Genomic DNA, 55479 nt, shown 5'->3' with positions numbered 1-55479 from the left:
CTCACCCTAATTGAACCCCACACAAGGGAACCACACTTGAAATCAATTGGCAGAGCTGTGCCCCCAAAGTGGATCGACCCTTGCTCACAGAGGAAATTATTTGGTTTAGACATTTTTAAAAAACTCATCTTGCTTGGAGATGGGTAATAAAAGAGTCTAAAATTGATTGAAGGGGTTTCTGCTTTATAAATTCACCAATTTAAAGAGGGGAAAACATCTTGTTTTCTTTCTTTTTTTTTTTTTTTTTTGAGGAGATTAGCCCTGAGCTAACATCTGTGCCCATCTTCCTCTATTTTATATGTGGGACGCCTGCCACATCATGGCTTGATAAGCTGTGCGTAGGTCCACGCCAGTCAGAAACAGTGAACCCCGGGCCGCCAAAGAGGAGCACGCAAACTTAACCACTATGCCACTGGCCAGCCCCTCCAAACTGTTTTGATCATGCACTCTTAGCAACAAAACAAAGTCTGAGCATACAGCCCAATATATGCATGTTTATTTATTCATGTAAAGTCTATACATATCCTCTATGTTGTTCTTTTATGTACATATAAAATATTCACAAAAGTGGCCATTTTTAAAAGAATGGGATTAAAACCTAATTAGACATCCTGATATATTTGTTCCACAAGCAAACGGGTCATCTTGTATACTCCCTGGAGTATGGCCATTCCACCTTATAGACTACTGCTAGAGTCTAATGAGTGCAGCCTTTGGAGCTAGAGAGATCCAGGCTCAACAGCTCTGGCTTCAGTTCCTTGCACTGCCATTTACTAGTTGAGCTTCATTCATTCATTCATTCATTCATTCAATTAAAATGTCAGGAATACAATGGAAAACAAGACACACCCTCAAGAAGCTCATGGTAAGGAGACCTTGGGCCACCCAGTAGTCTCAGGTTCCTCATGGGTAAATGGGGATATCTTACAGGATGGTAGTGAGGATTAAATAAAATAATAAATGAAAAGCATATAATAAATATTTAAAAGTGGTGCCTACTAATTCATTGTAGGGCTATTTGTGATCTCAAAGGCTGGAAAGAACCAAATTGTCTATCAATAAGGGACTGGTTGAATAAAAAATGGTACATCTGCAGAAGGGAGTAATATACAGCTGTAAAGAGGAGAGAAGAATATACATATATATTGCTATGGCATAATATCCAGGATATATTGTTAAACAAAGCAAGCAAGATGCAGGAATGGGGGAGGGCTGAATAGGTGAGGCATGGGGGATTTTTTTAGGGCAATGAAATTATTCTCTATGATACTATAATGTGTGACACTATGCATTTTCCAAAACTCATAGAACTTTACATTAGAAAGAGTGAAACTTAATGTATATAAACTTTTAAAAATCACTTAGGAGGTCAGGGGATCCCAGATAGAATGCAGACTGAGATGAAAAGAATCTAACTGTATGAAACAACCCTTCTGAAGGGGGTGAGGGGAAAAGGTGCTGACCTAAGTAACTTTGGAAACAAGTGGAACTGTAAGACTAAAGGCAAAAGACCTGCACGTAAGTAGTGCACTCCAGTTGATAAAGTTGTTTCCCACAGGTGTGTGGGTTAACAATTTTGAAACGACTACACATGTATACTGGAAATGATGGTTAAGTAAATGGAAGGCAGATAGTGGGAGCCAGGTTTTTCATTTTTGGAATGGAAAGTTACAAATAAGCAAGGGGGGTGGTGACTAGAATGATCCAGGTGCCAGGTGGTAATGCATTAGAGTTGTAAGACATCTGTATGCACGTGTTTAGCTTACAGATTGAGATAAGAATGTATATGTACGTATACATGTGTTACTATATACATACATACAATATACGCATACATACATAGATATTCATAAATATGTGGACATAGAGGGGTTAGTATTCACACATATATTTACTTGCTCTGTCATCTGAGAGAGCCTAGAAGCAACAACATCCCAGTGGCAATCAGCACACCTAGTACGCAGATGTTGGTTTCTAATACCATTTTCTAATAGAAGGAACCAGGGCTCCTTGTAGAAAAGGCTGATTCTAGGCCTAGAGCATCTTGTGCCAGAAGGTAAGGAAGTGCTCAATAAAACACAAGGATGGGAGTATGTAAAAGGACATTGTAGCCAAAGTAGGAATAATTTGAGTAACAAAGTGGTTTTGGATTATAACCCAAAGTATAAAATAAGTACCCATGAGTCCATACTGATATAAATGATTCAATAAATAAATGGGGGAGAAGAGACAAATATCCTGTGCAGAAGAATTTCAAATAACTTATGTAGATTTCCTACCCTTAAGCAAGTGGAGCATAACTCCCCGTTCCTTAAGTGTGAGCCGTGCCTAGTGACTTCCTTCCAAAGAGTACAGTATGGAAAAGGAGAGAAAGAGTAACTGTACACTCCCTCAGCCAGGTGATCAAGATTAACATCAACAGTGATAATTCATGTTGCTAGCATGTACCCTTAATATGACAGGATGAGAATGGCATTTTACCTCTGTGGTCTTCCTCCCCCAAAATCTATAGCCCTAGTCTAATCATGAGAAAAACATCAGACATATCCCAATTGAGGGACATTCTACAAAATACCTGCCTAGTACTCCTCAAAACTTTCAAGGTCATCAAAAAACAAGGAAAGTCTGAGAAACTGTCACAGCCAGGAATATCCTAAGGAGACATGCCAACTACATGTCAGGATGGCCTCCAGGTGCCCTTGCTATTCCTGGGACAGGATAGAATGCTAAGGTGGGGTGCAGGCACCAACAGACAGGCATTCAAAGCTTAGGGAAGTGTCTGCTTGAGTGTGCAGATGTGGCTCCCCCCAATTTTCCTGACCCTCTGTGACATCACAGGCTGAAATTCTTGATCTAACAGTGCCACCCGGATAAAATGCTCCAGGTTGGAGTTGCAACCATGGTTAAGAAATTAGGTTGTGGGGCCGACCCCGTGGCCAAGTGGTTAAGTTCGCGTGCTCCGCTTTGGCGGCCCAGGGTTTTGCTGGTTCGGATCCTGGGCGCAGACATGGCACCGCTTGTCAGGCCACGTTGAGGTGGCGTCCCACATGCCACAACTAGAAGGACCCACAACTGAAAAAATATACAACTACGTGCTGGGGGCATTTGGGGATTAAAAAAAGCAGAAAAAAAAAAAGATTGGCAATAGTTGTTAGCTCAGGTGCCAATCTTTAAAACAAGAAAGAAAGAAATTAGGTTGTAAACAGCCTCGATTGGCATCCTACTCCACCATTTGTTACTTTGGAAGGATTACTAACCCTCTCTACACCTCTTTTCTCATCATCCCTAATGTAGGAATTATAATCATAACCACTATCATCATATTGTTTGTGAGGAGCAAATAAGATAAAGTATGTAGGCTGCTTGGCACTTAGCTCTTAATGAACATTAGCCATTTACTATTGCACTTCATATGATTCATTTAGTATATATATTTTCTCCTGACAGAATTTAAGAAAATTGTTAACCAGATATTGGAAAACCAAAAAGACAAAGGGGGCATTGAGTTATCACAGAGGTACTCACTACACGGAGCAGCTACCACACTGTACTGGCAAATCCAAAGGAAAGAGTTTGAGGTTTTTGTGGGGGTTTTGTTTTTTGTTTTTTTTGGTGAGGAAGTTTGGCCTTGAGCTAATATCTGTTGCCAATATTCCTCTTTTTGCTTGAGCAAGATTGTGGCTGAGCTCACCTCTGTGCTAATCTTCCTCTGCTTTATGTGGGAGGCCACCAGAACGTGGCTTGATGAGCGGTGCTAGGTCCACGCTTGGGATCAGGGTCTGTGAACCCCTGGCCAACCAAACAGAGTGTGTAAACTTAATCACTATGCCCATGGGTGGGCCCCATGTTTTGTTTTCAATTAACAGCTTTATTGAGGATAATTTACATATCATAAAATTCATCCACCGGAAGTGTATGTATGCTTCAATGACTTTTTAGTAAATGTATACAATTGTGCAGTCATCACCACATTCAGTTTTAGAATGTTTCTATCACCTCCCTAAATTCTCTCAAACCTATTTGCATTCAAACCCAGCTCCCACACCTAGCCCTAGGTAATTGTGCTTTCTGTCTCGATAGATTTGCCTAGTATATTATTTTTTTATTGAGTTCATAATAGTTTACATCGATGTGAGATTTCAGTTGTACATTATTTCTTGCCTGTCACCACATAAGTGCTCCCCTTCACCCCGTGTGCCCACCCCCCACCCCCCTTCTCCTGGTAACCACTGAACTGTTTTCTTTGTCCATGTGTAAGTTTATATTCCACATATGAGTGAAATCATCTGCTGTTTGTCTTTCTCAGTCTTTGCCTAGTATATTTAAAAAAAATTGTTAATAAAAGGAGGTCATGCAAAACAGATGCTATTTAGGAGGCCTAACAGATTTAAAAATTATCACAAGTTTAGGGGCCGGCCGTGGCCAGTGGTTAAGTTTGCGTGCTCCACTTTGGTGGCCCAGGGTTTCGCCGGTTGGGATCCTGACCCCGGACAGGGCACCGCTGGTTAAGCCATGCTGAGGCAGTGGCATCCCACATGCCACAACTAAAAGGACCCACAACTAAAATATGCAACTATGTACTGGGGGGATTTGGGAAGAAAAAGCAAAAAAAAAAAAAAAGATTGGCAACAGTTCTTAGCTCAGGTGCCAGTCTTTAAAAAAAAAAGTATCACAAGTTTAAAGTTGTTCAAAAGTTGGTCATAGTTTTAAATACCATGGAAATCATCATAAAGCAAAGTTTTTTCAAAAAGAGAAAGGTGAGAAGAGGTTCCAGGTTGGAGCGGCTAGGACTGGCCTGGTGTTTTTAGAGAAGGCGAGAAGGGTGTGACCGAAGAGTTAGAGAGGCTCGGGCGACCACGCCCCACCTGTGGCCAGATCCCCCTACACCTGCGACCCCGCCGCGGCCAGCCTCTCGCGCAGGCGCAGTGACTCGGCGTTCCGGCCTGGAGCGAGCCGGGCGCAGAGCCCCAGCGAGCGTTCGCATCGATCGCGAGCGCTTAGCGATTGCTTCTGTCTGTTGTTTAGGTATGGCGCCCGCGAGGAAGCGGAGAGGCGGCGGGAACCTGGGTCGTGGTCTCGCTCTGTGTTGACCGCGACCCTTGGCGAGTGGGCTATGGGGGAGCCCGGCTCCTTGGTTAGGGGAGACCGCGCGGGTGGCCGGATCTGGTGTTTGCGGCGGGTGGGGATGAACGCTGAGTGGCTGCTGTTGGAGGACGGAGACGAGGTGAGGGGGAGGGGTCCCCCCCGAGGCGAGGGAAGGGGGTTGGGGCCGGAGGGGCCAGCGCGTCGGCGGGAGGGGTGAATGGAGAGCGGAGAGGGAGCGGGAAAGAGGGGACAGAGGAGAGCGTGGGTCTTGCGGGGAGAGAAGGGAGGAAAGGTCCTGGTGCGAGCGGTTGGGGGGGTCTGAGGTGGGAGGCGTCTGGGGGGAAGCAAGGGCCGTGCGGGAGAAAAGATGGCCCCCTTGAGAGAGGCCTGGGCCTGCGGGGCGAGCGCGCCCGGGGCCGGGTTGCAGGAAGGAGCCTGGTAGAGGGGCAGAGCGAGAGGTGGGCGTCGAGGATGTGAGGAGCAGCCGGGGTTTCGAGGGGCAGGAGGCGGCTGGGTGGGAGGGGAGCGGGACAGCCCTGCTTGGGCCGCCCCGAGCCTGCGGTGTCCTCTGCGGACGGCGGAGCTGCCCCAACTTCCAGCGGGAGTCACGGCCGGCCCAGGGGCCGAGGGGCGGGGGAGCCGGAAGGACTGCCGAGAGCGTCAACTTTCTCGAGTTTATTTTGAAAACGATTGTGAGTTTTGGGTCACGTCCCAAACACTCGAACTTTAATGTAAAAACATCTCATCTTTTGCAACTCTCGAGGAAGATTGGTGCTTTGGGGTGGGCCACATTTGTTCTGTGAGTCTCGGTACTGGCTCCCGCCGAGTGGCACCCCCTGTGATGGATCCGGGGTAGGAATTCAGAAATATGAGTTCTCCTCTCCGGAGGCTGCTTATATTGTTTTCTAATGCGGTCGTAAGTGCAAAATACGTAAAAAAAAATTTTTTTAAGAGGAAAGCTGAAGCATGTTTCCAGTTGGGGGCCGCTAGGACTGGGGTGGTGGTTCTAGAGAGGGTGATGGAAGAGGAGGCACAGAATTAAGAGTGCAGTCAGCTTGAGAATGAGAGCTGGGTTAGGGACAGGCTTGTGGTGACTGAGAACCATTTGGGTTTTGGCAATAATTTGTATGAAAGATAAAAAAGTTTTTTGATCATTATGTGTTTAGTTAGGTTTGTTCTATAAACTATACAGTCTCAGTTCAGTCTCCCAGGTATGTATGGAGTACTGAGATTGTTTGGCGTACTGTAAGAGAGCCAAATAATAATGGCTTCTGCCCTCGAAGAGTTTGTCGCTTGAATGGGGAAAGAGGATTTTATACAGTGAAGCAATCTGAGAACATCCACGTAGGCCGAATGATCAAGTGCCAAGATGTGGATTACTTAGTGCTGTCCTAGAGCAGTGGTTCCTCAAGTCAGAGGAGAGTTTCAGGTCCAGCATTAAATGTTGCTAGGTGAGGGGGTTATCAAGGGTTGCTTCTGTGCTGTGATTTGAAGAACACTAGGAAAACACTTCTGCCCCCAAATCTCTCTTTTATCCAGGTATCATTGCTCAAAAGTCCACAGTGGGTGTTCATTCTTTTAGTGAAATAGCATTATGTCTAAACAAAAAGGTACATAGCTTAATTAAAAAATACTTTATTGCTAAAAAATGCTAACCATCATCTGAGCTGTCAGGGAGTTGTCATCTTTTTGCTGGCGGAGGGTCTTGCTTCGATATTGATGAGGGATCAGGGTGGTGGTTGCTGAAGGTTGGAATGGCTGTGGCGATTTCTTTTTCACTTTTAACAACTTTTTATTTTGAAATGATTTCAGACTTACAGAATGATTGCATGAAAAATACAAAGACCTACCAATGCTCTTTCTTTAGATTCCCCAGATGTGAGATTTTACCGTATTTGCTTTATCCTCTTTCTCTCTATATATTAAATTATATATGTAAATTTATTTTTTCCTTAACTATTTGAGAGTAAAACGCAGATATGATGCTCTTTTATGCCTGAATACTTGATTGGGTGTTTCCTAAAAGAAGGACATTCTCATATATAACAGTAGCACAATTATTAGGTCTGAAAAATAGCATTGATATAATCATACTGTCTAACCTAGAGACCTTATTCAGATATCAATTGTATCAGTACTGTCCTTTATAAGAAAGAGGAAGAAAATTAGTTTTCTGGTTCAGGGTCATTTAGCTGACAAGTCTCTTTAACTTTTAAAATTATTTTATTGAGGTCATAATGCTTTATAACATTGTATAATTTCAGGTGTATGTTATTGTGTATCAGTTTCTGTATACACTATGTTGTGCTCACTACCAAGAGTCTAACTTTTATCCATCACCATACATTTGAGAAGTTTCTTAAAATAAGACAACAGTGGGGGCTGGCCCCGTGGCCAAGTGGTTAAGTTTGTCCGCTCTGCTGCAGGCGGCCCAGTGTTTCGTTGGTTCGAATCCTGGGTGCGGACGTGGCACTGCTCATCAAACCACGCTGAGGCAGCATCCCACATGCCACAACTAGAGGGACCCACAATGAAGAATATACAACTATGTACTGGGGGGCTTTGGAGGGAAAAGGAAGAAAATAAAATCTTTAAAAAAAGAAAATAAGACAACAGTGAAGTTTCCCACATTCATTGACTCTTTCACGAATGATTTCTCTGTAGCATGTGATGATGCTGTTTCACTCACAGAATTTCTTTTATTTATTTATTTTTATTTTTTTAAAGATTAGCACCTAGATGGCAGTTTCTTCCAATATAAGGCTGTTTCGTCTACACTGAAAATCTGTTGCTTACTGTAGCCACCCACTTCATTATCTTAGCTATATTGTCCGGATAACTTGCTGTAGCTTCTCCATCAGCACTTGCTGCATTACCTTGCACTTTTATGTTATGGACACGGTTTCTTTCCTTAAACCTCACGAACCAACCTCTGCCAACTTCAGACTCTTCTTCTGCAGCTTCCTCACCTCTCTTCAGCCTTGAGAGAATTGAAGAGACTTAGCGCCTTACTCTGGATTAGGCTTTAGTTTAAGGGAATGTTGTGGCTGGTTTGATTTTCTATCCAGACTACTAAAACTTTCTGTGTATCAGCAGTAAGGCTGTTTGCCTTCTTACATTTGTGTGTTCACTACAGTAGCACTTTCTATTTCCTTGAACAACTTTTCCTTTGCATTCACAGCTTGGCACAAGAGGCCAAGCTTTCGGCCTGTCCTGGCTTTTGATATGTCTTCCTCACTACACTTAATCATTTCTGGCTCTTGATTTATAATGAGAGACATGGGATTCTTCCATTCACTGGAGCACTTAGAGGCCATTGTGGGGTTATTAATTGGTCTCATTTCAATATTGTTGTGTCTCGGGGAATAGGGAGGCCTAAGGAGAAGGAGAGAGACAGGGAACGGCTGTTTGGTGGAGCAGTCAGAAGACACACATTTGTTTATTTATTTATTTTTTAAGATTTTATTTTTCCTTTTTCTCCCCAAAGCCCCCTGGTACATAGTTGTGTATTTTTAGTTGTAGGTCCTTCTAGTTGTGGCACGTGGGATGCCACCTCAGCATGGCTTGATAAGCGAGCGGTACCATGTCCGTGCCCAGGATCTGAATTGGCAAAACCCTGGGCCACCGAAGCGGAGCACATGAACTTAACCACTCAGCCACGGGGCTGGCCCAGAACACACACATTTATTGATCAAGTTTGCCATCTTATATGGGTGCAGTTCGTGGTGCCCTCCAAACAATTACATTAGTAACATCAAAAATCACTGATTGTAGATCATCATAACAAATATAATAATAATGAGAAAGTTTGAAATATTGTGAGTTACCAAAATGTGAGACAGTGACATGAAGAGAGCAAATGCTGTTGGAAAAATGGCGCCAGTAGGCTTGCTCAACGCAGAGTTGCCACAGACCTTCAGTTTGTAAAAAACATGGTTATCTGTGAAGCACAATAAGACAAGGTATGCATGTACTTTATTTTGTATAGGTTGACATACAACCCTGTCAGCTACGTAGAGATCAAATGTTAACTCTTTCAGATTCAGTTGTTGTGGATTAATTTACTACTTTTGAATAGGTTAGTAATGCAAGGAATCTTGGTGGGGGTGGGGGACAGAAAGAATTAAAGCACCTTCAGCAAGGGCAAGAGGACTATAAAGTGTTCCTTGACGTCTTTTAAACTAGTGGATAATTTTGTGTGGTGGCGTGTCTCAGGGGAGAGACCGTATAAGCTAGAGTGAATGGTGAAGACATAGTAGAAAGACTGGCTTGCCTTGGAGCCCTGTGTGGAAGAGAGGCCTGCCAGGCCTGGCTGCCTGTGAAGGTGGGTCTTAGGAGTAGTTGGATTGTATGATGAGAGGCCTGAATCAAAGCCGGGAGATGAAGTCTTAGTTACTGTACTGGTCCTCAAACTGTGGTTCACAAGCTGGTAAGCACACAATTTTAGGAGGTGTGCTGATACCATTTAATTATAACAGCAGAGAAAGGTCAGTTTCTTGCCTTCCCAGTTGCCCTCACAGTCTCAAATAAAATTTCACAGATAAAGTAATAAAAGAAGGTTCATCTCATTTCACTGAAGGGAGTACTGTAGTAAATTGTCTGCTTGAATGTATGTCTTTAAACTACTTAAACCAAACCAAAGAGTTTGCTGGAAAAACAAGTTAAAGATTTATTTCAGATGAGCTAGTTTCCTGGCCCTGTAAGTATCTAGGTTTGGGAAAAGCCATAGTATCTTCATTTTTCCCTTTTTCTTCTCTTGTGTTTGGTTTTCATGAAACTTTCTGCCCTAAGAGGGTTGGACAAGGGAAAGGATGATTCTAGAACATTTGCCGGTCATCTGGGAAACAGTAGGAGTAGTGGCCAGGAGGAAGGGGATAGCACTATTGAAGGTGTGTAAGGACAAGATGATCTTGTAGACCCATAATATCAGTAAGCTCAAAGGCTTACACAACTGTTGTGAATAGAAACAGCCCAACATACGAGTTGGCAGTTTATTGGCACTCAGTTCCCATGGGAAATTTAGTTTTATGTTAAGAATGATGCTGGGATATCCCGATAAGCTCATTGTAGACTCTTTAACCATGGTGTACGAAGGTAAATTCTAGGACCAAACAGTGAAGGAAAGGATGAAAAAGAGTCCTTCCTTCCTTTCCTGGGTTTAGAGTCTGTAGGAGGCAATTTCAGAAAATGGCACTCATCTCCTTTTTCTGTAGTTCTTTCCCTAGGCTACTCAACAATGGCAATCTAGCTGTCTCCCCTCAAGTATTACAATGGAATATGAAATACTTCCTTTATTAGAAATAAAGCTACCTAAATGGAAATTCTTACTGAATATGGATGACATTTAAATCCTTAAATATTCCATTTTTAAAGGATATATGTATTAATTCAGAGGAACTTCTATAATTAATGGAATTTCTGGCAAACTGTCAAAGAACCGAAAAACTTCAGACTCAGGGTTTTGGTGGATGTGGTCACCACAACATTTTAAAGGGGAACAGTCAGATTGTAAGAGGTCCTTGCTTTTCCATAGTTTTCAGTGGTAATAACCGAGTTTCCAACTTCTGACCTAAATAAATACCCATCCTAGAATCTGGGAGGACTCATAAGCAAAATTTCTTTTTTCTTCTATTTATTCACAAATATTTACTGAGCACCGGGTACTGCTGGGTACAGAAATACAGTGTTACACAAGACAGATAAGGGCCCTGCTGATGAAATTCTAGTAAGTGTTCTCATAAGGGGGAGACAGAAATAAATAGGTAAAGCCAACAGGATAATTTTGGATTGTGGTAAATCCATGCTAATAACATGAAGGAATACAATGGCAGCGGGCTCAGGAGGGAGCAGGCAGCAGCTTTGTACCAGGTAATCAGAGTACGCCTCTGAGGAGCTGAAACTTGAAGGATGAGAAGGAGCCCATGCAAATGTCTGAGAGAACAGCGTTCTAAGCAGAGGGAAAAGGTGAAATGACTGTGACAGTGAATATTTCTGGTAGTGGTGAGTGCTTCTGACCATGGTATGAGATAAGACTAAGAGGTGAAGGGGGTTAGGACGTTCAGGGCCTTATAGGCTGTGGGAGGAAGTTTGGATCATTGGAGAATTTTAAAGAAAGAAGGGAAATGATCTGATTTAAAGTTTTTACATCACCACTCCAGCTGCTATGTGAAGAATAAAATTTAGGGGGGCTAGCGCATGAGCGAAAACAGTGTAACTGGAAGAAGCCAGGTTGCTTGGACTAAGGCAGTGGTCATGGAGATAGAAATGAACAGATTTAGGACATGCTGAATTACAGCCAGTAGAATTTACTGATTTGAATGTGAGATGAGGGACAGAAGAATCGAAGAGGGCTCCTGGGTTTTGGGCTAAGCAGGTGGTTGGATGGTAGTGTCGGTTACTGAGATGAGAGTTTGTGGGAGGCATCGATCAGGCGAAGGAGAGTCGTGGTGGTCTTTCAGGGACTGAGGAGGACAGGCATGATTCTGAAAGATTTTCAAAAGGAGCAAAGAAGGCAGCTTTTACAAAACCACATATCATTTGGCCTGATGTTCCCAGGTAAGGGTTGTGGTATGGGTCATCAAAGAGGTGGCTCATGCACCAAGAGAATAAGCAGGGACTTCTAAGATCTGGACCTCAGAAGAATTTCATTTCTGGCCTTGACAGGGTTATTATGAATTAGACTGGTCCATCAGGAAAGGATGATAGATATGAATTGAGGCTTCTTTGCAACCTTTTGCAGTGGCTCTCATACAGTCCTTGTGGATCTGATGGAAAATATGGACTCAATGCACAGACTTGGGTTGAATCACAACTGGTTGAAGGTGTACCCAGATTGTGTGGTAGAATGTTTACTAGGCTTTCCTGAGAGCTTTGCCTTTGGCTATGTCCTGTTTCAGTCTTTTATCTGTGTCTTGAATGAAGGTACAGAGGGCATCACATCAATTTGGTGGGTGATTCAAAGGCTAGAAGGGATATTGACTATGTCTGATGGCAGATTAAGAATTCAGAGAGGTTTGACAAGCTTGTGTGATAGGTTGAACTAACAAGATGAAATTTAATAGGAATCAATGTAAGTTCCTGCACTCAAATCCGGATTTACCAACTAGTCAAGTATAGGACAGAAGAGACATGACTTCGCATAGCAATTCTTTGGGGAGGGTTAGACCAAGAAATTTAATCATTCCTAAGCCTGAGTATACATTGGCAGTGTGACAGATCTGCTCTGAAAGCTAATGCAATTTATATGCTCCAGTGATAATATCTAGAACTGGGAAAGTGATACTTGGATTTCGCTGTGTAACAGAAATTAAGTTTATTTTTGTTAATATGGCATCCAGGAATAAAAATAAGCCAGGAGTCTCTTCACAGACCCATTAAAGTGTCAAAGAGTCAAACCTATGCCATGAGAGTTAGGTTGAGGTAACTGGCAGCATAGGGCCAAGAGAACAGAATAGCCAGTAGACACTTCATAGCTGTCATGTGGGAGGGGGCTTGGAGATTTTCTCATGGTGCCCAGGGCGGAGCCAGGGCCAGTGGATGGAATTTATAGGGAGAAAGGTGTCAAGTCGGAGCCATTAAAAAATTGGAGGGACTGTCTTGTATAGAGGCTGTAGTTCTTAGCAGTGTTTAAGACTAGTTGGTGGGGTGTGTAGAAAGAATTCCTCCATCTCATGACTTTTCAGAGTCCTACCAACCCTGATATTCTGTGATTAACTCCATTCAGCTGTCTCTTGTCACAGCTTCTTGCCTTTTTTACGTGATGGCTCCCATGGCAGCTGGAGGAGATAGCAGATGAACTGTTTGGGTTTCACAGGAATCCAGTTTCGTAAGTCAAGACGTGTATACTGCTAGTTGACAAGATTGTAAAGGACCTCCCTTTTCAGCACAATAGCTGATTGTGTCTCTTATATTGTTGTCTTCCTAGGTGACTGTAGGGCGAGGATTTGGTGTCACATACCAGCTGGTATCAAAAATCTGCCCTCTGATGATTTCCCGAAACCACTGTGTTTTGAAGCAGAATGCCGAGGGCCAGTGGACAATTATGGACAACAAGGTACAGGAATCCGTAGAAGCCTAATGACTTTTATTGAATTTTTGTTTATTTTTAAATTAGTTTTTTTTTGCATAGGCAATACATGGTACAAAATTAAAAGATTCAAAAGATATCTTCTCCCCTAGCCACCCAGTTGTCTTCTACAGAGACAACCACTTCTGTCTGTTGCCAGAGATTTGATTATGCCAAAATAATTTCTAATGACTTGAAGTTAGTTACTTTGAGGGAACGCCTGAATTGGAGCAGTAGGTTCTGCGCCAGAAACTGGACTAAGTTACTGGGGGAATTGGCCCTTTGTAAGTTGAAAGTCCAGAAACCTTGGGAACCTGAAGAAGATTCTGGAGTACATCTGTGGTTCAGGGCATGGGGAGGAGGGAGGAGCTCAGCTGACTGTACTTAGCGCCTTCCCTTCCCCACTCCTTTCAATCAGAGCAAACCACCTCCCCCCTTTTGTACCTATTTTACTATTGGTGTTCTTAGGAAGATCTTCTTTGAATAAAGGGTTTTTCTGCTTTAAAAAATTTGAAAACACTGGTCTAGTGTGAATACTAAGGGAGGTAAAATGGTGTATAAGGCCCAGCAATTAGGAAGTACGTAAAGTAGGGATGTGTAAGCACCCAGGAATACAGTGAACATATAGGCTATGAGGTGAGAGAAATTCTAATGTAGACAGTTAAGGATTAGAAAGTATAAAATGTCTTCAGACACCGTTTTACACTGCTCTGGTTGGAAGGATTTTAAAGAGGTCTGTTAGAAGGAAGAATATTAAAATGGTTCTGAGACCAATTCCAGCGTGTATGTGAGTGGTTTTCCCCCACACCACCAAGCAATGCTAGTGTCCTGCAGTTCAGCTCAATACTAACACTATCTACTGGAGATAGCAGCAGGTTCTGCAGGCTCAATCCCACAAGACCGCCCTCCACTTCAGATGCCGATTGCCAGTTGCAAGGCCAGATTAACACCTGTGCTTTTGAGCAACTGGCTGTAGATTAGAGGTTCCAAAGACACCTTCCTTGGACTTCATATGCCAGCCACAAGTCCGGGTTGTTACCTGTTCTTCTCACAAACTGGCTATAAATCAGAGGTTCCCATGACCTCTTCCCCCTTGGCTTCAGTTAATTAGCTAGAGCAACTCACAAAACTCTGGGAAACATTTACTTATGTTTAGCAGTTTATTATAAAAAGATATGATAAAGGGATACAGATGAACATCCAAATGAAGGAGATGCGTAGGGCAAGGTATGTGGGAAGGGACATGAAACTTTCATGCCCTGTCTGTGTGCACCACTCTCCCAGCACCTCCATGTATTCATCAACCCAGAAACTCTCTGAGCCTGTCCTTACCGGTTTTTGTGGAGGCTTCATTGCATAGCTGTGATTCAATAAGTCATTGGTCATTGATCATTGATAATCAGTTCAACCTCCAGCTCCTCTCCCCTCCCAGGAGGTTGACGAGTGGGACTGAAAGTTCCAGTTCTCTAATCACAGGGTGGGTCCCTTGGAAACCTGCCCCATCTATAGGTGATCTAGGGGCATTCCAAAAGTCACCTCATTAATGTAACAAAAGACTTTTCCTCTCTCACCACTTAGGAAAATCCAAGGGTTTTAGAAGCTCTGTCCTAGAAGTGGGGATGAAGACCAATTATATATTTATCATTCATAATGTTGCAGGTATCCTACAGGCCTACCCAGCGGCCTCATTCTGCATGCATATAACTGCTAGATTTAAGCTGTTGGAGAAAGTTCCTTCCTGCACGAGGATTAACTTGGGGTGGCACTGTGTTAAAGGAGAGGCTGTAAATGCTAAGTAAATTGATTCAGCACTCCTGGCAAGGCCTTATGAGTAGAAATGAAATTGGCACTGAGAAGGAGGCCTTAGAGATGATCTAGTTTAACCTTCTGGGGTCAGATGAATCTGAGGTCCAGAGAGAGAAACTGACTTGCCCAAGGCCAGTTTACATAACTGACTGGTTGAGTGGGTGAATGAGCCAGGGCTCAAACATAAATGGGTCTGTCTACTATGCCCTGTTGTCAAATACCAGTAAAGGACACAAGCAATTTGCCATACTGGCTGCATGATTTTTAAAAAAATTAGTTATATGTATTTAAGACATTGCTTCAAGGTTTTAAAGCCCCTGCAATAACTTATATCAGAACACCTTAGGGAAAGATGTTTTCCTCATCAGAGCTGGCTATCTGAGAAATGGGGTTACGATATTATAGAGGGGAGTTCTCTGCTTCTTCTTTCCTTGATTATGTGCAGTATGGATGTGCTTCATTTATGGGGCAGCAGATTTTGAGAGGTTGGGAACCCACCAGCTGACTGATTTTAGTATTCCTTGAACATCAGCCTCAAGGACACAGAGGGAGGCAGCCTGTGCCAGCAACAGATCATGGCTGTGCTCTCAGGCCACTCTCCACTGTTTGCTTTGTACCCTTTGTTCTAGGGCTGTTGTTGCCATGACACTCCTCTTTGAGGTCTCAGACCGATAATATAGAGGAAAATTAGGCTCCTGATTCTTCGAAGTCTTTTCTGTACACTCTATGTAAGCCACTTAGCTTTGATTCAGTTTGTGAGGCAACTCTGATTTTTGAGAGAAGCTGTGACTGGGGTGTTTTGATGTAGCAAGTATTTTTACAGTTAAACCACCCCCCCCGCCCCCGTTTTTTTCATTAACAGATGCTCTTTTTCTTTCTGGTTTCTTTCTGGCATGATGCCTTGGCAGCTGCTTTCTACTGATGAAGGATTTGAATTTCAGGTGCAGGATATTATTGTTATGGTCATATTTGAAGCCATTTGCCAAGTCTCTTTCAAGAGGTAGATATTTCTAATAATTTGAAACTCAGAAGTACATTCTCTCTTCATGAAGTGGTCTCCCTTATATGCTGGAATAGCCAGAACGTGAAAGCTTAAGTCCAGATACAAAAATTGCAACAAATGCAGTTTTGGCTTAAAATTGGCTTAAAAAAATAACCTTGGAGGACTGCTAACTCTGCACACAAAATATGAGGATGGTTGTAGCTGTGTAGATTTCAGTTCACTAAGAAGCTCTTCAGATGACTCATCCTATGTGTTGGTATCCAGCTCTTTCAGAAAATTGGTTATTTCAAAGTCACAATCTGAAATGCCTGTCTCCAGTTTGCTTGTCTCCAGTCCTAAAGGCTCAGGTGTATCGTCTGAACCTTTCTCATTCTTCTCCTCTTACTGTGTTGCTGTTCACCTGATACCTGCTGATTCCTCCCTTTATCCTTCCATAGGCTCTGGCATTTAAAGTCTCTGGCATGTTATACTCTGTGTAAACAGACCTTGCTGCTTGGGACAGTTTAGCTTCTGGTTTTTCAGCAGCTGAAGCAGTGGTTCTCAACTCTGTTTCCAGTTTTTGCCCTGATGCAGGGTATCTTAAGAAAATACTGATGGTGTCACATTAAAATTAAGAACTTTCGTTTGTCAAGAGACATCATGATATTAAAAGAGTGAAAGGCAAGCTCAGGGTAGAAGATATTTGCTACACACAACTGTTGAAGGACTTATACTTGGATATATACAGAACACCAAATCAATAAGAAAGATAACCCAGTTTTAAAAATAGGTGAGAGCCAGATACTTCACGAAAGACTGTATCCAAATGTTCAATATACGTGAAAAGTTGTTCAGTTTCACTGATGATCAGAGAAATGCAAATTAAAACCACAGTGGAATACCACTACACACCCACCAGAGTGGCTAAAATTAAATAATGATGATGCCAGGTGTTAGCAAGGATATGGAGCGAGTTAGTCTTTTGGTAGAAGTAAATTGTAAATTTGGTACAGCTATTTTGGAAAATTATTTGGCAATATTTATTAAAGTTGCACGTATATATACCTCATGACAATATTTTTACTCCCGGGGAGACAACCCAAATGTCCATCAATAGTGGAATGGGTAAATAAACTGGAATATTCTTATGGTGAAACACTATACTGTAATGAATTTGAGTGAACTATTACAATCATATTTTGCTTAATGCAAGGGATATGTTCTGAGAAATGCCTTGTTAGGCAATTTCATTGTTGTGCGAACAAGAGTGGTCTTACACAAACCTAGATGGTACAGCCTATTATACACCCAGGCTATATGGTACTAATCTGATGGGACCACCGTCCGTCATTGACCGAAACATTGTTATGCAGCACACGACTGTATATCCAACAACATGGATAAATCTCAGAAACATAATATTGAGTGAAAGAAGACAGACACAAAAGAATACACATTATATGTGCCATTTATATAGTGTTCAAAACCAGGCAAAACTAATGCGTGATGTTGAGCCAGGCTAGTAGTCACTGTATGGAGCAGGAAGGGGCTTAGTGGCTAAAAGGAGGCACAAGGGGACGTCCGGGTTGCTGATAATGTGGGTTTTTGTTGTTTTTTTTTTTTAACCTTGTGGTAGTTGCATTGAGATGTTCACTTTGTGATTATTCATCTGATTGTGCATTTTGATTTGTGCACTTTTATTTTTGTAATGTTTTAGTAAAGAATTTAAAAAAATATTAGCTTGTACACATCTATTAGAATTTCTAAAATAAAACAATACAAAGTGCAGTGAGCATGTAGGGTAACTGGAACTCTTAAACATGGCAAGTGAGAATACAAAATGGTATTGCCACTTTGAAGAATAGTTTGGGAGTTTCTTACTGTTAAGCAGTTAAACCCAATGATCCTATTTCTAGGTATTTACCATAAATTAATGAAAACACATGTTGTCACAGAAACTTGTCTGTGAATGGTTTATACTATAAATATAGTATATTTATTCATAGTCACCCAAAACTGGAAAAAACAACTAGAGAATGGATAAACAAACTGGTACACCCTTACCCTGGAATACTACTTGGCAATAAAAACATCAGACTGCTGTTAATGCAGCACCGTGGATGAATCTCAGAGTCGTCATCCTAAGTTAAAGAAGCCAGACTCAAAAAGGTATATACTGTATGATTCCATTTATACAACATTCTGGAAAAGGCAAACCTATGTAGGGCAGAGAACAGATGAATAGTCGCCTGGGAATGGGGGAAGGGTTGACTGTAAAGGGGCACTGTGTGTTGACACAGTTACTTACTGTATGTCTTTGTATATAAACCTGACTTTAAAAATCCTGATGCCTAGTCCCTATCTCAAACCAATTAACTCAGTCTGAGGGTGAGACTTAGCCACAGCTGTTTTAAACATTTACGTAAATCACCTGGAAAACTCCAAGAAAACATTGCCTCTTGGCTTTGAGTTTCCACTGTCCTCAACAACTGATTAAAAACGCTGGACAGATTGAGCATCAGGGGAAGTAATTAGTGTTTAAGAGGGTGTGGGTTATCCCACCTTTTCCCCAGTGATGGCTGAGAGACATCGGGCAGGCTTCTCTTTGGTTATCACTTTGCTGTTGACATGGTTCAAACTGGTGATTATGAAAACCAACATCAGGAAAGGCTTGAACAGAGTTTGATTTATTTAAACCACTGTATTTGAGATCATATCCTGGGCAGTGCCCAATTGTTCTTATATAGCCATGGTGTTTTCATCCTATTCTACAATCACCTTGTGAACAGACCTGACTCAGGGCTGTGGTCCAAATTATACCACTAGGTGTCACCAAGGGTGATGAATGGGTAAACATAGAGGGATCCAAGGATAAAATGTGATGGGAAAATTTTTTTTTTAAATTTTTATTGAGTTGATAGGTTACAATCTTGTGAAATTTCACTTGTACGTTATTGTTTGTCAGTCATGTTGTAGGTGCACCCCTTCACCCTTTATGCCCACCCCCCACCCCATTTTCCCCTGGTAGCCACTAATCTGTTCTCTTTGTCCACATGTTTAAATTCCTCATATGAGTGGAGTCATACAGAGATTGTTCTTCTCTAACTGGCTTATTTCACTTAACATAATTCCCTCAAGGTCCATCCATGTTATTGCAAATGGAATGATTTTGTTCTGTTTTACAGCTGAGTAGTGTTCCATTGTATATATGCACCACATCTTTATCCATCCATCTGTTGATGGGCACTTAGGTTGCTTCCATGTCTTGGCTATTGTAAATAATGCTGCAGTAAACATTGGGGTGCATAGGACTTTTGGAATCGCTGACTTCAGGCTCTTTGGATAGATACCCAGTAGTGGGATAGCTGGGTCATATGGTAGTTCTATTTTTAATTTTTTGAGGAATCTCCGTACTGTTTTCCATAGTGGCTGCACCAGTTTGCATTCCCACCAGCAGTGTATGAGGGTTCCTTTTTCTCCACAACCTCTCCAGCATTTGTTACTATTAGTTTTAGATATTTTTGTCATTCTAATGGGTGTAAGGTGCTATCTTAGTGTAGTTTTGATTTGCATTTCCCTGATGATCAGCGATGATGAGCATCTTTTCATATGCCTATTGGCCATCTGTATATCTTCTTTGGAGAAATGTCTGTTCGTGTCTCCAGCCCATTTTTTGATCGGGTTGTTTGATATTTTGTTGTTGAGTTGTGTGAGTTCTTTATATATTATGGATATTAAGCCTTTGTCAGATATATGACTTGCAAATATTTTTTCCCAGTTAGTGGGTTGTTTTTTTGTTTCAATCCTGTTTTCATTTGCCTTGAAGAAGCTCTTTAGTCTGATGAAGTCCCTGTGATGGGAAGATTTTGAGAGCTTATTTTCCAGACCTGAAAGGGCTCTTGGGGCCGGCCTGGTGGCGCAGCGGTTAAGTGCGCACATTCCACTTTGGCAGCCGGGGTTCCCTGCTTCGGATCCTGGGTGTGGACATGGCACCACTTAGCAAGCCATGCTGTGGTAGGCATCCCACATATAAAGTAGAGGAAGATGGGCATGGGTGTTAGCTCAGGGCCAGTCTTCCTCAGCAAAAAGAGGAGGATTGGCAGCAGTTAGCTCAGGGCTGATCTTCCTCAAAAAAATAAATAAATAAAATTTAAAAAATAAATAAAAAATAAAAGCGCTCTGAAGGAGGCAGGTTAATGCAGACCACCTAGTGGAGGGCTGCAATATGTCTTGAAAGTTTCCTCCATCTTTTTAGGGATTCCTTTTTCTCTCTAGCCTTGGGCTACTTCCGTAACCTGTATTTATTTAACCTTATGTTTGCCTTTGAGATTTTTCTTAAATGTCTATACCTTGGCATTAGGTGGCCTCCTGTGTCATAGTACTTTTGACACCTTTACCTACATATAATCCAAAATTGACTATTCTGCTAAAAAATTGTTCTCAAATAGATTCTTCTTGCCTCCATCCCCCTTTTTTGTTATTTCCCCACTTTTTCTTTCAGAAGTTAGCAGAACTGATCACTCCCCTTAGTTTCCCAGGCTGAATATGAATAGAAAGTTTGGGAGAAGGTTGGCCAGATAAGCCAGTTTGGCCCAAGGCAGTGGGTTAAAGCCTGTCTCTCTGTGTGTATCTGTGCTTGTCTTTTTCTCTCTCCCTGCCCATGCCAAATAGTATAAAACCAGACACAGGCCTAATACCAAACCACAGCTGAGATCCTACTCCCCTTCATCCTCTGTGCCCTGTGGTCAAGCCTCCTGTCCCTCACGTTTGGGTTGACCAGGTATTTTTTTCTGGCTGAAAGGTAGCTGTAGTTGCGAACATAAACATAAGTCTTAGTCCCAGTTCATATGTGAGTCTCATCTCTGGCCTGTCTCCCAAAGTTAAGTCCTTGATATGGATTAAAATGCCCACTTGTGTCTTTCAACTCTAAATCTCGATTTGTTTCGAGTCTATTTTAGAAGCCTTCATCCCCAATTAGCATCTCTTAGCTAATGCAGCTATACGTGATATCCCTTTGCATTTATAGGCTGTGCCGTGTAATCCCACATATCCTTATATGTGCCTTTATGCTTTCCTTTCCACGGTCAGTTGCTAAAAGTTGTTTTCATATCTTCTACTTTTGCACTCGGTATATTTACCTTGCAAGATGCTGAGCATAGAATTGAAGTGATTGTTGATAGATCAACTGAGCCAGAACATAATAATAGTAGTGAACACTTATATAATGCTTACCCTGTGCCAGGTGCTTTTCTCAGTGCTTTACGTATGTTATCTCATTAAACCCATACAGACACCATGAGAGAGAGACTGTTATTATCCTCTATTTTGTAGATATGGTAACTGGGGCATAGAGAGGTTAAGAAACTTACCCAAAGTCACACAGCTATTAAGTGTTGGAGCCAGATTACAAACATAGGCAGTCTGACTCCAGGGTCCATACTCTTCACCCCTATGCTAAGATTTAATTAAAATGGTAAAAGTAAATATTTATCAAGCATTTATTATATGTGAGTCCCTGTGCTAAGTGTTTACATGTATTATTCATTCCTCATGGGAACTATGAGGTAGGTACTGTACTATCCCTATTTTATAGACAAAACTGAGGCATAAAGAGGTGACGTAAATTGTCAAAGGCCATGCAGTTACTAAGCCCAACATGGAGCATTTGTGCTGTGCACCCAAATCTGTCTGAGTCCAGAACTCCTGCTCTTAACCACTGTGCTGTATTGCCCATGGACCTCTGGTGCTATTAATGGGGTCAGATCCTACCTGCTGTTTGACCCCAGTGCGGGATATTGCTCCTCTCTTTTTTGGTTTGTGTACTGGGAAGTGCTTTGCTCATTCATCAGTGTGTTCAGGGGCCACATCCAGAGACAGTGCTTGTGTGACTTTCCTGGCTAAGCCTACCTTTTGAACCTCTTCATTAGGTGCTGCTTCCTTCACTACCAGCAGTTTTTCAATCTTGGGCCATTGCCTCAGTTTAGGTCAATAGGAGCAATTCAATTTCAGTTTCTTTTAGTGCTACTGTATTTATTTGAGTAATTCATCCACCAGTGAAAAGGTGATTCTACCCGTTATACAGACAGTTCTCTGTGGAGGCATGAATGTGAAATATAGGTAAAAAGCCAAAGCACTGTTTGAAGACTGCTGTTTCTGAACCTTTCTTTTCTATTTGTTCTCAAGAGTTTTCCTTCTGAAAAGGCAGAAGGTTTTGCAGCAGCAGGAGAGAAATTCCATTAAGAGGAGGAAAATCATGAAGCTTATTTTGTCTTTCTTTCCCTTTCCCCAGAGTCTGAATGGTGTTTGGCTGAACAGAGAACGTCTAGAACCTTCAGAAGTCTGTTCTATCCATAAGGGAGACCACATCCAGCTTGGAGTGCCTCTGGAAAATAAGGAGAATGCAGAGTTTGAATATGAAGTTATTGAAGAAGATTGGGAAAGGATATATCCTTGTCTTGCCCCAAAGAATGACCACATCATAGGAAAAAATAAGGGCCTGAGAACTAAAAGGAAATTTAGTTTGGATGAATTAGAGGGTCTTGGAGCTGAAGGGCCCTCAAATTTGAAATGCAAAATAAGTAAAGTGTCTTGTGAACCTGGTCAACCAGTGAAGTCATCTGGGAAAAGTGAAGTAGCCAGTCACCCCCCTGAATATTTGGATCCTAAGTTGACTTCTCTTGAGCCGAGTGAGAAGACCACAGGGGCTCATGTTTCCCCTGGCCCCGTAGAAGTCGTAGAGCTTCAGCAAAAGAAGCAGAAAAAAACCTCAAACCCTTCAGCGTCTCAGAGCAGCTTAGACCTGTTTAGGGTGACCATGTCCAGGATTCTGAAGCTGAAAACACAAATGCAGGAAAAACAGGTAGCTGTTCTGAATGTGAAAAAGCAGACCCAAGAAGGGAACTCAAAGATGATTGTGAAAATGGAGCAGGAACTCCAGGATTTACAGTCCCAGCTATGTGCGGAGCAGGCCCAGCAGCAGGCCCGAGTGGAGCAGCTAGAGAAGACTTTCCAGGAGGAGGAACAGCATCTCCAGGTACCACACAGGAGGGAAAGACAAGACTGCCCCTCAGAGGGGTGGGCAGGCCCTTTGTGAGCCTCTGGCCAGAGCGCTCTGTTTCCGGATCAGTGACCCAATACTGAGCACCAGGGACAGGAGATGGAATGGGAACAGAAAACTGTGAGATGAGAGAACGGGGTCAAGTCAAGGATTAAGGCTTCAGCATGATGATCAGCTCAAGAGCTAGAATAGAGTTGGGGTGCGAAGATGGGGTATAAGGTGGCAGAGCCAGCTGGGATGTAGCTGATCTCGGGATGTAAAGCTGAGGCATCTCAGAACCGAGGTAAATTCAGAGAGGTTGGATGAAGGTCAGGGTGCCACAAAACACAGCATACTCTAATTAAACCAAGAATTGTCCTTGTGAGTTATCTTTCTTTGCTTTGTGGTCCAAGGCAAATCAATTAGATCCAAGGCAGGTCGGGGTCAGCTGGTTGCTCGGCCCTTGTACCTGGCAACTTGTTAGCTGTGATGGTTAATTAACTCTGTAGCTAACCTAGGAAGTGGAAGGCTGGAAAGGCAGACTGTTTTTGTTTCTGTCCTGAGCAGCCAGCATAGGAGAGAACAGGTACACCATAACTCAACTGTTGAGTTGAGTGATAAGCCACTTCCTACACTGCCTTTCGCCGGAAGGTAAAATAATGACTGTCTTAACTGTGTCAAGGTAAGACCAAATGTGTCCCGTCCCTGAGTCGTTTGCTTAGCTGACAAGCTCTTGCAGAAAGCTTCCAGGCTAGAGCTGATCTGGTCCCTGCTCAAAATGTCAGTTCCCATCTGGCAAGAACTGCACATTTTACTCCAACCTACTTGCTCAGGTAATCTGAATGTCAAGAATTCCCCATTGTGAACTTAGTACTAAGAAGGGCCAATCAGGATCAAAGTGAATAAACTTTTTTATCTTTTGTTTATTTTGCTCAGGGCAAGGAACAACCAGCAGTGTTGACTTATTTCTGAACAATTTGTAAATTTCCATTCTAATCTCTGGAATCCCCTCAAACTGGTAGTATTGGCAAAGGCCATGGATTAAATACGTCTTTCTAAGGGTATACACTGTTTGCCTATGTGTACTTTTTTGCTTTCCTTATCCAACCTGGACTAGTTCTTGAAATTAATAGAGGGAGGTTTATCTCTATATATTTAGCATCTGACCCCTTCACCAGAGCAGAACTCTCTTTAAAGGCTGTGTTCAGGAAAAAGAGTTAGTATTAATTAATATTTGTGGCTGCTCTGGGCTTGCTTCAAGATATAGCTGTAAAATCTCTTTCCATACCAAAACGGCGAAGAAAGGCAAAAGCACTGGTTTAAAGAATTTCTCTGAGTTTGAGAGGGTCATGTGTAAATTACTGTTAGTGAAGTGTATCTAGTCCTTTGTTTATTAGCTGCATTTCCCTCTGCCACCAAACCCTAGGGATTTATCCTACCCCTACTACTTGTTCACAAGCTTATTTAACCCTTGCTGCTTGGTACTATACTTGGGCTTGGGCAGTTATAAAGATGCTTAATAAATGGTTTTTGCCATTAAGGAATATATCTTGTTGAGGAGACAAGAGTATTATACATATAAAGTAATCAGAACAGTTTTAACTCAGTATATTTAAATTAGAGAACAATTTCAAGTTGGCATATTAAATAACTAGGTAAATGTTAAAGTGAGGAGGGAATGGCCCAGAGGTACTTGTGGAAGGTGGTGGATGTGGGGTAATGATGATGCGGAAGGCATTCACATCAGAGGGGGCTGATGGAAGAAATATAGCATAAGCTCAGGCAAGGTGAGAGGAGAACCAATTTGTGGGCCAGAAGTGGTGAAGAGACTCACAGTGAGAGACAGCGTGGCCAGAGTTGAGGGAAGAAACATGGTGGAGTTCATGAGTGCCAGTCTGGGGGATTATGTATGAGTTTACATATTTGACAGCTCAGAAGCTCTCAGTTTACATCCTTTTGGGAGTACAGCATTGACCAGTAGAGACTTGGAGTATTAGCCCAGAGTTTCTCCAGAACAACCTGAATGGTGGCTTGAAGGTGACAGCCCTGAGATGTGCGGTATTTGAGCAGTTAACTCTGCTTAAATCCTTTACTGCCAACAGCTTGAAGTAAAACGGAGATTTTCCACCTGCTCCCTGCCCCCTGTTGTTCCCAGATGCTCACACTAGCTGGTTTGCTCTGCTTGTTGCTGGATTTTGTTCCTTTTTTGCCCTCCCAGCGAGAAACTTTCCGTTTTGTTTCTGGCTTTTCAGGGTTTGGAGAAAGAGCAAGGAGAAGAGGACCTGAAGCAGCAGCTGGCCCAGGCTCTGCAGGAGGTAACTTATCTCTTGCCGTTGTACTGAGATTATAGTGGGCTGTGGAGTGAGGGGGCAGGCAGACTTTGCATGGCTGCTGGCTGCCTCTGCTGCTTAGCACACACCTCTGTACATTTCTAGTCTGTAGACAGAGCAGGTGGCAGCTGCTCAAACCATCAGGTTGGAGATTTGGAGCCTCACAGACAGCCAGACCTCAGCATGAAAACTTACATCTTCATCTGAGCAGGAGTTGCTCTAGTGAAGATGGAAGAGAGCCTGTAGCAATTAGGAGGCTCTCTGGGGAAGTGGCCGCACTTCCAGAAAGGTGAGGGCAGCTGAGGGGAATTGCAGGCTATGACTTGGCCACCAGGGCCTGCAGGGACCTCTATTACCTCACCATTCCTGAGCTGAAGCCATCCAGAAACCATTCAAGAATGTTCCAGTTAAGCATTTTAGATCAGTTCGAGAATGTGCAGTTTAACAGTCAGCAGAACATATCTATTTACTGGAAAGGCAAGGCTCACAGGAATAAAATTTCCCTAAAAGATTGCCTGTAGTTTATTTCATTTAACTTGACTACCTCTTTCATCTGATTATTTCTTATAAGCTCTTTTGCATCTTTAAAACCTACTTTGTCTTCTCTCCTTTTTATGTTATGATTAGTAGTTTGATGCAAGTTTGGTTAGGAGGTTAGTGGGATGGTTCATATCTCCTTGAAAAAAGTGAGCAATTGCATTAGAATTTGTTCAGGAGAATTTCTCATTATGTTCTTTTATTGTATATCTACCTCCCAACCTTCTTATAGTGTTAACAATCACATATTACTATAAGCTTGGGACGAAGCCTGCCTTGATTTCCTTGGGGGTGCACAAGCAGCCTTGGAAAGAATTAGGTGAAAATGAATTCAATCTTTTTGGAATTTTATTTTCTAAGCTTGTTTATTTTCTAGGGTGGGAGGGTAGGCATGTTTACCATTTAGAGCATTATTAAATTAATATTCAGATACTGTTTTAAAGTTGACTGGAAAAGAGTAAGGTTCTGCTACTTGGAAATCTCCAAGGGATCATTGAATACCCTGCACCCACTGCTGCTCACCCTTGTCTGAGACAGAGAGGAAAACACTATCATTTAGCGTGAGGTGCTTGGCCAGTCTCCATTCATTAGCCTAAAATGATATACTTTAACCTGCCTGGGGTATGTACCACTCTCTCAGCTGAAACGTGGTTGTATTTTGGTCCACCCTTTTGGTCCCTCTGAAGCTGTTCTTTTTCATTTGCCAGGCCATTATAACGACTTGCATTTATGTAGAACTTAAAAAACTTTTCTAGTGCTTTCATATCTGTTATTTTATTATTAACACTGATATAGGAGGGGGACCTGTTTTCCCATTTTATAGATGAGCAAGTTAACGGCACACGCATCTAATCAGCAGTCCAGATGAATACCCAGGCCTTCTGACATAACTGCTTTTTTCTAGGAGACCACACATTTTAAAATTTGTTTCTTGAGAATATCTTTTCAGAAATACTTACCTCTACTTGACCTTCTTTAAAAAGGGATTTGAGATGAGATTTAAAGTATAAGCTCTACTTAAGCATAAGGGAGATCAAAAATTATGTTTAATGGACGTGCACCCTCTTGACATTTGGTGTAGTCACAATTGTGACATTTGCAGTTAGTCACAATGAATGAGCTGTCAGTTCTTGGGTGTGGTAGCTTCCAGAAGACATAGGCAGGGTTCAGGCAATATTGCCTTATCAGGGTATAGTGTGTAATTTGTAGAATAAATAGGTTAAAGTTCTTTGTTATTTTAATGAAAATGATTATCTAGTTTTCCTGAATCTCATTTCTCCTTGATCATTATTTATTTATTTATTTTAAGGGAAGATTAGTCCTGAGCTAACTGCTGCCAAACCTCCTCTTTTTGCTGAGGAAGACTGGCCCTGAGCTAACATCTGTGCCCATCTTCCTCTACTTTATATGTGGGACTCCTACCACAGCGTGACTTGCCAAGTGGTGCCATGTCCACACCCGGTATCCGAACTGGTGAACCCCGGGCCGCTGAAGTGGAACCTGCACACTTAACCGCTGCGCCACCGGGCCGGCCCCTTCTTTATTTAGTTCTTGAAAGCCACTCCCAGTGCTGGGTAGCCTGAGTTACTTACTAGTTCTTTTTCTTTTTTTTTAAAGACTGGCACCTGAGCTAACATCTGTTGCCAATCTTTTTTTTTTTCTCTCCAAAGACCCCCCAGTACATAGTTGTATATTCTAGTTGCAGGTCCCTCTAGTTGTGTTATGTGGGACACCACCTCAGCATGTCTTGATGAGCGGTGCCATGTCTGCGCCCAGGACCTGAACCAGCGAAACCCTGGGCCACAGAAGCAGAGCACACGAACTTAACCACTCGGCCATAGGGCTGGCCCCTACTTACTAGATCTTGATCATTGGTTCCCTGTATCCCTTGGGTGACTTTTTTAAAAAATGCACATTCCTGGGCCCCAATCTAAAGGTACAGAATCAGACCTGCTGGAAGGCAGTGTAAGTTCTTAAGTTGATTTGGATGGCCATGGAGATTGGGTTATTTCCAGAGGGATTAATGGATGTCATGGCCTCCCTCCCTATCTGCCCCCTTCCCTGAAAAGAAAAAGGTAATTGAGATGTCCTGGGGAGCAAAAGCATTATTTTGAAATTGCCAGTCCACTGATCCCTTGAACCAAAGCCACTGACAGAAGGAGGGAACAGGCGTGTGTGTGGCTAAAAGGAAAGATGCCGTGTAGCTCATCTTGAGTATGTATCTGCTGTGTTTCTGCAGCATCAGGCTCTAATGGAAGAGCTAAATCGCAGCAAGAAGGACTTTGAAGCCATTCTTCAAGCCAAGAACAAAGAATTGGAGCAGACCAAGGTACTGGAAAGAAGATGAAGGTTTAGAATTTGGTTAGTACATGCAGCTCAGCGTTTTCAACAGTGCAGGGGTTGCTATGGTGAATAAAGAGACAGATTACGACTGTTCCCTGCTTCAGGGGAAATAATCTCTAAAATTATTCAGGCCTATAGAAGGTCTGCCTGTTAGACAACATGTATTCCTTCCCTCATTCAGAAGCAAAATGCTGGGACTAAAACACTCACATCCTGCAGTCTAGTCCGTTGTCTGTGGTAGATGCCCCTTCAGAGTGTCTCGCTGACTCAGGCTAAGGAGTGGTGTAGTCAAAATAAAGAATAGTTCATCCTGATGGATTTTTGTAATTATTTCCTACATCAAGTCAATGGAACTCATAAATTAGGGGTTATAAACTCAAATGCCCACTGGGATCAGACTGGTAATAGAAATAGGTGAGGTGGCCTAGGTGTAAGAACACAGTGGGAGCTATGGGGACAGAGGCGCACTGGAAAGGGGCACTAGCCCCGTCACCCTCCCCTCACCCCAAGAGGCGGCTGTTCTCTGTTGCAGCCATTTGTTGCCATTGAGAAATGCAAGCACAGTGTTGTCAGATCTTCTGAGTTTTCCACAGAAGACAGAACTCTGAATGTTTATGTGAAATATCCCAATTTTCAAATACTGGCAACAAATTCAATTTTTTGTTTTGTTTTTTAATACCATGAGGACCAACCTAAACGAGTCTACAGGGTGTATCCAGTCCCCAGGCCACCAGTTTGCAACCTCTGAGCTGAAATTAATGCCTGAGTCTCCCCGCCTCTCTCAGCATGCCCCTCCTCGCATACCGACCTGGATCACAGTACAGAAAAGAGGAGGCTCTCTTTTCAGTTAGTTTGCTATCCTTGTCCTCTGTTTAAATCACAGTGCCTTTTCCCCAATTCATAAGTTTTTAGGGAACTTGACTCTAGTTAGAAATGGGTCCAGATCCTCTTCACTACCCCAAGCAATCTGACAGTCTTTGCTTTGATTAGAAGAGAAAATAAAAGATGAAGAGTGAATCAGCCACTCAAATATACCCTAAATGACTTTTCCTCTCCCCTTCAGGGGCTCCTAATACTTTCTGTTTTGGGGTTGAGGTGCTGACTTAAATAAGCGTCTGCTTTAAGAGAGCGCACCTAGGATCTTCCCTAAAAAGTGTATCTACCAGTGAACTGGCCTCTTGGGGAAAGCAAAGGGAAGCTGCGCTGCAGACCTCTGCAGGAGTGGGAAGTGGCGAACAGCACAGAGCTGGAGGCCTGAAGGTACTTCAGAGAGGCTGTGTCCTCAGCCTCCTGCCTGCGGGGAATGTAGCTGTCATCCTTACTTTATAGAGGTGGCAGCTGCAAAGAACACGAGGGGCCTAAAACTGACTCAGCCTTCCTGCCTTTATGAGCTGTTCTTCATGTCTTCTTTCTTGTCCCGTGAGTTCTGGGTTGCTTGGGGTGATTTTATATTACCTCTAAACTGCAGTTCGCTGTAAGATACTTAATGCCTTGTTCTGGTCTTGGGTGGTTGGCAGGGTTAGTATGCCACCTTCAGTTTTTCTCATTTGGTTAATTTTGGGAAGGAGACAGAAACTACAAATACTGAGAAAGTGGAGACAAGAAAGGAAGGAAGACAGTGACTTGTATTACAAAGCAGTTCTGAGAAGCAGTAACCCCTGGGGAAAGTGTTTTATTCTTGTCTTGCTGCTCCAGGATGAATTTTTAAGTTAGACTCCTCTTGGATCTCATTCCAGATGATTAACTCCATCTCTGTCCTATGTTGCTTTCTTGTCATCATTCTCCTGAATGACAGGTGGGGTTGTGTGTCTTTGCAGGAAGAGAAGGAGAAGGTACAAGCACAGAAGGAGGAAGTTCTCAGCCACATGAATGACGTGCTAGAGAATGAGCTCCAGTGTATTATTTGCTCAGAATACTTCATTGAGGTAATTATGAGCAGTGGCTCATGCCCTCTCACTCTCCCAACCCTGAATGGGGCCTCAGCTACATGGGCTGCTTCTGCTATAGGGAAACATTTTGAAGAGATTTTTCTTCCAGGGACTTAATGTAGCTATTTGACTTCAGTGACCTCTAGAGATGGCCACTTCTCATTTGTTTTTGTAGTCTCCTTTACCTGTGCTATACTTTTTCTTATTTCACTTGTTTTTGAGTATTTATTTGGTGTAATCAATATTTTTAGTTGCAGTAAAGCCTTTATCTCTTTGTTGTTGGGGAGAAAACAGGGCTACATGGCATTAGATGTTTGAAGTATCAGAATAAAGCTGCTCAGTGAAGCTACTCTCTTTACCCTGAATGGTCACAGTGCTGAGAGCAGGTGTATAGTGCAGCCTTTAAACAGGGTGGTTAATGTCATTGATGTGTGTGGTCACTTTGGGAGTTCCATGGCCAAGTAGAACATGTTTCAGGGAGTCTCAGGCTCCTTATGAAAATGAAACATCTCTCTCTGGGGTTACCATTTGTTATCCTGTCACATTTTTGCACAGACTCTCTTTTAATTTTTCACCAATTCTACCATTTGTGACCAGTTCATCTTAAACCACAAGTGTTAAATGACAGTGCTGGTCAGACTCCTTTACAAAGGAAAATGCATACACACACTGCTTGCTTTTTTCTGGTGGTCTTTAGGGAGATTGAGTCTATTAGCTTCCTGAAAAATCTTTTCTGGGTAGACCTGTTTCTTTTGCTCTGGATCCACTTTGACTTCAGGTCATAATTTCCCCCATAGTTTCTAGTCATTTGATTCTCTACTTTGGAGAAACTCAGTGTTGTTTTGACAGGGCTTATGGACTCTATTAGAGGAAGACAAGGAAAGGGGCATTGGAATGGGTGATGAGTTAGCCAGCCCAGGCATCTGCACAGACATATAAGAGACAAACAATTTGACCTGTGTTTTGTTTACAAACACCGCCTGACCTTTTTCTACGGTTCACCTCTTAAAGTCAGTGTTGGGAAGAGGTTTCATTTTAATCAGACAGGTTTTTACTCCTGTTTTTGAGAATTTATCTCATACAGTAAACGGAATGTCTCCTAGTTGGCTTTCTGGGCTCAACTTGGCATTTGAAATATACATAATTTCTGTGTTATTTTCCACTGCTATCCTAAAAACAGAAATGAAGACTTTTGAGCCTCAGCATAAGTTGTGTCATAGGAGATGTACATAAAGAAGAGTAACGAAGAGAATGGATTATGTTCTTGGGAGTTAAAAGGGCCCTGGCAGAAGTCTAACTGTTGGAATTACTCAGAGGAGCCCCGCAAATAGAGGCTTCCTTCTGCTTTCTCTCTTCTCCTAGGCTTATTTACTTAGGGGTTCAGGCACTGTCAGTGAACCCACTACATTTAAAAAATATTTTTTAGTTCCTTTTTCCCCAGCCTTTTTAGTTGTCTTTTTACATTTATTTTACTTTTTTAGTTGCTTTTGAATAGAGATGATACCTTCTACCATTCTATATACTGAGTATTCAGAAGGTGCTCCCCTTCATATATTAAAATCGAGGTTCTAACTCACCATTAGGAGGACATACGTTTGTTTTTCATAAGAGAATTAGTGATGTATTTGTATCGAACATTCACATGCTTACCAGTCCTGCTTTGTCCAGTGAATTCATTTGCAAGGTAGCTAACCCACATTGGCAGTGTGGTCTGAGTGGAACAAAATGGACAAATCAGCCTACCTGGGGCCTGAGTCCGTGAACTTTCAGAAAGAAAATGAATTGTCTAACTTGAAGCTTAAAATTTCCCATCCCTGAGAATGATTCTAATACCCTTTGTAAGCCCTCTAAATGGGATTCTGGTTAAATTTCCATTTGGCTTTGGAAATTAACTCCTGTCCTAGCTTTGAGATCACAATTGCCCTGAGAAAGTGAGTGTGACAGTTCTGATGTGTGTGTTCCCATTCCTCTTTAGGCTGTCACCTTGAACTGTGCCCATAGCTTCTGCTCCTACTGTATCAATGAATGGATGAAGCGGAAGATAGAATGCCCCATTTGTCGGAAGGACATCAAGTCCAAAACTCACTCCCTGGTCCTGGACAATTGCATTGATAAGATGGTAGATAATCTGAGTTCAGAAGTGAAAGAACGACGAATTGTCCTCATTAGGGAGCGAAAAGGTGAGTGGGTATGAACAAGAAAGTGTATCCCATCAACAAAGGACTTATTTTCAAGCTTGGGGCAGATTTTTTTTGATTGGGGAAGAGAGTCAGATAAATGAGTCTTGAGCTAAAGAAGAGGTGGAAGAAATGAGAAACAGTAAAGAGTTAAAGATAATGTGTGAGAAAGAGTTGAGGTAGAATTAACTTAGGTATTCAAGCAGAAGGGAAAGGGGAGACTAAAGTGTATGTGCCTTGGTTGTAGGGATAAAAAAAAGACCTAATTAGAAAACATGGTCAAACAGTTTGCTGTACTGATCACTAGAAGATGCTGTTGTTCAAGACAGTTTGGTTGCTGTCCAGGTGTTGCAAAAATCTTGGGTTGAGTATACATTCAGTTATAAATAGGATGTATACAAGTCAAAGATTCACAGTTTGGAGAATGCCTGAAGAAAACATACAGCTTCTATGAACTATATAAGAGTCACAGCTTAAATACCAAATCGGGCATATTGTTAAACCAAAGAGATAAATTTAACTTTACTGTGTTATTGTTGGGTATCCTAATATATTTACTAACAAGGCTCCCACCTGGACAGAGTTGGGATAAAGAGATTGGGGAAGGGATTGTTGAGTTTCCCTAACAGATCATGCATGCATAGTGAATATCTGCTCATAGTGAATATCTTGCTTTCACCAAGTGATCTCATCACACTTGGGACCTGCTGTGTTGAGGGTTGCAGAGCCACTCTGCAGTGTCCTTGTGGCAGAGGAATATGTCCTAGGGCAAAGCACAAGGAAGCTAGCAAATAGGAAGGATTGGTTATTGGGCAGGGATGAGAGTGCATATAAGCAGGGTGGATCTGATTATCATGTTCAGTCCCTTTAATAATTCAGTACAGTACTACCTTCTGGGAAAGCTTCAGGGCCAAAGTGCTGTGATGTCAGTTGGCTGCACATAAAGGCCTTTCAGAGAAGAACCAGAAGCTCTCTCCCTTACAGGTGCTACCCACCACCTGGCCATTGGTAACCTATGTTCATGTGTGTCTTTGGATATACCTTTCTCTAAGTCCAGAGAAGCTGACGATTTAAAAGCCACACTCTTAAGAACAGGTCTTCTGTCCACTGCTTCCTTTCTCATAGCTCTTCAACAGGTATCAGCCACTCTGAGTAGGGTCAGGAATCTGATGCTAATTTGCAAGCAGCTGTGGTATCAGACTGGCCCTCTGTTGGTCAGCCAGAGTGGAGGCAGCAAGCCTGTCACAGAGCCAGGTGGTGTGGGTGCTGAGCAGGAATTGTGCTTGAACCTAATATGCCCATACAAGACATTCTGACCTGTGGGAGGGTGGGGTGGCCATTGGGTGGTTCTTTAGAACCAAAGTGTTTGCCACTTTTCCAACAGCTATGTGCTGTTGGATTTTGTGCCCAGTTTTAAGCCCCCACAGATTTTTTTACCTCCCAGGAGACACTTGATTCTGACAGAATCCCATTGTTCTTCCTTTCTACCTCCCATTGCTCTGTAAGCATTTATAGGAACTCTACATTACACACCGGGATATAAAGAGATAAATAGGGGCCTGCGCAGTGGTGCAGGGGTTAAGTGTGCACGTTCCACTTCAGCGGCCTGGGATTTGCCGGTTCGGATCCCAGGTGCGGACATGGCACTGCTTGGTAAGCCGTGCTATGGTAGGCGTCCCACATATAAAGTAGAGGAAGATGGGCACAGATGTTAGCTCAGGGCCAGTCTTCCTCAGCAAAAAGAGGAGGATTGGCAGCAGATGTTAGCTCTGGGCTAATTTTCCTCAAAAAAAAAAAAAAAAGAAAGAAAAAAATAAGGCATCATCTCAGCTCTCACAGCACTCATAGTCTATGGAAGAGATAGAAGGCAAGTAAGCAGTGTGACAAGTTCCACAACAGGGTGCTAGCAAACTGCAGAGGAGAGGACACTCAGTTTGGCCTGGGCAAGTGGAGGTATGGGAGAAAGCTTCACGGAAGAAGCGCCGCTTGAACTGAGTCTTAGAGGTTCCCCGGGGGTAGCTTTCCAAGCAGAGGAATCAGCACAAACAAAGCACAGAGGCATAAGAGGCAGTGGCCTGTTCCTAGCAGCACCCTGTCATGTCCCACACAAGACATAATGTCTCTGTGGTGCCAGAGCAGCATGACAGCCAAGGCTTAGGAGATGTCTGCTGGGGTGTTGTGAATGCCTTGTTTTCTTCTCTCTTCCCTTTCTCAGAGGAGCGGTGACCTGGGAGCCCAGATTTGACCAACATCAACCTTTGAGCTGAAGTGTGCTGGGTCTGTGTGGGGCTGGGGATACCCATCTACTTTCTTCATCCAGCCCACTGACAAGATTTCTTCTCACAAGTCCAAGCACAGTAGATACTTGGTGCAGCATTGGAAAAGGAACTTGATGCAGCATTGGAAAGGGGAAGAGGAGCCCCATGTCCTTAGTTCACCTCTGACTCCTCTCATGCAGAATTAATTATGCAGAGTAAATAATATCAAACCCTCCTTTTCTCTCCAAAGGCTAACGAGAGTGCCTCTTTGCCTTTGTGGTAACACCGGGAGCCCACACAGTAAACCTAATCAGTCTCTCTGTTGCATTTGTTGGCTGAGAGCAGTTCTGGCACCAGTCTCAGTTTCTGCAGTTATCACAGCGGGTGCAGCTTTGAGGTTTTCTCTAGAGACAGGCGGAAGGTCTGAGGCCCCATTTAGGGAAGCGTGTGCCAGAGCCATCAGCAGCTTCACTGGGCTGCAATGTGGGATTTAGAGAAAATTCTCAGTTCAAATACCAATCTTCCTTGCCAATTGAAAGCTGGTTTAATCCCCAGTGCATTGGAATTTTACAAAGGACCAAACTTAGGATCTGGAGACTAGGATTGGCAAGCCTGTAATTGTCAAAGTTCTGATGCTATAGCAGGGCTGTTTTCCTCCTGGGCAGGGTTGCTCTTATCACAGGTTCAGGGAGGGAGACCTGCCTGTCCGTGGCAGCGTGGGGCTGTGATTCCACCAAGAGCAGCCCCACTCCAGGCCTTCCAGGCTGGTTGCTGTCTTCAAGTTCCACATCCCCATGGGAGGAGCAATGCCTCATGACTGATGAGCCATCGATCCCTTGTAAACTCTGTGAGGCCAGTTTATACGAAGGAGAGGGGGAGGAGGACAATGTTAGGATGCCAGATCCTGTGTTGGAGAGAGGATGCGCTGGAGCTGGGGCAGATAACGAACATCCAGTAAGTGCTTGTTGCGTGAGTGATTGTGGCTGTCTGGGGTATTGATGTGAGATTTTTCTGATGGGGAGACATTTTTTTGACATCCCTGTAGAGGATCTCCTGTGGAGCTGGTGAGATGCTGGAGCAGAGTCTTCTGTCAGCTGCTCTCCCTCCCCTGTTTGTTCCTATTAAATGTTGGTTGGTTGACAAAAGTGTTAACATTCTCACTTTTAGCTTTCCCTAGCAGTTTCTTTGGGTTGTGCTCAGAAAAGAAGCAAATTATCTAGAAATAAAATCTTGGTCCTTTAGAACAGTGATTTTCAGTCCAGGGGCTTTTTCAGACTACATTCTCCAGCTCCCTTGACACTATAGTATTGAACTGAGGCTACAAATAGGAGTGTGCCAAGGTCTTCAGGTGGGCTGAGGTGGGGAGAAAGGTTTATGAACCACAGCTTTCCTGAATCTGTGAGACAGAGGCCCTTCCAGTGGTTGGGAGTCTCTAGGAAGATCTGTCCAGGGCAGACCACATGGCCTGTGGTTCTTGCCCCTTCCTGTAGGCTAGGAGCAGAGTGTTCCAGACATGGGACAGGAGAAACCAGCAGTCTCTGAAGAGAGTCTCTGCCTGCCCACCTGGAAGGCTTTCCCTGATACTGCTATCATCTCTTGCTGAAGGACAGAGCCTTGTGGAGGCGTATTTGGGGCATGGCAGGAGTGACAGTGTCTGGCAGGTCTACCTCACCCAGAGAGATGACTTGTTAGCAAGTACTTCTAATCCACCCAGTCCTGCCCGTAGGGAATCTAGAGGGTCATGTGCATGAAGTCAGCAAGCCTACCTTGTATAGGACACTGTTGGTCTAAGGAAAAATGGCTCTCAGAAGATTGGCATGGGGTGGGGGTGTCCACATACCTGCACTCAAATAGTATATAGTGCTGGACCCTAAAAATGTATCCCTTGCAAAATTGTCATGGGATAGAAAATTACCAGACTTGTCACTAAAAGCTTTTTCTTATCTTTATATTACCACCCCTTATTTTTCCCTCTCCTTTTTCCCTCCCCTTTTCTTATTTTGTCTCCTTTTGTCCTTCCTTGCCTTGTCCTTTGATGGGTGTCTCCCCTGTCACCCTTATTGGCATCTCAGAATGCACAGTTGGAAATGACAAAGGCACCATAGGAATTGTTTACTCAGTGGTGGAAGGGGCTGTGATCTTAGTAACTAAGTCAGCTGTGGGATTAATTGGAAGATATGGAGTAGAAACTTAGGAAATCCTAGAACCTCACATATCTCGATGACTTTGTAATCCTTGGGATTTCTGAATGGTCCTTCCATCTGGAGGTCAAAAGCCGATTCCTGACTTCAGTGCTCTGTGGTGGAGTGTCTTCTCCCCTTCACCAAAAGCCACCACCTCACTGCAGGCACCCGGAAAAGGTTTCACAGCTTAGCAGAGGGCCTTCCTACATGTGATGAATGATCCCTCAGTGCGCTGCAAATGAGTATACGGTCAGGTTTGAGGGAACCATGCAGGCCAGAGTGAAGAGAGCCAGGGCTGGCCTTGACTACCTGCCCACTAAGTCAGGAACTCTGGCCAGCCCCCACCATGTTGTAGTGAAGGGGAGGACCAGCGCTTGCTGGCCAAGGCTTGCCCACCAGGCTGAGGAGAAGGGCCCGGAGCAGGAACACGAGCATACACTAGAGCTTCAAAAGAAGCAAGTATGAGCAGTTCTGGCCATCGCTGGGGTTCCAGCAGGAGGTACTTCAGATCATTCATTGCTGTTATCCACAGCAGAGATTTCTCCTGGCCTTTTTTTTTTTTAATGATAAAGCAAGAGATATTTGGCTCTCTAAAAACATTGATCCTCCCTCTCCACTAATGTGTAACTTTATGATTTGCTTTTCAGACATCCCTCCAGGAACTTCTTATTGTGGAAGACCACCTGTGTAAACGTAGAGTCAAGTTATTAATCAAAGCAGCTTTTCCTTGAGAGTTTCTTGGTTCCTGCACTTAACTCTAGATGAACACAGGGTATTTTTAGAGCCTAAATAAGTTGGTATTCTAGATTTCCATGAACTAATCATGGGAAGTGGCTGGCGTCGCTGATTATTCCTCTTCCTCCCCCACCCCAAACCCCCTAGTACCATAGACTTAGGTACATCACCATTGAGGCTTCTTTGCATCAGCTGGATACATATCCTGCCCAACGGCCTGTTGCTGTCATTCTTAAGAAATCTTAAGACTAGACATGCTTCTGCTCCTGTCTAGGGCTTCTGTTTGAACTGCTTTCTGCTTTCCTACCCTGGAGAGTTTGGACCTCTTTTACCCTTGTCCCATGAAAACTGAACCAGAACTAACCTCAGAGAAACATCTCTTCCTTGCTTCCTTTCTCTGGGCCTTTCTGTCTTCTCAGTACCTATTAAGCGCCAGGGGCTGGGGATAAAAGTCAGCAGGGCATGTGCAGCCCCTGCCTTCATGGCACTTTCAGTCTAGATGTAGGGCCTAGGCTGCTTATAGAAAAGTGCTATAATAAGAGAAATGAAGGGTGATAGGTAAAGGTCAAGGGCAGGCAAGAAAGTGAAGGGAAGTGAAGGGCTATGGGTGTATATTATAAGTGGAGGGTCCAGAAGCAAGAAAGCAAGGGGATTTTGAGGGCTGAAAGAAGTCCAATGTGGCTGAATTGTAGCATGCTGGAGAAAATGTTGAGCTGTGAGGCTGGAAAAGTAGGCAGGACTGGATCGTGAAGCATCTTCTAGACTATGTTAAAGATTTAGCCTAGGGACATTGGGAAAACTATCAGAAGATTTTAAGTGGAGATGTGACTGCTTGTGTTTATGTTTTTCTGGATAGGTTAATGTGGCTGCAGTGACAAGAATAAGTGGTGATGGGAACAAGAATAGATACCAGTACCCCCAGCCAAAGATGATGGTGGCTGGGCTAGAAAAGTAGCAGTGGGGATGGAGAGAGTGGATGAACTTGTGTGGTAGTTAAGGGAGTAGAATCTACAGGTTCTTGAGACTGGTTTGCTGGGAGGAATGGGAGGGAGCTCAGAGTCGAGGATCACTCCCAGGTTTCTGCCAGGCGCAGATGGGTGGATGATGGGGCATTCACTGAAATGAGAAGCAGTTTGGCAGGAAGATAAGTTTTAGACTGAAAAGTAAGTTGAAGGCACCTATGGGCATCAGTGGAGCTGTTCAGTGGGTGTTTGAGTATGTGGATCTGGTGCCTAGAAGATAGGCCTGAGTTAGGATACTAGATTTGGGATTATGAACCATGGAAGTGGATAAGCCACTTTGCACACTCTCTGTGAGTGGTAAGAGCCAAAGGTCAAGTACCTATCCCTGAGAAACACCAACATTTAAGGGATGGGTAGTGGGAGAGGAGTATGCAGGACAGAACAGTGAGGAATGGCCAAAGGGAGATGGAAAAAGAGGGAAGTGTGGGACAGGCAACAAAGCCATCAGAATTGTGTGCCTTGAGCCTTCCCGAGGATGCCTGTGTCTGAGCTAGCCGCCTCATCACATTCTAGACGTCTCCCTGTTATCTCTTTCAAACACTTACCAGATTGAAGTTGTATTTGTTAGTGTGCTCTTGCCCCTAGATTTATAAACTCGGGGACAGGGATTTTATCTTACTCCATGTGGCATTCTCAGGGCCTAGAAGAGTGTTTGGTAGGTCTTGAGTAAATACGTGGTTATGAATGGTTATGAAGTGAGGAGTCAGCAGTGTGAAATGCAGCTGAGAAGTTAAACAAGATAAGGACGAAAAATTGCACTTTGGAGGTAGCAGATGTGTGGGAAATTAATGACTTTATCTAGTACAAGTTTGGGGGACTGGTGGGATCCAGTCCAGTTTGCAGAGAATTGGAGAATGAATGTGAGGTGAGGGAGTAGAGAAGAGTAAGAATAGACAAGTTCTGCAAGAAATTTCGCTATGACTAAGATGAGGGGGAGCAACACAAGAGAAGGCTGTAGTTGGAGGAGGAAGTGGGGTAAAAGGAAGTTTTCGTTCTGTTTTTTAAAGGCATGAGAGATGTGAGCATGTTCACTTGCTGATTGGAAGGAGCCTGTAGAGAGGGAGGTGCTGGAAAGCCGAGGCAGTGGATAGGGCAAGATTCTTTGGAAGGCAGGAGAGAAGGCATGCAGAGCACAGACGGAGGGGTTAGTCTTTAAAAGTAGGAGGGTACATGCGTACAGCCTCTTGTATAGAGAAAGAGCACAATGTGGGAGGGTAGGCAAGGAAATTTGCTTGGAGGGAGTCAAGAGAATTTCTTTTTTGTGGCTTCGGTATTTTTCTGGGAGCTATTAGGTGAGGCCATTAGCTGAGAGGAAGGGAGCTTCGCTTGGTTCTCTCAGCTCTCCAAGGCTGAAGGCATGCCCAGCCCCAAATCCCACCACCTCAAAGACTGCCCACAAGTGGGAGAAAAGTAACCTTTGTAATCTTTTCAATCCTCCTACCAAAGCGTTCCAGACCTCAGTCTCAGAGAAGGGGACAGTTTCCTTGGTGGTTTTATTATGCCCTTAGTATAGGCCAGGATCCCTGCTTCCCTGGGATCGAGGAAGGAGAAGCTGTCAGAAAGGACTGGAAACCAGTAAATAGCCCCTCCTACCCCCTCCCTCTCTGGACAGAGGAAGAACTCCCACCTCTCCCTACCTGTTGCTATGTATGTGATTTCTTCTTTCCTTCAGCAGATTCGTTATTGAGGGCCAGCTTTGTGCCAGGCACTGTTGTAGGTGTGAGGAATAGAAGGAGAAGTGAAAATCTAATGTTAGATGTGATTACTGCTACGGGGGAAAATAAAGCAAGAAAGCAGTCAGGGAGAGATGGGGAGAGCATTGGCAAATTTTGATAGGGTGGTCAAGGAAGGCTTCACCAAGAAGGTAATATTAGAGTAAAGCTCTGAAGGCAGTCGCTGTGCTGTCATCTGGGGAAAGAGTATCCCAGGCAGAGGGACTAGGAAGAGAGAGTGAGCTTGGAGTGCTGGAGGAACGACAAGGAGGCCAGTGTAGCTGGAGTGGAGTGAGCGATGGGGGAGAGGAGTAGGAGAGTACGAGGTGAGGTCAGAAGGTTGGGCGGGGCCAGACTGTGTAGGGCCTTATAGGCCTTTGGAAGAACCTTGACTTTAACTCTTACTCTGGGAGAAGTGGGGAGCTGGCTTTGAGCCAGAGTGACATGATGCGACTTTTGTTTTCTCGGTTCACCATGGCTGCTGTGGGGGAAAGAGACTGAGGGTGGCAACAGGGATGCCAGAGGAGGGAAATACAAGCTCTTCCTTTACTTCTCCTTTCTTTCTTTCCAAAGCAAAGAGGCTGTCCTGAAGACCGTGCTCCGGGGCATTTGAAAGACTACCAGGCAATGGGAGCTTGGGATGGTCTGGAGGATTCTCTGTGGACGGGTTTTGGGCTACTCTGAGACAGAGCGTGGGATAGAGCCACGTGGAACAAAGACTGAGTTAGGAAGTCCTCCGTCACGAGCCTTCCATGTTGGCCAGCCCTGCTGCCACCGTTGTCTGAAGCACCACTGGTACTCAGCGCATCGACCGCTTCAGGGTACTTGATGGACTCTGCTTCACTACATGTTGAATGGGTTATATAGTTCTGTACTGCTTTCTAAGTTTGTTGTTGTTTTGTTTTGGTGCCTCAGAAGCACCTCTGTTGACATTTGTTTTAGACAGGTTTGGTGTACCCCTGTGGCTATACCTGAAAGCTAAGGCAGCCTCTGTTTGAGAGGATGGTATACCTCTTCTTTATGAAAACAAGATGTCATTTCCTGGAAATAAAATGTAAAACTTATCTGTTGCTCAGCTGGGCTTTGGTGTATTTATCTTCCTTCCCTTCCAGCTCCCAGGCAGTCTCACAAGTAAACACTGGCAGCTCATAAATTGCAACCACGAAAGTGACTATCAGATGATACACTCAAGTGAATGTCCGTCTAAGGAGCTGAGCCCAAGACCATGGCCGTAGCGGCTGGGTTTGTTAAGCCCCTGGCTGTTGTGTTTCCTTTTCATTCCAAAAATGGGTCACTGCTTACCTGCTTTTGGGATGGGGTGATTCCCTTCTTTCTGCTTGTTCAGTTCAGAAGTTGTTTCCAACTCTGTTTTACCCAGTGTCAGAGAACACAGGCAATGATTTTATGAGAACTTAGTGTGCTTTTTTTAAAAATTAAAAGTCCTCTTTTTTGCTGCCTCCCCATTTTAAACAGAAAACTAGTTTAATGTTTTGGAGATAGAAGCTTAGGAAAACCTGTGGTATCCTTGGTTACCAGTGATGAGAATGAGGGAAAATATAGGAAGTTGAAGAGTAGTCATTTGAAACAAGGAGCTCTCGAGTATGATTATGAAACTGTGCATTATGTCATTCAGTGATTTGCTTCCTGATGGAAGAGTATTTTTCTCTCCCTTTTTACTGCTTACCTGGAGAACTGTTATTTGCAGTTCTTTCTGTATACCCCACGTGTTTTCATAAAGCTTTGGAAACTATTGATTCACCAACTTTTTAGGACAGCAGGTTTTTTTCTTTTGTTGAGTATTCTGTGAATATTGGAATTCTGAAGTCTCTGGTCTTCATTTCCATCTTTTTCAACATGATTACTGGTTGAAATACTGGTGTAGCCAAGGAGGAACTAAGTTAAACACAGAAAAAAAATACTTAAAAAAAAGTCTATTATAACCGCATAATAAAATTCTGGAGAAATAGAGAAAAGGAAAATATTATTACCATCTTGATGTAATAATCTCCTGTTTCCCCCGTACATATGTTTTATTTATACGATTGTTTGGACATATGAAAACTTTTATATATTCTGTTTTTTTAAGCTTACATATCATAATTCACTTTTAGAAGAGTACAGACAGACCTTTTGGATAGATAATATGGTTACATGGTGTGAATTCAGAAGGTACAAAAGGAACATAAAGTGAAAAGCCTGTCGCCTTGTCCCCCAGTGACCACTTCCCTGCACAGAGGCAACGAGTGTTACTAGTTCTGTGTGTGTCTTTCCAGAGATCTTCTCTGTCTCCACAAGCAAATGCACGTATGTAGTCTTCTCCCTTCTTTTGCACAAATGATAACCAACTGTACACTATTCTGTACCTTGCTTTTTTCAGATACGTCTTGATGATAGTTCCCTTTCAGAATGTAAGGAACTTCCTCTTTCTTTGTTACAGCTGTCTATTACTCCATTCTGTGTCTGCACCATAGTTTTGTTTCCCAGTCAGTCTTTGATCTAGGTTGCTTCAAACCTTTTCCTCCTTTTTTTCATACAGCTCTTAAAGAAAGTTCTATTAAAAATCTCAGAATATATACTTTTAACTAAAACAACAAAACTAAAAGCAATAACAACAAAAAGTTGTATAGAACCCATAAAGTGGTATGCTAAGAAGGAAAAAGGAAAATCTGGAAATCCACATACTTGGAGTTCTCTATCAAATTCAAGGAGGCTCAGATCTGTTTCTTTTAAAAAATATTTACAGATATGACTGTTTTTCTAAATATTTCATTAGTAATAGTCTTGTAAGTCTGGTTCCATAATAATCTGTAACATAACCACTTCCGTCTGAAGGTCCAACAGTCTGCATTGAAGTAAGAATGAAATAAGTTAAGCTCCCGATCCACAAAACCCTCCAGTGCAAACCTTCAACAGCCCAAGGCAGAGCATCCAAGGGAAAATCAATCTGCTGCTGACTGTCCGAGAAAAAGACAGTGCAACTGCTGCTTTATATGAGTAGTTGTTTTGACATTTTGACAAGATATAGGCTTGAGAAAATGAACTTTATTTCCAATCAAATGTTTCACTGCCACTGAAATCCTTACAAGTTTTGATGGGTGCTAGGGAATACATGAGCTGTACAGTTTGTACAGGTGACTGGTTCTTGCTAACATTGTTTGTCTTTATGTATTTACAAATATATTGTCCCACTTTGAGGTCCTCACACTTGTGTCTCCTTGCCCCCAGTGGTGGTGGTGCCAACCGTCTAAGGTCCCATGGTGACTGACATGAGCCACAGCATACCCAGGTGGCCACCATGTTGGGAACCAAGACATCTCAGTTTTCACTCTTAAAATAATGCTGTAGTGAACACCATTATACATACATCCTTAGAGGAAAGATTCTCAAAGAAGAAACTTTTTTTGACTTAAAGAGCCTGAAGGCCATCTGCAGAGACTGATCTCACAGACTGATTGTTTCTCCCTCAGCTGCTGGACACAGAGTGACTTGCAGCCTCTCCCTTAGAATATCACATCCCTCTCAAGCGTGCTGCACAGGTTAAGAAAGTGAGCTCTTAAAGACAGATTAAAAAAAGAAAAGAAAACATTGGAAAAGTCAAGACTGACTGAGTTTGAATCCCAGCCCTGCCATTTGTAACTGTGTGACCTTGGGCAAGTTACCCCAGCTCTCTGAGCTTCTGTTTCTTCATCTCTAAAATACCTTGATGTGTTGTTGTGAGGCCTAAACAATTATTCCAGTTATTCCACTGCTCAGGACAAAAACCTGAATGTTCTGTTTTTAAAAGACACGAAACTGGGGCCAGCCCCATGGCCAAGTGGTTAAGTTCACACACTCCACTGTGGTGGCCCGGGGTTTCGCCGGTTTGGATCCTGGGTGTGGACATGGCACCGCTCATCAGGCCACGTTGCAGTCGTGTCGCACATGCCACAACTAGAAAGACCTGCAACTAAGATATACAACTATGTACTGGGGGGATTTGGGGAGATAAAGCAGAAAAAAAAAAAGATACAAACCAAAAATTAACCCAACCTTTTGCATTATTTCTCCCTGGAGAGATGTCTCATATTAAACATCATCTACATTTTGCTTGCGTAGGAAAATACATGGTAACTTTTCTGCCTTGCAGCACCGAACCACAGTATAGCTGAGCCCCACTGCTGTGCAGTCTGGCTCTAATTAAAGGCACGTTCCCTACAACACGACTCTGAGACACTGGGTAAAGAAGGTTGGTTTCAGATTCCAGCTTTATTAAGCAGATGAATGCAGCCAGCTCGCTCTGTGAAGCGCTTTGCAGTGAAAGGCACGCGTCCCATATCCATCTGATTACATTAACCTAGAAAGGGCTTGCTCTACCTCTGTGCAGGCGTCATCCCAGCAGTGGGACTGTGCCGGGGTGGGGGACTTTGCCCTTTCTGGGTTGGGTAGCTGGATACTCGTCATCTGTTTCTCTGATTGGAAGCTGCTGTTTTTTACAGAAAGACCTAAATCCCCTCATTATCTCCAGCTCTTTTCTCTATTTTTTTCTCCTCTGAACTACCATCCAGGCAGTCACCACAGCTGCAAGAGCGCCTGGGATGGGCAGCTCTCTCCAACTGCCTGTTTTCTTTTTACAGCCTGACTCTGGATAGAATCTCCTCACTTCATATCAAAGGATGAACTAGAAACTTCGAGGTGCCCTAGGTATGTTTGTCTCAACAACTCATTCCCCCAGGCCTCTAAAGAATCCTGTGACTAACTATTTGATATAGAAATGAAGAGAAGGAATGTGTATATTGCATTAGTGTGATCCTAACCTAGGAATAACCTAAGAAAGTTAGGAGAATCCTGGAATCACTGTCCCTCGCTCAGAGATGCAGTCTTGTTAACAGGTGCGTGGCATGATTTGAGCAGAATGCTGCCTTTGGTAACAGCAGGCCAAGGGCTGCTTCTTCTGAACATCAGTTAGATTTCCCACCTGGTCAATTCTTTTAGCTTTTTGCATAGGTAGGAGTTGAGGCAGTAGGAGTAGGGGCTCCTGGGGAGAAGATGGGGCCTTATGTTGATGAAAAACAATGAACTGTCTTGTTTAACTGGGTTCTTCAGTTTAGAAGAGCGTAGGAATTCTCTAATCCATTTTCCACACCTTATCCTGAGGTGAATGTATACATGAGGTGGATGTATATGTGAAATCATGTCTTGGCCACCTATGTCTCTGCTTGAGTCATGGGCAAATGACTTAAATTTTCCAGGCCTCAGTTTTCTCATCTATAAACTGAGGATAATAATGCCTACCTCATGGAGGTGTTGTGAAGATCAAGTGCAGTTAAAAGTATGTGGCCTGTAGCATAGTGCCTGGTACGTGGCAAGAGTGCAAGTGTTAGCTGTTGCTGTTATCACCATTACTGCTATTGCCAGAGAACTTAGATTGTCCTTGCTGTGAAATAGCCACGTGGTCTAGTGGTCATGAGCACTGGCTGAGGAGTCAGACATTCAAACGCTCTTCTAAACCTGGGTTCACCCGACAGCTTCTACTTTCACATCATTGGCCAGACATAGTATATAGTGACACCTAGCTGCAATGGAGGCATTATAGTTTTTCAGCTGGACAAGTTGCCACGCAGAATGAAATAGGACTGATCAAGGAAATGAGGCTTCAGCCAGTAGCCACATGAGTAAGCTTGGAAGTCGGTCTTCCAGCCCAGTCAAGCCTTTAGATGGCTATAGTCCTGGCCAACAGCTTGACTTCAACCTCATGAGACCCTGAACCAATACCACTGAGGTCAGCTGCTCCCAGATTCCTGACCCTCAGAAACACTGGGAGATAATAAATGTTATTTTAAGCTACTAAATTTGGGGGCAATTTATTATGCAGCAATGCAGTAAGCAACAAACCTCAGTAAAATTAGTAGTATCTGTGAGTTAGTCACCAATAGAATCTGTAGCTATTTTCATATCACATTAAAGTTGCTATAGATATTTCAAAATATTATCTATACTCATTACTTCAGGATTATAGTAGCAGTATAGTAGTATATAGTATAGATCTACAACTAGATAATACATGAGTAGAGTCTTCCATTTACTTACCTTTGTGTGATGTAGCTGGCCAGCCATTGGGCAACTCTGCACCTAGTGATCTATTGTTTTTCACATTGATAACTCAGATATCTTTGTTGCTTTCCAGGAATTTCTATCAAAAATTATCAGGGGTCAGCCCAGTGGCAGAGCAGTTAAGTTCACACGTCCTGCCTTGGTGGCTCGGGGTTTGCCAGTTCAGATCCCGGGTGTGGACCTAGGCACCGCTTGGCAAGCCATGCTGTGGCAGGCGTCCCACATATAAAGTAGAGGAAGATGGGCATGGATGTTAGCTTAGGGCCAGTCTTCCTCAGCAAAAAGCAGAGGATTGGTAGCAGATGTTAGCTCAGGGCTGATCTTCCTCAAAAAAAATTAAAAATGTTGATCAGGGGCCAGCCCCGTAGCCGAGTGGTTAAGTTCATGCGCTCAACTTCAGCGGCTTAGGGTTTTACTGGTTCGGATCCTGGGTGCGGACATGGCACCGCTCATCAAACCATGCTGAGTCAGCGTCCCATATAGCGCAGCCAGAAGGATTTATGACTAGAATATACAACTATTTACTGGGGGGTATTAGGGAGAATAAGAAGAAGAAAAAAAAAGATTGGCAACAGATGTTAGCTCAGGTGTCAGTCTTTAAAAAAAAATTCTTGATCAAACAAAGGAGGTGAGTTATTTCCATTGTTGGTCCAAGTTTTGCAAACTGGAGAGTTCAAATTAGAATGAACTCTCCATAAGGCAGCTTGAGCTTTTGTAACGTGAACAAGTGTGCAGTCTGGAATTGTGAACCAGACAGTTTCAAACGTGTCTAATAGTTGAGGTAAATGTTACAGGATATCATTTAAGACAATTTATTGTTGCTAACATGGAATACAGATCAGTATGGAGTTACAAATTCTGTGAGTAGCAGAGGTTCTTTCTTTTACTTTCCCCTTTGAAGACATTGTCTGTGTTTTGAAGTAAAGGCAGAGACACACAGTGTGTTGTACAGGTGGTATTTGTGTATTATTTTTCCTTGAAAAATACTGAGCTTTTAAAATAAGAAAACTGGAGGCAAGACTTCCAAGTATGGCTGAGCAAAGAGATCAACATATCCTTCCCCCAAAAGAAACTAATGATAAAAGCAATAGTTGACAAAAAAGAAAAATTGACAAAAACAACCATTTCAGTGCTCTGGGAACCAACCAAAGTCATAAAACAATCTGAGAAGCATTTATACTTGAAAAACTGCTGAACTTCAGGTAAGAATAGTGGGAATCCGTGGTGTTCTTGCCTGGGGCTGTTTTGTCACACTCCTCCTCTGCTTATTTGACACAGAGGTTTTAAATTTTGGGGCAGTTAGGATCAGTAACTTCTCTCCTATGTTCAATGGGGACTCACTCAGTTTGCAGCAGTGGACAAAGGATAGACCCAGTAGTGTTGCTGGTAAAGTGACAATCTCAGAGGCAGGCAAGCGAGGGTGGGCAATGGCTCTACTAGCTTGAGGTTGTAGTCTTGGTTGGGGCAAGCATATTCCAGGCTGAGGCTGCATGAATGCACAGAGGACACCAGAGAGGGCTGAAGTCAGCCACACACTCCTTATCAACCGTGAGGTTATGTGTATGTTCAGAGGAGATATAAAAGGGCCCAACGAAAGTAAAAGCTGGATAAGATTTGAAAGTGGCCTAAACTTTGAGTGCACTCCCCTATCCATACATAGATCTACCAGTAGAGGACAAAGTCTTATTGATTTGAAGTGGTTGAGCACAACCTCTATCTGATCAGTGGCTGACCACTAAGTCACACAGACATGAGGCAACCCTTAAGAAGCCATAAATAAGAATAACAATAAAAAATAACAGAACAAAGACAGCAGCCACATACTGCAGGAGAGACATTTCGTGGGTTTAGCCCAGACAAGTTACTAAGCAAAGAAACAATAAACAAACAAAAAAATAACAGCAGTAACCTGAAGGGGGAAAATTAGAATTCAGAATTGCTACAAGATATCTAAAATGCCCAATTTTCAACAACAAAAAATGACAAGACACACAAACGGGAATGTGTGACCCACGTTTAAGAGGAAAAAAGCAGTCAGTATAAATTTTCTCTCAGTGGCCACAGATATTGAATTTTACAAAGACTTTAAAGAAGCTATTATAATTATGTTCAAAGAGCGAAAGGAAATTATGTTATAGAATTCAAAGAAAGTATGACAATGAATCAACAAAGAGATTCTCAATAAAGACAGAAATAGAAAAAGAACAAAAAAAAGAACCAAAGACATTCTTGAGTTGAAGAATGCAGTAACTACTCAAAGAAATGTATACATTCAATGCAATCCCTATCTAAATCCCACCAACATCTTTTTTTGTGGAAAAATAGAAAAATCCATCTGAAAATTCATATAGCATCTCAAAGGACCCCATATCAAAACAATCTTGAAAAAGAGAAACAAATTGAAGGTCTCACACTTCCTGGTTTCAGAACTTACTACAAAACTACAGTAATCAAAACTGTGATACTAGCATAAAGACAGACATAGAGACCAATGGAACAGAAAAAAGAGCCTAGAAATAAACCCTTGCAGATATGGTCAAATGACTTTTGACAAGGATGCAAAGACGAATGGGGAAAGAACAGTCTTTTCAACAAGTGATGTTGGAAACACTGGATACCCACGTGCAAACGAATGAAGTTGGACCCTTATTTTACATCATCTACAAAAATTGACTCAAAATGGATTCAAGACCTAAAATAAGAGCTAAAACTCTTAGAAGAAAACATAGGGGAGAATCTTCATGACATTGGATTTGGCAGTGATTTCTTGGACATGACACCAAACACACAGGCAACAAAAGGGAAAATAGATAAATTGGACTTCATCAAAATTAAAAACTAGTGCATCAAAGAACACTATCAACAGAGTGAAAAGGCAACGTATGAAAGGGGAGAAAATATTTGCAGATCATATATCTGATAAAGCATTACTATCCAGAATGTATAAAGAACTCTTAGAACTCAACAACAACAACAAAAAAAACAAAAAATGGGCAAAAGACTTGAATAGACATTTCTCCAAAGAAGGTATACAAATGGCTAATAAGCACATTAAAAGATGCCCAGCATCACTAATCATTAGGGAAATGCAAAGAAAATCCACAATGGAATTGCAATATCACTTCACACCCATTAAAATGGCTATTATGGGGGGGAAATAAACACAAAAAATCCCCCATGAATTAAAATAACAAGTGTTAGGATGTGGAGAAATTGGAACCCTGTGCAGTGCTGGTAAGGATGTAAAATGTGCAGTCGCTGTGGAAAACAGTATGGCAGTTCCTAAAAATATTAAACACAGAATTACCATCTGATCCACTAATTCCACTTCTGGGTATATACCTAAAAGAACTGAAAGCAGGGACATGAACAGATACTTGTACACACATTTTCAAAGAAGCCTGTTCCTGATAACCAAAAGGTGGAAGCTACCTGAGTGTCCATTGATGGACTAATGGATAACAAAACATGGGATATACATACAGTGGAGTATTATTCAATCTTAAAAAGGAAGGAAATTCTCACACATGCTACAACGTGGATGAACTTTGAAGATGTTATGCTAAGCAAAGAGAACCAGTCACAAAAGGACAAATATTGTATGATTCCACTTATAAAGTGAGTTACCTGGAATAGGCAAATTCATATCAGATAGAAAATAGAATGATGGTTTCCAGGGACTGAAGGGAGATTGGGGAGTTCTTGTTTAATACCTATTGGTAACAGAGTTTCAGTTTGGGAAAATGAAAAAGTTCTGGAGATGAATAGTGGTGATAGTTGCACAATAATGTGAATGTACTTACTACCACTGAACTGTACATTTAGAAATTGTTAAAATATTATATGTTATGTATGTGTTACCACTAAAAAGTACAAAAATTAAATGAAAAATTCATTAGAGGAGCATAGCAGCAGATTCTAGATGGCAGAAGAAAGAATCAGTGAACTTGAATATAAATATATAGAAATTACCCAATCTGAAGATTGAAGAAAAAAGATTGAAAAAAAATAAACAGTGCTTGGAGACCTGTGGGACAACATCAAGCATACCAACATATGTTTAATGGCTATATTCAAAGGAGAGGAAGGAGAAAAGAGCACTTTTTTCTTTATTTTAGGAAACAATGGTCAAAAAGTTCTCAAATCTGATGAAAATGTGAATCTACATAAACAAGAATGCAACAAACCTCAAGTAAGAGTAATACAAAGAAATCTTCACCTAGACACATCACGGTCTGTTGAAAGACAGAGAAAAATGACTCATCACATACAGGGAGCATTAACACAACTGTTGGCTGACTTTTATTCAAAACAATGGGGGCCAAAAGACAATGGAATTGGCATATTCAATGTGCTGAATGAAAAATTCCATATCTAGCAAAACTACCCTTCAAAAATGAAAGTAAAAGACATTCCTAGGTAGAGACAGAAAATTTGTTGCTAACACAGCTGCCTTAAAAGATATACTAAAAGAAGTAATTTAGACTGAAAGGAAATGACACTAGAAAATGACTCAATCTACAGGAAGAAATGAGCACCAGAAATAGTAAATATGTAGGCCAATATGAAAGACTCTGTATACATTTTTCTTATTTCTTAACTATCTTAAAAATCATACGATTATATAAGGCAATTATTATACCACTGTATTACTATGTGAAATAATATATGTGATAAAAACTTTGCGGAAAACTGTGAATGATACAAAAAACAAGAGTCATTATTTCTAGGAAGGCACAGAAAATCATTCAATATCATGTGCAGCAATAGCCAGGTTCTTGGAAGGATACAATTCTTGAGCTACTGCTGCTGTCATCCGTATGTCTATCTGAGGATTAAAAGTCATTAAAGGTGATAAAACCAGATAAAGTATAAACTTGCCTTGTTTTATGACTTACTATACATATTTCTTGAATATCTTTTTACTTGACAAATTACTTATTTCTCTGTGGGTTCATAAAAACAATTTACTTAAAAACCATACAAAAATTGAGTTTCAAAAATGTCACTTGGAGCATTAAAATAAATAACAATAGTAATGTAAATCACCTAATTCTATTATAATAACATACATGTATACATACATACATATATTAGGGAAAAGGAAATGTTCTTTCTTAGAATAGAATGCCAACCGTTAAAGGTAGAAGGAATGATGAAATTAGAAAGCCACCATTTAGTACATATCACAGTAAAAATGGATTCAAGCAAGAGTCATCATTGGAGCTTAAACTAGTTGGTAGAAATTTGATGAGTAACAGAACATTTACATGGTTTCAAAATACTTAATTTCAAAGGGAAAAATAGTAACTTTACAGTGGAGAAACTTAACCGACACCCCCTTAAACAGGTGCTCAAAGTTACCATCACTAGTAATGATAAAAATTGACATCAACCCCCTCTCATTTCTATGGTATCTTTGCCAAAAGTGCATAATTCCAGTTTAATCAAGAGGAAACGGTAGACAAATTCCAACTGAAGGACATTTCACAAAATAACTTTTTTTAAATGTCAACATTATGAACAACAGACTTGGGAACTGTTCCAGATGAATGAGGACTAAGAGACATTACATAGTTTCATGTGTGATCCTGGATTGGTCCATTGACCAGAAAAATTTTTTTCCAGGTTCATTGAGGTACAATTGACAAATAAAACTGTAAGATTAAGTGTGCAACATGATGATTTGATATATGTATACATTGTGAATGGATTCCCCCCACATTAAGTTAATTAACACATCCGTCACCTCATATATTTACCTGTTTCTTTGTTTGTTTTTTGATGAGAACATTTAGGGTTTACTCTCAGCAAATTTCACTTATACAATACAGTGTTATCAACTATAATCACCATGTTATACGTTAGATCCTCAGACCTTATTGATCTTAGAGCTGACAGTTTGTACCCTTTTACTAACCTCTTACTTTTCTACTCTCTGTTTCTGAGTTCAACTTTTTTTTTCCAGATTCAACATAGAAGTGATGCCATGCAATATTTGTTTTTCTCTGTCTAGCTTATTTCACTTAGCATAACGCCCTCCAGTTTCATCCATGTTGTTGCAAATGACAGGATTTTCTTGTTCCGTTGTATATATATACACCATATTTTCTTTATTCATTCATCCAAAAATGTTATTATTTACTACAAAGGACATTATAGGGCAATTGGTGAAATATAAATAAGCTCTGTAGATTAAAGTATCAAATCAATGTTAACTTCTTGATTTTGATAATTATACTGTGGTTAAGTAAGAGACTATCCTTGTTCTTATGAAACAAACACTTGAGTATTTAGGGATAAAGAGGTATCATGCCTGCAGTTTACTTCAAATGGTTCATACAAACAATATTTATTGATATAGAGAGATGAATTTATATGTGTATGTATAAAATAACAGAAAACTATGTATACATAAAGAGATGTATATGTGTCTATATAGAGAGAAAATGAGAAAGTAAATGCAGAAATATGTTAACAATTGGGGAATCTAGTCCAGGGTATATAGGAATTCTTTATATTCTTAAAACTTTACTATAATTCTGAAATTATTTCAAAATAAAAAAATTAAATAAATGGAATCAGATGTTTTGTTTTAGCTTTATTTTGTATATATTTTAACTATATATTTTTTACAAACCATTTAAAATGAAATGTCAAAGAAAAGGAAAAATGGTGAAAACCATGTATTATATTGTTTTCACTTGCGTTAATGAATGTGCTGGAACACAAAAGGCAGAGTAGGGTAGGTGTGTGTGTGTAAAAATTAATCTGAATTGAAGTGTAATAATGTCAGCAAAATTGAAAGAGTATCTTACATCTGTCCAGCCTGAAAGGGCATCTAAATAAGATGTCTCTCCACAGATATCCCTCAATGTACCCCACTCCTCTTTTTGTTTCCTGTACACATGCTGATGCCATTATGGAAGATTCTTATTTTGTGAGTCCTTTTGGAAATTACAAAGACTGAACATTTTGGAAATTGTAAAAATATTTTTTGCCAAATCAAACTTTGGAAAGAAAACCTTCATATTCTGCACAGATGGAACCTCGCAGATACTTGGTAATGCACCTGGTTTTGCTTCTTTCGTGAAAAAGGAAACTTCACATTGACATCACTCATTGTCTTTTTTTTTTTTTCAGGAAGATTAGCCCTGAGCTAACTACTGCCAATCCTCCTCTTTTTGCTGAGGAAGACTGGCTCTGAGGTAACATCCGTGCCCATCTTCCTCTATTTTATACGTGGGACGCCTACCACAGCATGGCGTGCCATGCGGTACCATGTCCGCACCCGGGTCCAAACCAGTGAACCCTGGGCCCCCGAGAAGCGGACTGTGCTAACTTAACTGCTGCGCCACCGGGCCGGTCCCACTCATTGTCTTTTTAAACAGACATGCGCTGACAATAAAGATTCTTCTAACAAGCTTGAAAAGGAGTTGTGTTAACAGCCATAAATGTCATCAACTTCATCAGAGACACATCTTTGTGTCAAACGCATTTTAAAATTTTTGTAAAGATATGATCGCAAAATATGAATTCCTTCATCACCACACAGAAGTTCACTGGTGCTCATGAGGATATGCCTTCAAGTGCATTTTCCAGCTAAGGGCAGAAGTTTTTCTTTAACTGAAATTTAAAAAAGAAAGAAAGAAAGAAAGAAAGTCCACTCTTGGAACATTATGAGAAAAGGAATTTTATCCATGCATTGTCTTACCTGGCATATACTTTTAACCATGTGAATGAGTTAAACCTTTCAGTTCAATGTTATGAAGTCAACATTATAGATGCTTCTTAAAAAATTAAAAACATTCTCAAAGTGATCGATAAGGAAGAAACTGGAGGATATGCTTTTCTAAGATGGAGTTTTAATACAAAATTTCGTCAATTTCTTTGAAAAGAGAAATCTCCGAATTTCTGGAACACTTCAGAAGTCTTTCAGAAGTTATTTCTGTCTTGATGGCTTCTAAGTTGAACTACAGATATGCAATCCATTTCTTTCTTATATAAACTGAATAAAACATGGTAAGATGTTGACCTAACTGAAGATGAATTCATTGATTTTAGAACAAAAAAATACAATGGGAGTTTAACTCACACATACTCAGAAATTCTGGTATTTCTTCCTTGAGAAAGGATTATTCTTGCATTGATTAAAAAAAAACAACTCTAGAAGATTTACTCAATTTGCAACAATATATTTTTATGAATTTATGAATGGGGATTTTCAACACTTATGACAGGCAAAACAAAAATTTAAAAAATTGGTTGAATGTTTATCAAAATGCATATAAAAGACCATCTCACAATTCAGTTTTTTTATTTAAGCTAAGTAACACCTTTCTCACTGATATAAATATATATGATATATGGTAATTTTTTTGTGGTAAATTTTACATCCAGTGAAATCACAGATGATGTGTGAACAGTTCCGTGAGTTTTGAAATGTATGTACCTGTGTAACCACCAGATCAAGACATAAAAATATTTCCAGCATTCCACCAAGTTCCCTCACACCACTTTTCAGTCAGTTCCTCTGTCCCGGAAGCAACCACTCTTCTACTGCACCATAGATTAGTTTTGACGGTGCTTGAACTTCATATAAATAAGAATCATAAAGTATATACTCTTCTGTGCCTGGCTTCTTTTGCACAGCATTTTATCTTTGACGTGATTATGAATAAAGCTGCTGTGAACATTCACGTACAAGTCTTTTTATGTGCATATGTTTTCATTTCTCATGTAAACACCTACAGGTGAAATTGCTGAGTCATAGAGTAGGTGTATGTTTAACTTTGTGAGAAACTGTTACTCGGACTTCTAAGCAATGTATGAGACTTCTGGTTGCTCCACATACTTGTCAACATTTGGTTTTCCCTGTGTATTTAATTTTAGCCATTCTAGGTGTATGAAGTGGTATTTCATTGTGGTTTTAATTTGCATGTTCTTGAGAACTAACAACATATGGTTAAAATGGCATTTTGATGCACAATTCTGTAAGTTTTAACAGGTGTAGATTTGTGTAATCACCACCACAATCATGATACAACCAATTCCATCACCCTAAACAACCCCTCAAGGGTCCCATTTTGTTTTATGGCCAAACTCTTCCCCATTCCTAACTCCTAACAGTCACTGTTTTATTCTTTGTCTCTGTAGTTTTGTCTTTTCCAAAAGGTCATGTAGATTGAAT

At 41.9% G+C, this 55479-nt stretch overlaps 1 protein-coding gene and 1 pseudogene across 5 annotated transcripts; one reads left to right on the top strand and one right to left on the bottom strand.

The window, feature by feature from the left end:
• The first annotated feature begins 4932 nt into the window (after positions 1 to 4932).
• RNF8 (ring finger protein 8) lies at positions 4933 to 41263 on the top strand. Of its 5 annotated transcripts, none has more exons than XM_046640198.1 (9): positions 5036 to 5224; positions 13010 to 13138; positions 22228 to 22971; positions 25227 to 25289; positions 28081 to 28170; positions 30002 to 30109; positions 32088 to 32292; positions 34505 to 35501; positions 40773 to 41263. In XM_046640198.1, exons 1-8 carry the CDS (start codon positions 5114 to 5116, stop codon positions 34513 to 34515), a joined length of 1461 nt encoding a protein of 486 aa, XP_046496154.1. In that variant the 5' UTR covers positions 5036 to 5113; the 3' UTR covers positions 34516 to 35501; positions 40773 to 41263. The 5 variants fall into 5 exon arrangements, with proteins under 5 accessions (XP_046496156.1, XP_046496154.1, XP_046496153.1 ...); XM_046640197.1 differs by having other exon boundaries at positions 37378 to 41263; XM_046640200.1 differs by lacking the exons at positions 5036 to 5224; positions 34505 to 35501 and adding an exon at positions 4933 to 5025.
• Positions 40939 to 45475, bottom strand: LOC124226502 (TM2 domain-containing protein 1-like; annotated as a pseudogene).
• Positions 45476 to 55479: the final 10004 nt, after the last annotated feature.

The sequence above is a fragment of the Equus quagga genome, chromosome 15 (assembly GCF_021613505.1).
Source record: "Equus quagga isolate Etosha38 chromosome 15, UCLA_HA_Equagga_1.0, whole genome shotgun sequence".
Taxonomy (NCBI): domain Eukaryota; kingdom Metazoa; phylum Chordata; class Mammalia; order Perissodactyla; family Equidae; genus Equus; species Equus quagga.
The sequence above is the reverse complement of the archived record's forward strand: the minus strand, read 5'-3'. Positions and strand labels throughout refer to the sequence as shown.

What these genes read in the sequence shown, in the direction of transcription:
- RNF8 (XM_046640196.1), top strand. Translation starts at nt 5,114, where the DNA reads ATGGGGGAGCCCGGCTCCTTGGTTAGGGGAGACCGCGCGGGTGGCCGG. An exon ending in AAGAATTGGAGCAGACCAAG is followed by an intron (nt 28,171 to 30,001) that starts GTACTGGAAAGA and finishes GTGTCTTTGCAG; the next exon opens with GAAGAGAAGGAGAAGGTACA. An exon ending in GCTCAGAATACTTCATTGAG is followed by an intron (nt 30,110 to 32,087) that starts GTAATTATGAGC and finishes ATTCCTCTTTAG; the next exon opens with GCTGTCACCTTGAACTGTGC.